This window comes from Salvelinus namaycush, chromosome 11 (assembly GCF_016432855.1).
Source record: "Salvelinus namaycush isolate Seneca chromosome 11, SaNama_1.0, whole genome shotgun sequence".
Taxonomy (NCBI): Eukaryota; Metazoa; Chordata; class Actinopteri; order Salmoniformes; family Salmonidae; genus Salvelinus; species Salvelinus namaycush.
In genome coordinates, this window is record NC_052317.1 from 40,240,851 (window position 1) to 40,312,939 (window position 72,089).

The following is a 72,089-nucleotide window of genomic DNA, read 5'->3' on the forward strand; positions in this document are numbered from 1 at the left end:
CATGTTGCATATTTGGGCAGACCAGTACTACAATTGAAGGCAGGGAAGGCAAGACCACCCTTAGATTCAGGTTTCGATTCAGTGGAGAACTTGATCCTAGGATTTCTATTGCCCCATATAAATTTGGTGATGCCTTGGTTGGTTGTTTTGAAAAAATAATCTGGGAGATAACATGGGAGCATCTGAGATAATTTGTTCAATCTAGGGAGGATATTCTTACAGATGACATTGATTCTTCGTACTGAGCTAACTGAGAGGAAGATCCAGGTTCAGAGATCATTCTTGATTGGATGGGAGGGAGGGATTTCTCAGGGTTGGATATGTAGAGTAACACATCATTCTGTACTGAATACCGTCTGCAAAAACATTCATAATACTTGGATTGCTCCTTATCAACTCCTCCAAAGGCTCCGCCCCCAGCCAGTAGAGCAGGGGGGACAGAGATCATCCTTGTCTCCATCCTTCCGAACACCTTCTCAGCATCCAGTGAAGCCAGCAGGACAGGGGGGTGGAACACCTTCTCAGCCTCCAGTGAAGCCAACAGGACAGGGGGGTGGAACACCTTCTCAGCCTCCAGTGAAGCCAGCAGGACAGGGGGGTGGAACACCTTCTCAGCCTCCAGTGAAGCCAACAGGACAGGGGGGTGGAACACCTTCTCAGCCTCCAGTGAAGCCAGCAGGACAGGGGGGTGGAACACCTTCTCAGCCTCCAGTGAAGCCAGCAGGACGGGCGTGGACACTTTCTCAGCATCCAGTGAAGCCAGCAGGACAGGGGTTTGAACACCTTCTCAGCCTCCTGTGAAGCCAGCAGGACAGGGGAGTGGAACACCTTCTCAGCCTCCAGTAAAGCCAGCAGGACAAGGGTGTGGAACACCTTCTCAGCATCCAGTGAAGCCAGCAGGACGGGCGTGGACACTTTCTCAGCATCCAGTGAAGCCAGCAGGACAGGGGTTTGAACACCTTCTCAGCCTCCAGTGAAGCCAGCAGGACAGGGGTTTGAACACCTTCTCAGCCTCCAGTGAAGCCAGCAGGACAGGGGTGTGGAACACCTTCTCAGCCTCCTGTGAAGCCAGCAGGACAGGGAGTGGAACACCTTCTCAGCGTCCTGTGAAGCCAGCAGGACAGGGGTGTGGAACACTTTCTCAGACTCCAGTGAAGCCAGCAGGACAGGGTGTGGAACACCTTCTCAGCCTCCAGTGAAGCCATCAAGACAGGGTATGGGACACCTTCTCAGCCTCCAGTGAAGCCAGCAGGACAGGGGTTTGAACACCTTCTCAGCCTCCAGTGAAGCCAGCAGGACAGGGGTGTGGAACACCTTCTCAGCCTCCTGTGAAGCCAGCAGGACAGGGAGTGGAACACCTTCTCAGCGTCCTGTGAAGCCAGCAGGACAGGGGTGTGGAACACTTTCTCAGACTCCAGTGAAGCCAGCAGGACAGGGTGTGGAACACCTTCTCAGCCTCCAGTGAAGCCATCAAGACAGGGTATGGGACACCTTCTCAGCCTCCTGTGAAGCCAGCAGGACAGGGGTGTGGAACACCTTCTCAGCCTCCTGTGAAGCCAGCAGGACAGGGGTATGGAACACCTTCTCAGCCTCCAGTGAAGCCATCAAGACAGGGGTGTGGAACACCTTCTCAGCCTCCTGTGAAGCCAGCAGGACAGGGGTATGGAACACCTTCTCAGCCTCCAGTGAAGCCATCAAGACAGGGGTGTGGAACACCTTCTCAGCCTCCTGTGAAGCCAGCAGGACAGGGGTCTTCTGTGCGTTTACTTGATCTATAATTTTGTGAAGAAGAGTGTTTAGTCTTACAGTGAGCAATTTGGTAATTATTTTGTAGTGGAAATCCAACAAGATTATGGGCCAGAAGGAGCAACACTGTAATGAGGGCTGTGTACATAGAGTCTGTGAAAGCTCTGTTTTAACAACACTGTAATGCGGGCTGTGTACATGGAGTCTGGGAAAGCTCAGGTTTTGCAAAAATCATCCAGCATTGGCATGAAAATTGGGCTAAGCTGGGGCAAAAAAGCTTTGTAGAACTCTCTGGAAAATCTGTCTGGGCCTGGGGACTTGTTAGGTGGCATGGAGGTAATTGTCTCTAGGACCTCCTTAGGAGTGAAGGAGGAGTTGATATCTTCTTGGTTGGTCTCTGCTAGTTTTGGTAGCGAGTTTCCCTCTAGGAAGGAATGGATTTCTGCATGCGTACGTTTTCTCTCAGATGTTTATAATAAGCCTAGGCTTCCCGCTAGCGGGACAACTTCCGGTGAAACTGGAGTGCGCGCAATTCAAATAAATAATCATAAAAATTATGGATAATAAATATTTGTTCCATATAAGTGTCTTATGTCGGTTGAAAGCTTAAATTCTTGTTAATCTAACTGCACTGTCTGATTTACAGTAGATATTACAGCGAAAACATGCCATGTGATTGTTTGAGGACAGCGCCCCACGTCAAAATATTTTTCCACCGGCACAGGTTTCGATTAAATATTCACTTACTTTTTGAAAAGGTTTCTTTGATTTGTCATCCAAAGGGTCCCAGCTATAACATGTAGTGTTGTTTTGTTAGATATAATCCTTCTTTATATCCCAAAAAGTCAGTTTAGTTGGCGCCCTCGATTTGAGTAATCCACTCGTTCAACATGCAGAGAAAGGAATCCGAAAATCTACCCCTAAACTTTGTTTCAACAAGTCAAAATACGTTTCTATTTACTCCTCAGATTCCCTAAAATGTAATCAAACTATAATATTTCTTACGGAAAGAAGAATGTTCGATTTTAGCAGGTGCAACCTGTCATCATGGCGCGCGCAAACACGAATTTCCAAGACTGTGTCCCTGTACTAAAACTAATATTTCTTATTCGTTTTTGAAGTTACAAGCCTGAAACCTTGAACATAGAGTGCTGACACCCTGTGGAAGCCATAAGAATTGCATCCAGGGAGCTAATTCTCAGTATGACATTATACTTGCCATTCTAAGAGGATGGTCTCTCTCTCAAAACATTCCGGTAGGTTTTCTCTTGGATTATCTCCTACCATATCTATTGTATTATATTCTCCTACATTATTTTAACATTTCTACAAACTTCAAAGTGTTTTCTTTCCAATGGTACCAATTATATGCATATCCTGGCTTCAGGGCCTGAGCAACCGGCAGTTTACTTTGGGCACGTCAATTTGGAAATTGAGAAAAAAGGGACCTAGCCCTAAGAAGTTGCCATCGAGTTTGATGTTGAGTTCTGTACGTTGGGATCTCAGCTCAGAAAGGATGTGTTCGACAGAGGACGAGGTTAGCAGATGTTGGGCCTCGGGGAGGGACGGGTCCTCATACTCCTGGCTAATAGGTGCTAGCTTTTTCTGAAGCTAGCTGTTTCTTGGAGGCTTTTTCTGCGGCTATTTCTCGAGTCCGGGTAAAAATGTCACATGTAACGTCACCTTTTGTAGCCACAATGGCTTTTCTGACTAAAGCTAATGGGGTTCAACTTGAAATGGAGGTAAGATTACAAATTGGAAATGACTTTGGCCATTTCAATTGTTTGGACATGATATAGAAAGAAACACACCTGTCTATAGAAGGTCCCACAGTTGACAGTGCATGTTAGCGCAGGAACTATACCATGAAGTCCAAGGAACTGTCTGTAGATCTCTGAGATAGGATTGTGATGAAGCATATATCTGGTGAAGGGTATAAAACAATTTATAGAGTGTTAAACATTTCCAAGAGCACAGTGTCTCCATTATTAAGAAAATGAAAAAATATGGAACTACCCAGACTGACCAAACTGAGCAACCGGGCAAGAAGGACCTTGGTCAGGGAGGTGACCAAGAACCCAATGACCACTCTGACATTACTACAGAGTTCCTTGGTTGAGATGGGAGAACCTGCCAGAAGGACAACAGTCTCTACAGCACTTCACCAATCTGGGCTTTATGGGAGAGTGGCCAGACAGAAGCCACTCCTGAGAAAAAGGCACATGACAGCACACCTGGAGATTGCAAAAAGGCATGTGAAAGACTCTGAGAGCATAAGGCAAATGTTTCTGTGGTCTGATGAGATAAAAATGTCACTCTTTGGCCTGAATGCAAAGCGCTGTCTGGTGAAAACCAGGCACAGCTCATCACCCGTCTAACACCAACCTTTTGTGAAGCATGGTGGTGGCAGCATCATGCTATGGGGATGCTTTTCAGCGTCAAGGAAACTTGTAACGATAGAGTGAACAATGAATGGAGCCCAAAACAGGTAAATCCTTGATGAGAACCTGCTTCAGAGTGCAAACGACCTTAGACTGAGCCAAGATCTTTGTTCCAACAGGACAATGATCCCAAGCATACAGCCAAAACAACGCTGGAATGGCTTCAGAACAAGAATGTGAAAGTCCTTGAGTGGCCCAGCCAAAGCCCAGACTTGAATCACATTGAAAATCTGTGGAAAGACTTGAAGATTGCTATTCACCGCCGCTCCCCTTTATATCCTGTCCTCATAAACCATGACCTGGTGATAACAGGGACACATGTAGATATGAAGCATTAAGGTGATAAATCAAACTGATTCACCTCATGATTACTATTATATGATTGCAATGGTCCTATAATAACCATGTGACACAGCAAACAGAATATAGAATGCCTAAATGTCAATACCAGTTTTATAATATATTTACCTTTGCCTTTTGGTCTAAATTGTTATTTAAGTGATAATTCCCGAGAAGCCAGTTTTTGGATGCTATATTGGCACGGTAGGCCCGAGACGAAGTCAAGGTCTTAAGGTTAATTGGGCTCCCGACTGGAGCAGTGGTCTAAGACTTTGCATCTCAGCACAGTCGTGTCACTGCAGTACCTGGTTCAAATCCAAGCTGCATCACATCTGGCTGTAATTCTGTGTCCCATAGAGCAGTACACAATTGGCCTGTGGTAGTCCGTCATTGTAAATAAGAATTTGTTCTTAACTGACTTGCCTAGTTAAAAAAAAATGATTTAAGTGATAATGCCCGAGAAGCCAGTGTTTGGAGAATATATTGGCACAGGTGTTGTTAGGCCCGAGATAAAGTGGAGGGCCAGCAAACCATGCCAATATATCCTCCAAATACCGGCTTTGAGGGCATTATCACTTCTATACAATGGGTTACCAACATATTCAAATAATAATAAGGCCATGCAGCCGAAACGCGTCGTTTTTTAAAAACTTTGTTTCTATTGAACATGCCATACTAAAAAAGGCATTTTAATTAATTATATGAAGAGTGACTTGGTCCTCCTTTCTTTTTGATATTCAAATAATTATTGAAATATGTTTAATTAATTTCATTTTTACGCATTTATTCATACTATTTCATCCTTCCACAAGATATAGTCACATACAAATCTAGGGTTGCTTCCCAAGCCGGCTGGTCGTTCGTTCTATCGTTTGGTTGCTTGAGACTCGACCCAGTCGTTCAGCTTTTTTGTTCTGTATCTATGGACGCGACCCAGTCGGTCGTCCTAAATGTTCCATTGCCATACTGGCTGGCAACGTTCTTATCCCTAGCCTACTACGGCTAACGTGCAGTCACGTCAAACAGTGCAGCCAGAATAATAACAAAGTAGATGCATTTGCATTTGTTAGGGGGCAGTATTGGGTAGCTTGGATGAAAAACGTGTCCAAATTAAGCTGCCTGCTACTCAGCCATAAAAGCTAGAATATGCATATAATTAGTACATTTTGATAGAAAACACTCTGACATTTCTAAAACTGTTTGAATGATGTCTGTGAGTATAACAGAACTCATATGGCAGGCAAAAACCTGAGAAAGAATCCAACCAGGAAGTGGGAAATCTGAGGTTTGTAGTTTTTCAACTCAGCCCCCATTGAAGATACAATGGGATATTAGTTATGTTTCACTTCCCAAGGCTTCTACTAGATGTCAACAGTATTTACAACTTGTTTTGAGGATTCTACTCTAAAGGAGGGGCTCATAAGAGCTCTTTGAGTGAGTGGTCTGGCAGAGTGCCACAGCCTCGGTCTGGCGCGCTCACGTGAAAGGTAGCTACGTTTCATTTGTACAGACAAAGGAATTGTCCGGTTGGAACATTAATGAAGTTTTATGTTAAAAACATCCTAAAGATTGATTCCATACTTAGTTTGGCATGTTTCTACGGGCTGTAACGGACCTTTTTGAACTTTTCGTCCAAAAGCGCGACCTGAACGCGCTTTTGGATTTGTTTACCAAACTCCCTAACAAAAGAAGATATTTGGACATAACTGATGGACATTATCGAACAAATCAAACATTTATGGTGGAACTGGGTTTCCTGGGAGTGCATTCTGATGAAGATCATCAAAGGTAAGTGAATATTTCAAATGCTATTTCTGAGTAATGTTGACTACCCAATATGGCGGGTATCTTTTTGGCTGCTTTGTTGTCTAAAGGCTGTACTCAGATTATTGCATGGTTTGCTTTCTCCGTAAAGTTTTTTTGAAATCTGACACAGCGGTTGCATTAAGGAGAAGTTTATCTAAAGTTCCATGTATAATAGTTGTATCTTTATCAATGTTTATTTTGAGTATTTCTGTAATTTGATGTGGCTCTCGGCACAATCACCGCTTGTTTTAGAACTACTGAACGTAACGCGCCAATGTAAACTCAGATTTTTTTATATAAATATGAACTTTATCAAACAAAACATACATGTATTGTGTAACATGAAGTCCTATGAGTGTCATCTGATGAAGATCATCAAAGGTTAGTGATTCATTTTATCTCTATTTCTGCTTTTTGTGACTCCTCTCTTTGGCTGGAAAAATGGCTGTGTTTTTCTGTGGCTTGGTGGTGACCTAACATAATCGTTTGTGGTGCTTTCGCTGTAAATCCTTTTTGAAATCAGACACTGTGGCTGGATTAACGAGAATTGTATCTTTAAAATGATGTAAAATACTTGTATGCTTGAGGAATTTTAATTATGAGATTTTTGTTATTTTGAATTTGGCGCCCTGCACTTTCACTGGCTGTTGCGGGGGTCCTAGACAGGTTTTAAGCTGACATTTATTTGGATATATCCATAACAATGAGCTAATGAGGCGTGATTTCGCCTGACATAGAAAATGTGCTCACTCGTCAGGACACTTGTTCAGAGGAGCTATCCAACAACACATCTAACATAATCACTTCAAACTGAAGCTGGAACGACAGCAAACTAGCTGCACTTTGTTTCATTTGTCCTTTTTTCAATTGACATTTCTTTGTATATATCCATAAAAATGATGCCAGCTGATTCATGATTTCGACTGGCTGAGAAACGTTGCCTGCCTGTCTGTCTCGTCCCGATTCCCGACACGTTCATTACTATGGGACAGCTTGAATATTGAAACAATGTTGCAAATGTACGAGAGACAGACAGCAAGGATTTTACAGATTTCCGCTGTTGAAAACTAAATATTAGTCTAAAAGAAATGTGAGATAATGTCCAGATGCTTTTTATAGTGGAGATCAAGTTTATAAATTGCCTGGCTGGGCTGATGAGACAGTGGATTGCGCAGTCAGATGGAACAGAGTAAATAGGCACTTTAACATCATAGATTCAGTCGATGGTAACTTGTGGAATAGACACCGGCTAAAATGCGGTTTTAACCAATCAGCATTCAGGATTAGACCCACCCGTTGTGTAATACCTCGCAATAGAGTATTCTAATCATTAGGTTTGGAAGTGAATTCACAATTTACAGTCAACTATTTCCAATCAGCAAAGTAAAAGAGATAATGTCCCCTCTCAGCAAAAACTCATATCATGATTATCAACAAGCCCCACATGAAAGACGTTTGCCTTGTGTTCATGAACGATGGTTGAAGGATTTAGTAGTCAGTCAGTCTGTCCACGTGCACATAGTTCTCACAATGTGTGTTTGTATCCGTGTGTGTTTGTGTGTCTGTGTGTGTCCGTGCCAGTGCGCGTGTGTCCGTGTGTGTGTGTTTGTGTGTCCGTGTCACGGTCTTCAAAATGAGCGGATCAAGGCGCAGCGTGAGTATAGTTCCACATATTTATTTAAGTGAAACTAACAAAACAAAAATAACAAAACTTACAAAGACCGTGAGGACGTAGTGCCCAAACACACTAACAAACAAAATCCCACAAATGCAGGTGGGGAAAAAGCATACCTAAATATGATCCCCAATTATAGGCAACGATTACCAGCTGCCTCTAATTGGGAACCACACAAACCACCAACGTAGAAATCTAAAAACTAGATAACCCCCCCAGTCACGCTCTGACTTAAACACCATAGAGAACCGAGGGCTCTCTATGGTCAGGGCGTGACAGTGTGTGTGTGTGTAATAACGGTACTACTAGTGCCATTCTACTAGTCATTATTTTGATAAACACTTTATTAAATAATACTCAACACAATGTTGACTAGTGTTCAATTTACTAGTGGGTGGAAAATGGTCCTAAGAGGTGGGGGGTGAGGGGAGGGGTCAACATCTAAATAAATAAATTAAAGAAGTCTTAGTGGACAGTATAATATTTACATGACATTAATATTTTCATTCTGAGTATATTTAAAAAATATATTTTTCTATTTTGAAAACTTGGATACGATATTTCACCTACTTTTCTCCTTGAGAACTACCTTAGTTTGACCTGTTAGGGAGCAAATGGAGAACTTTCAACGCTAAGACAATGTTGTTAAAAGGTTTGAATATTTTCCAGAACAGATAACTGATACAGTCCTTCAATAATCCTCCTACATAGTGAAGAACAGGTGACCACTGAAGGTGCTGTGGCGATTTACGTCATCATATATCTTTCTCCCAGCCCAGAGATGCATGTAGACCACATCTCCTACCTCCAGCAGCAGTGACACTCCATTGGAGGAATTAATACTTCCACTAGCTTGTACAGCATGTGCAATAGCTATATGATGTCCATTCTTATGCAAGGCTGCAGCTGTAGGAACTGAACTATCACCCCATGCATAGATGTAAAACCTGAAGAGGTAGAGTCCTCTCACTGGTGCTGTGAAGATCCCTGTATCAGAACACAACATTCACATAGAAACAGTCATCAGAGATGATACGAGGACAGAGGATTATTAATAACTATGTTTTCACACAGACTTATAAATACTGATGATGTGAATATAGTGTACCTGTATTGGGGTTATAAGCATTGCCAATGTTTGAGTAGATATTTCTGTAGACCAGGGTGATTGCAGTGTTGAAGGGTCCAGTGTGTCCATGTTGACCAGGTGCTGCTAGTGAGGCTGAGAAAGCCACCTTCCTGTCTGTGGGACAGAGATGAGTCAGCACTACTTTATCTAACTGGACACTAGTTGGTGTAGATTAGACATGTTATCAACAATAAGGTCAGTCATTCAGACCATATATATATATATTAATAGTGTCAGAACTAATACTTCATTTTCCTCCCATTACCTTGACTGTTTCTCTTCAGAACTTCAACGTGTCTCTCAGTGATGTCAGAACGAGTCTCCATGGAGTTTAGTTTCACTGCTTGTGCTGAAATCAGATACATGAACAATAAACAAGTCAGTGAGATTTAGTATAAATGACTCATGATGCCATCTTAATTAGTAGAAAATAAACTTTGGGTTTGTACCAAGACTCAGATTAAGACCTTTATGTAACAACAACAGCTGTGAAAGAGATCATTCTGATTTACCTTCATTCCTATTGGTCAGTTCCTCCACCTGGCTCTCACTGTCTGTCAGTCGGCTCTCACTGTCTGTCAGTCGGCTCTCACTGGCTGTCAGTCGACTCTCACTGTCTGTCAGTTGTTTCTCACTGTCTGTCAGTCGGCTCTCACTGTCTGTCAGTCGACTCTCACTGGCTGTCAGTCGGCTCTCACTGGCTGTCAGTCGGCTCTCACTGTCTCTCAGTCGGGCCTCCACGGCTCCCAGTTCAGTCTTTGTGTGTCTCAGCTCAACTCTCTGCTCTGCCATCATGGTGCTCATCTCTCTCAGCACAGTGTGGATGTCAGGCTGGCAGGTTTGCTGGCTGTGTGTTAATGCAGCTTCAGCTCTCTGTTGGTCAGTCTGAATGTCATTCCCTCTGCTCTCTCTGTCCTCATAGTCAACCTGCTGGATCTCATTCACACTGACTCCATCTCTGTCTTTGTGGACCTGGGCTCCAGACAGACAGCAGTGCAGCAACACCAGCAGAGATACAACACTCTTCATTCTCATTCCTGGATGATGATGTCCTCTTCTTGTGGTTATTTCTGATGTTATTTTGGAGCCTCAGTTGTCCCCTTTATATCCTGTCCTCTTCAACCATGACCTGGTGATAACTGGGACACGTGTAGATATGAAGCCTAACAACAAGGTGGTAAATCAGACTGATTCACCTCATGATCACTTTTATCTGATTTCTATGGTCCTGTAATAACCATGTGACACAGCAAACGAACAAAGGATACATTCAATTCATACCAATAAATGATTTACCTGCATTTTGGCTTCAAGTAATAATTCATAATATAGATTCTAATCATTACGTATGAACTGTAATCACAGTGTGTGTGTGTGTGTGCGTGTGCGTGTGCGTGTGCATGTGTGTGTGTGTGTGTGTCAGTCTGAATTGAAACTGAGTCATAATTATTATATATTTTTAACACTTTATTTCACAATACTCAACACAGTGTTTACTAGTCTTCAATGTACAGCAGGAAATATATGTAGGAAAAGGAAAATCTGTTTCGTTACATTGATTAAAGACATCATACTGTACAGTATAATATTTACCAGACATTTACATTTTCATCCTGAGTCATTTGTTATAAATTTCCTAATTTCAAGACTCTGATATGCTATGTATTTCTTCTGTTATTTTTTTTAAAGTTTCATTAAGTTGTCTTGTTTTTCCAAATCAACAAACAAAACACATTCACAGATGTGTCTGACATAAATAATATAATAAAATATAAAAACAAACAAACAACATATATGCAGCAGTACTATCTGTGATCATGTTAGCTATTTCCAGCTTTAGCTGAGACAACGAGCAAATCATGAGTTTTTACAGCACCTTACACAACATGTACAGTGCCTTCGGAAAGTATTCAGACCCCTTGACTTTTCCACATTTTGTTACGTTACAGCCTTATTCTAAAATTGATCAAATATCAAAACATCCTCAGCAATCAAAACATAAAGACACGGGTTCACATCAAACTGTACATCTAGTATTTTGTGTATAGAAGTATGTATAGATTGCCAAAATGTGGTAATCTCTCTTCAACTCCAAAATACATGCATATAGGTTCCACTTTCAGAGGTACATCTCGTCCAATCAGGAGAAATGTCTGTATTCATTCTATTGAGTCTCACTGGGGTGTAATGACATGTGTATAAACATTTATAATTAGATTCTTTCATTTTTACATTAGTAGAGGAGCAGTATACCTTGTAGCAAACATCCACCCATAACTCATCACTGATCGTCAGACAGAGATCCTTTTCCCAGATTCTATTCACCGTAGTAAAGGAGGAGCCTACGTTCTCAGAAAGGAGTCTATAGATAAAGGAGATTTAGTCTTTGATGGATTGTGCTGTAGCAAGAAGGGTCTCAACTTCATTCAGCTGAGCTCTAAACCTCCCCTTGGAAGTGAATGAGGAAATGACCTGTCTAATTTGAAGATATATATTATTTTATTATCTTGGCACATTGAATTCACTGCAGAGCTCTTTAAAGAATTTCAGTGTAGTTATGTTGTGATGAAACACGTCTGTGAAAAGGTCCTGATCCCCAGAATACACCAAAGATTCAAGTTGGCATCCCTCAGGACTTTTGGCATGTCTGGGTTGTATACTACAGTGCATAGTTAATCGGAATCCCTCAGGTCTTTTGCCAAGTCTGGGTTGCATACGATGTGAGTGGCATCCCTCAGGGCTTTTGGCAAGTTTCAGTTGCAAACTATAGGTGAGTGGCATCCCTCAGGGCATTTGGCAAGTCTGGGTTGCATACTATAGGTGAGTGGCATCCCTCAGGGCTTTTGGCAAGTCTGGGCTGCATACTATAGGTGAGTGGCATCCTTCATGGCTTTTGGCAAGTCTGGGTTGTATACTATAGCTGAGTGGCATCCCTCAGGGCTTTTAGCAAGTCTGGGTTGCATACTATAGGTGAGTGGCATCCCTCAGGGCTTTTGGCAAGTCTGGGCTGCATACTATAGGTGAGTGGCATCCTTCATGGCTTTTGGAAAGTCTGGGTTGTATACTATAGGTGAGTGGCATCCCTCAGGGCTTTTAGCAAGTCTGGGCTGCATACTATAGGTGAGTGGCATCCCTCAGGGCTTTTAGCAAGTCTGGGTTGTATACTATAGGTGAGTGGCATCCTTCATGGTTTTTAGCAAGTCTGGGTTGTATACTATAGGTGAGTGGCATCCCTCAGGGCATTTGGCAAGTCTGAGATACATACTATAGGTGAGTGGCATCCCTCAGGACTTTTGGCAAGTCTGGGTTGCATACTATAGGTGAGTGGCATCACTCAGGGCTTTTGGCAAGTCTGGGTTGCATATCATAAGCGAGTGAATCTGGGAGGAAATGCCAAGGTATTTCCTACAGTCCTTCCATGCTAGTGCTGTAAATCACAAAGGTTTTGGCTATATTGCCCACTTCACTAACGTTATTCATGAATATAATTGAGTTTAGGGCAATGAACCACATGAATGGCCATCTATCTGAAACCACATTGAGTTTGGTCTGTTTGTGATCCATGTTAACATGTTGCATATTTGGGTAGACCAGTAGTACAATTGAAGCCAGGGAATGGCAAGACCACCCTTAGATTCAGGGTTCGATAGAGTGGAGAACTTGATCCTAGGTTTTTTATTGCCCCATATTGGTGATGCTTCAGTTGCTTGTGTTTTTTTTATTAACTGGGAGATAACATGGGAGCATCTGAAATAAATAGTTCAATCTAGGGAGGATGTTCATACAGATAAAATTGATTCTTCCCACTATGCTGATTGGGAGGGAGATCCAGAATCAGAGATCATTCTTGATTGGATGGGAGGGAGGGATTTCTCAGTGTTGGATATGTAGAGTAAGACATCATCCTGTACTGAAGGCCGTCTGCAGAAACATTCATAATACTTGGATTGCTCCTCATCAACTCCTCCAAAGGCTCCGCCCCCAGCCAGTAGAGCAGGGGGGACAGAAAGCATCCTTGTAACACCTGGAACACCTTCTCAGCCTCCAGTGAAGCCAGCAGGACGGGCGTGGACACTTTCTCAGCATCCAGTGAAGCCAGCAGGACAGGGGTGTGGAACACCTTCTCAGGATCCAGTGAAGCCAGCAGGACGGGCGTGGACACTTTCTCAGCATCCAGTGAAGCCAGCAGGACAGGGGTATGGAACACCTTCTCAGCCTCCAGTGAAGCCAGCAGGACGGGCGTGGACACTTTCTCAGCTTCCAGTGAAGCCAGCAGGGCAGGGGTATGGAACACCTTCTCAGCCTCCAGTGAAGCCAGCAGGACAGGGGTATGGAACACCTTCTCAGCTTCCAGTGAAGCCAGCAGGACAGGGGCATGGAACACCTTCTCAGCCTCCTGTGAAGCCAGCAGGACAGGGGTATGGAACACCTTCTCAGCTTCCAGTGAAGCCAGCAGGACAGGGGCATGGAACACCCTCTCAGCCTCCAGTGAAGCCAGCAGGACAGGGGTGTGGAACACCTTCTCAGCCTCCAGTGAAGCCAGCGGGACAGGGTGTGGAACACCTTCTCAGCCTCCAGTGAAGCCAGCAGGACAGGGGTGTGGAACACCTTCTCAGCCTCCTGTGAAGCCAGCAGGACAGGGGTGTGGAACACCTTCTCAGCCTCCTGTGAAGCCAGCAGGACAGGGTGTGGAACACCTTCTCAGCCTCCAGTGAAGCCAGCAGGAGAGGGGTGTGGAACACCTTCTCAGCCTCCTGTGAAGCCAGCAGGACATGGTGTGGAACACCTTCTCAGCCTCCAGTGAAGCCAGCAGGACAGGGGTCTTCTGTGCGTTTACTTGATCTATAATTTTGTGAAGAAGAGTGTTTAGTCTTACAGTGAGCAATTTGGTAATTATTTTGTAGTGGAAATCCAACAAGATTATGGGCCAGAAGGAGCAACACTGTAATGAGGGCTGTGTACATAGAGTCTGGGAAAGCTCTGTTTTAACAACACTGTAATGAGGGCTGTGTACATAGAGTCTGTGAAAGCTCTGTTTTAACAACACTGTAATGAGGGCTGTGTACATAGAGTCTGGGAAAGCTCTGTTTTAACAACACTGTAATGAGGGCTGTGTACATAGAGTCTGGGAAAGCTCTGTTTTAACAACACTGTAATGAGGGCTGTGTACATAGAGTCTGGGAAAGCTCAGTTTTAACAACACTGTAATGAGGGCTGTGTACATAGAGTCTGTGAAAGCTCTGTTTTAACAACACTGTAATGAGGGCTGTGTACATAGAGTCTGTGAAAGCTCTGTTTTAACAACACTGTAATGAGGACTGTGTACATAGAGTCTGGGAAAGCTCTGTTTTAACAACACTGTAATGAGGGCTGTGTACATAGAGTCTGGGAAAGCTCTGTTTTAACAACACTGTAATGAGGGCTGTGTACATGGAGTCTGGGAAAGCTCTGTTTTAACAACACTGTAATGAGGGCTGTGTACATGGAGTCTGGGAAAGCTTTGTTTTTGCAAAAATCATCCAGCATTGGCATGAAAATTGGGCTAAGCTTGGGCCAAAAAGCTTTGTAGAACTCTCTGGAAAATCTGTCTGGGCCTGGGGACTTGTTAGGTGGCATGGAGATAATTGCCTCTAGGACCTCCTCAGGAGTGAAGGAGGAGTTGATATCTTCTTGGTTGGTCTCTGCTAGTTTTGGTAGCGAGTTTCCCTCTAGGAAGGAATGGATTTCTGCATACGTATGTTTTCTCTCAGATGTTTATAATAAGCCTAGGCGTCCCGCTAGCGGGACAACTTCCGGTGAAACTGGAGTGCGCGCAATTCAAATAAATAATCATAAAAATTATGGATAATAAATATTTGTTCCATATAAGTGTCTTATGTCGGTTGAAAGCTTAAATTCTTGTTAATCTAACTGCACTGTCTGATTTACAGTAGCTATTACAGCGAAAACATGCCATGTGATTGTTTGAGGACAGCGCCCCACATCAAAATATTTTCCACCGGCACAGGTTTCGATTAAATATTCACTTACTTTTTGAAAAGGTTTCTTTGATTTGTCATCCAAAGGGTCCCAGCTATAACATGTAGTGTTGTTTTGTTAGATATAATCCTTCTTTATATCCCAAAAAGTCAGTTTAGTTGGCGCCCTCGATTTGAGTAATCCACTCGTTCAACATGCAGAGAAAGGAATCCGAAAATCTACCCCTAAACTTTGTTTCAACAAGTCAAAATACGTTTCTATTTACTCCTCAGATTCCCTAAAATGTAATCAAACTATAATATTTCTTACGGAAAGAAGAATGTTCGATTTTAGCAGGTGCAACCTGTCATCATGGCGCGCGCAAACACGAATTTCCAAGACTGTGTCCCTGTACTAAAACTAATATTTCTTATTCGTTTTTGAAGTTACAAGCCTGAAACCTTGAACATAGAGTGCTGACACCCTGTGGAAGCCATAAGAATTGCATCCAGGGAGCTAATTCTCAGTATGACATTATACTTGCCATTCTAAGAGGATGGTCTCTCTCTCAAAAACATTCCGGTAGGTTTTCTCTTGGATTATCTCCTACCATATCTATTGTATTATATTCTCCTACATTATTTTAACATTTCTACAAACTTCAAAGTGTTTTCTTTCCAATGGTACCAATTATATGCATATCCTGGCTTCAGGGCCTGAGCAACAGGCAGTTTACTTTGGGCACGTCAATTTGGAAATTGAGAAAAAAGGGACCTAGCCCTAAGAAGTTGCCATCGAGTTTGATGTTGAGTTCTGTACGTTGGGATCTCAGCTCAGAAAGGATGTGTTCGACAGAGGACGAGGTTAGCAGATGTTGGGCCTCGGGGAGGGACGGGTCCTCATACTCCTGGCTAATAGGTGCTAGCTTTTTCTGAAGCTAGCTGTTTCTTGGAGGCTTTTTCTGCGGCTATTTCTCGAGTCCGGGTAAAAATGTCACATGTAACGTCACCTTTTGTAGCCACAATGGCTTTTCTGACTAAAGCTAATGGGGTTCAACTTGAAATGGAGGTAAGATTACAAATTGGAAATGACTTTGGCCATTTCAATTGTTTGGACATGATATAGAAAGAAACACACCTGTCTATAGAAGGTCCCACAGTTGACAGTGCATGTTAGCGCAGGAACTATACCATGAAGTCCAAGGAACTGTCTGTAGATCTCTGAGATAGGATTGTGATGAAGCATATATCTGGTGAAGGGTATAAAACAATTTATAGAGTGTTAAACATTTCCAAGAGCACAGTGTCTCCATTATTAAGAAAATGAAAAAATATGGAACTACCCAGACTGACCAAACTGAGCAACCGGGCAAGAAGGACCTTGGTCAGGGAGGTGACCAAGAACCCAATGACCACTCTGACATTACTACAGAGTTCCTTGGTTGAGATGGGAGAACCTGCCAGAAGGACAACAGTCTCTACAGCACTTCACCAATCTGGGCTTTATGGGAGAGTGGCCAGACAGAAGCCACTCCTGAGAAAAAGGCACATGACAGCACACCTGGAGATTGCAAAAAGGCATGTGAAAGACTCTGAGAGCATAAGGCAAATGTTTCTGTGGTCTGATGAGATAAAAATGTCACTCTTTGGCCTGAATGCAAAGCGCTGTCTGGTGAAAACCAGGCACAGCTCATCACCCGTCTAACACCAACCTTTTGTGAAGCATGGTGGTGGCAGCATCATGCTATGGGGATGCTTTTCAGCGTCAAGGAAACTTGTAACGATAGAGTGAACAATGAATGGAGCCCAAAACAGGTAAATCCTTGATGAGAACCTGCTTCAGAGTGCAAACGACCTTAGACTGAGCCAAGATCTTTGTTCCAACAGGACAATGATCCCAAGCATACAGCCAAAACAACGCTGGAATGGCTTCAGAACAAGAATGTGAAAGTCCTTGAGTGGCCCAGCCAAAGCCCAGACTTGAATCACATTGAAAATCTGTGGAAAGACTTGAAGATTGCTATTCACCGCCGCTCCCCTTTATATCCTGTCCTCATAAACCATGACCTGGTGATAACAGGGACACATGTAGATATGAAGCATTAAGGTGATAAATCAAACTGATTCACCTCATGATTACTATTATATGATTGCAATGGTCCTATAATAACCATGTGACACAGCAAACAGAATATAGAATGCCTAAATGTCAATACCAGTTTTATAATATATTTACCTTTGCCTTTTGGTCTAAATTGTTATTTAAGTGATAATTCCCGAGAAGCCAGTTTTTGGATGCTATATTGGCACGGTAGGCCCGAGACGAAGTCAAGGTCTTAAGGTTAATTGGGCTCCCGACTGGAGCAGTGGTCTAAGACTTTGCATCTCAGCACAGTCGTGTCACTGCAGTACCTGGTTCAAATCCAAGCTGCATCACATCTGGCTGTAATTCTGTGTCCCATAGAGCAGTACACAATTGGCCTGTGGTAGTCCGTCATTGTAAATAAGAATTTGTTCTTAACTGACTTGCCTAGTTAAAAAAAAATGATTTAAGTGATAATGCCCGAGAAGCCAGTGTTTGGAGAATATATTGGCACAGGTGTTGTTAGGCCCGAGATAAAGTGGAGGGCCAGCAAACCATGCCAATATATCCTCCAAATACCGGCTTTGAGGGCATTATCACTTCTATACAATGGGTTACCAACATATTCAAATAATAATAAGGCCATGCAGCCGAAACGCGTCGTTTTTTAAAAACTTTGTTTCTATTGAACATGCCATACTAAAAAAGGCATTTTAATTAATTATATGAAGAGTGACTTGGTCCTCCATTCTTTTTGATATTCAAATAATTATTGAAATATGTTTAATTTTATTTTTATGCATTTATTCATACTATTTCATCCTTCCACAAGATATAGTCACATACAAATCTAGGGTTGCTTCCCAAGCCGGCTGGTCGTTCGTTCTATCGTTTGGTTGCTTGAGACTCGACCCAGTCGTTCAGCTTTTTTGTTCTGTATCAGTCGTTCGTCCTAAATGTTCCATTGCCATACTGGCTGGCAACGTTCTTATCCCTAGCCTACTACAGCTAACGTGCAGTCACGTCAAACAGTGCAGCCAGAATAATAACAAAGTAGATGCATTTGCATTTGTTAGGGGGCAGTATTGGGTAGCTTGGATGAAAAACGTGTCCAAATTAAGCTGCCTGCTACTCAGCCGTAAAAGCCGTACATTTGGATAGAAAACACTCTGAAGTTTCTAAAACTGTTTGAATGATGTCTGTGAGTATAACATAACTCATATGGCAGGCAAAAACCTGAGAAAGAATCCAACCAGGAAGTGGGAAATCTGAGGTTTGTAGTTTTTCAACTCAGCCCCCATTGAAGATACAATGGGATATTAGTTATGTTTCACTTCCCAAGGCTTCTACTAGATGTCAACAGTATTTACAACTTGTTTTGAGGATTCTACTCTAAAGGAGGGGCTCATAAGAGCTCTTTGAGTGAGTGGTCTGGCAGAGTGCCACAGCCTCGGTCTGGCGCGCTCACGTGAAAGGTAGCTACGTTTCATTTGTACAGACAAAGGAATTGTCCGGTTGGAACATTAATGAAGTTTTATGTTAAAAACATCCTAAAGATTGATTCCATACTTAGTTTGGCATGTTTCTACGGGCTGTAACGGACCTTTTTGAACTTTTCGTCCAAAAGCGCGACCTGAACGCGCTTTTGGATTTGTTTACCAAACTCCCTAACAAAAGAAGATATTTGGACATAACTGATGGACATTATCGAACAAATCAAACATTTATGGTGGAACTGGGTTTCCTGGGAGTGCATTCTGATGAAGATCATCAAAGGTAAGTGAATATTTCAAATGCTATTTCTGAGTAATGTTGACTACCCAATATGGCGGGTATCTTTTTGGCTGCTTTGTTGTCTAAAGGCTGTACTCAGATTATTGCATGGTTTGCTTTCTCCGTAAAGTTTTTTTGAAATCTGACACAGCGGTTGCATTAAGGAGAAGTTTATCTAAAGTTCCATGTATAATAGTTGTATCTTTATCAATGTTTATTTTGAGTATTTCTGTAATTTGATGTGGCTCTCGGCACAATCACCGCTTGTTTTAGAACTACTGAACGTAACGCGCCAATGTAAACTCAGATTTTTTTATATAAATATGAACTTTATCAAACAAAACATACATGTATTGTGTAACATGAAGTCCTATGAGTGTCATCTGATGAAGATCATCAAAGGTTAGTGATTCATTTTATCTCTATTTCTGCTTTTTGTGACTCCTCTCTTTGGCTGGAAAAATGGCTGTGTTTTTCTGTGGCTTGGTGGTGACCTAACATAATCGTTTGTGGTGCTTTCGCTGTAAATCCTTTTTGAAATCAGACACTGTGGCTGGATTAACGAGAATTGTATCTTTAAAATGATGTAAAATACTTGTATGCTTGAGGAATTTTAATTATGAGATTTTTGTTATTTTGAATTTGGCGCCCTGCACTTTCACTGGCTGTTGCGGGGGTCCTAGACAGGTTTTAAGCTGACATTTATTTGGATATATCCATAACAATGAGCTAATGAGGCGTGATTTCGCCTGACATAGAAAATGTGCTCACTCGTCAGGACACTTGTTCAGAGGAGCTATCCAACAACACATCTAACATAATCACTTCAAACTGAAGCTGGAACGACAGCAAACTAGCTGCACTTTGTTTCATTTGTCCTTTTTTCAATTGACATTTCTTTGTATATATCCATAAAAATGATGCCAGCTGATTCATGATTTCGACTGGCTGAGAAACGTTGCCTGCCTGTCTGTCTCGTCCCGATTCCCGACACGTTCATTACTATGGGACAGCTTGAATATTGAAACAATGTTGCAAATGTACGAGAGACAGACAGCAAGGATTTTACAGATTTCCGCTGTTGAAAACTAAATATTAGTCTAAAAGAAATGTGAGATAATGTCCAGATGCTTTTTATAGTGGAGATCAAGTTTATAAATTGCCTGGCTGGGCTGATGAGACAGTGGATTGCGCAGTCAGATGGAACAGAGTAAATAGGCACTTTAACATCATAGATTCAGTCGATGGTAACTTGTGGAATAGACACCGGCTAAAATGCGGTTTTAACCAATCAGCATTCAGGATTAGACCCACCCGTTGTGTAATACCTCGCAATAGAGTATTCTAATCATTAGGTTTGGAAGTGAATTCACAATTTACAGTCAACTATTTCCAATCAGCAAAGTAAAAGAGATAATGTCCCCTCTCAGCAAAAACTCATATCATGATTATCAACAAGCCCCACATGAAAGACGTTTGCCTTGTGTTCATGAACGATGGTTGAAGGATTTAGTAGTCAGTCAGTCTGTCCACGTGCACATAGTTCTCACAATGTGTGTTTGTATCCGTGTGTGTTTGTGTGTCTGTGTGTGTCCGTGCCAGTGCGCGTGTGTCCGTGTGTGTGTGTTTGTGTGTCCGTGTCACGGTCTTCAAAATGAGCGGATCAAGGCGCAGCGTGAGTATAGTTCCACATATTTATTTAAGTGAAACTAACAAAACAAAAATAACAAAACTTACAAAGACCGTGAGGACGTAGTGCCCAAACACACTAACAAACAAAATCCCACAAATGCAGGTGGGGAAAAAGCATACCTAAATATGATCCCCAATTATAGGCAACGATTACCAGCTGCCTCTAATTGGGAACCACACAAACCACCAACGTAGAAATCTAAAAACTAGATAACCCCCCCAGTCACGCTCTGACTTAAACACCATAGAGAACCGAGGGCTCTCTATGGTCAGGGCGTGACAGTGTGTGTGTGTGTAATAACGGTACTACTAGTGCCATTCTACTAGTCATTATTTTGATAAACACTTTATTAAATAATACTCAACACAATGTTGACTAGTGTTCAATTTACTAGTGGGTGGAAAATGGTCCTAAGAGGTGGGGGGTGAGGGGAGGGGTCAACATCTAAATAAATAAATTAAAGAAGTCTTAGTGGACAGTATAATATTTACATGACATTAATATTTTCATTCTGAGTATATTTAAAAAATATATTTTTCTATTTTGAAAACTTGGATACGATATTTCACCTACTTTTCTCCTTGAGAACTACCTTAGTTTGACCTGTTAGGGAGCAAATGGAGAACTTTCAACGCTAAGACAATGTTGTTAAAAGGTTTGAATATTTTCCAGAACAGATAACTGATACAGTCCTTCAATAATCCTCCTACATAGTGAAGAACAGGTGACCACTGAAGGTGCTGTGGCGATTTACGTCATCATATATCTTTCTCCCAGCCCAGAGATGCATGTAGACCACATCTCCTACCTCCAGCAGCCGTGACACTCCATTGGAGGAATTAATACTTCCACTAGCTTGTACAGCATGTGCAATAGCTATATGATGTCCATTCTTATGCAAGGCTGCAGCTGTAGGAACTGAACTATCACCCCATGCATAGATGTAAAACCTGAAGAGGTAGAGTCCTCTCACTGGTGCTGTGAAGATCCCTGTATCAGAACACAACATTCACATAGAAACAGTCATCAGAGATGATACGAGGACAGAGGATTATTAATAACTATGTTTTCACACAGATTTATAAATACTGATGATATGAATATAGTGGACCTGTAGTGGGGTTATAAGCATTGCCAATGTTTGAGTAGATTTTTCTGTAGACCAGGGTGATTCCAGTGTTGAAGGGTCCAGTGTTTCCTCCTTGACCAGGTGCTGCTAGTGAGGCTGAGAAAGCCACCTTCCTGTCTGTGGGACAGAGATGAGTCAGCACTACTTTATCTAACTGGACACTAGTTGGTGTAGATTAGACATTTTATCAACAATAAGGTCAGTCATTCACACCATATATATATATATATATTAATAGTGTCAGAACTAATACTTCATTTTCCTCCCATTACCTTGACTGTTTCTCTTCAGAACTTCAACGTGTCTCTCAGTGATGTCAGAACGAGTCTCCATGGAGTTTAGTTTCACTGCTTGTGCTGAAATCAGATACATGAACAATAAACAAGTCAGTGAGATTTAGTATAAATGACTCATGATGTCATCTTAATTAGTATAAAATACACTTTGGGTCTGTACCTAGACTCAGATTAAGACCCTCGTGTTATAACAACAGCTATGAAAGAGATCATTCTGATTTACCTTCATTCCTATTGGTCAGTTCCTCCACCTGGCTCTCACTGTCTGTCAGTCGGCTCTCACTGTCTGTCAGTCGGCTCTCACTGGCTCTGTCGGGCCTCCATGGCTCCCAGTTCAGTCTTTGTGTGTCTCAGCTCAACTCTCTGCTCTGCCATCATGGTGCTCATCTCTCTCAGCACAGTGTGGATGTCAGGCTGGCAGGTTTGCTGGCTGTGTGTTAATGCAGCTTCAGCTCTCTGTTTGTCAGTCTGAATGTCTTTCCCTCTGCGCTCTCTGTCCTCATAGTCAACCTGCTGGATCTCATTCACACTGACTCCATCTCTGTCTTTGTGGACCTGGGCTCCAGACAGACAGCAGTGCAGCAACACCAGCAGAGATACAACACTCTTCATTCTCATTCCTGGATGATGATGTCCTCTTCTTGTGGTTATTTCTGATGTTATTTTGGAGTCTCAGTTGTCCCCTTTATATCCTGTCCTCTTCAACCATGACCTGGTGATAACTGGGACACGTGTAGATATGAAGTCTAACAACAAGGTGGTAAATTAAACTGATTCACCTCATGATCACTTTCATCTGATTTCTATGGTCCTGTAATAACCATGTGACAAAGCAAACAGAACATAGAATGTCTAAATGTCAATAGCAGGTTTATAATATAATGACCTTTGCCTTTTGGTCTCATTGGTTCTTACCTCATAATATAGTCTTCTAATCATTAGGTTTGGAAGTGAATGAATGATTTACAATCAAATATGTTTCATAAACAAAGTTAAACAGAAATGTGTTCTCTCAGCAAAACTCATCATGATATACAGTATCAACAAGCCACACCTGAAAGTCTTTTGTCTTGTGTTCATGGATGGTGTCAATGTTTACATGGTTTTGGATGACGGTATCAGTGCTCACTTGTGCACAAATGTGTGTGTGAGAGAGACAGAGAGAGACTATGTGTATGACATGATTAGTTATTTTTCCTGTCTTTTGATACTTTATTACACAACACAGTGTTCACTAGTCTTCTAGGTACTTTATTACACAACACAGTGTTCACTAGTCTTCCAGGTACTTTATTACACAACACAGTGTCCACTAGTCTTCTAGGTACTTTATTACACAACACAGTGTTCACTAGTCTTCTAGGTACTTTATTACACAACACAGTGTTCACTAGTCTTCTAGGTACTTTATTACACAACACAGTGTTCACTAGTCTTCTAGGTACTTTATTACACAACACAGTGTTCACTAGTCTTCCATGTACTTTATTACACAACACAGTGTTCACTAGTCTTCTAGGTACTTTATTACACAACACAGTGTTCACTGGTCTTCTTGGTACTTTATTACACAACACAGTGTTCACTAGTCTTCTAGGTACTTTATTACACAACACAGTGTTCACTAGTCTTCTAGGTACTTTATTACACAACACAGTGTTCACTAGTCTTCCAGGTACTTTATTACACAACACAGTGTTCACTAGTCTTCCAGGTACTTTATTACACAACACAGTGTTCACTAGTCTAACAGGTACTTTATTACACAACACAGTGTTCACTAGTCTTCCAGGTACTTTATTACACAACACAGTGTTCACTAGTCTTCCAGGTACTTTATTACACAACACAGTGTTCACTAGTCTAACAGGTACTTTATTACACAACACAGTGTTCACTAGTCTTCCAGGTACTTTATTACACAACACAGTGTTCACTAGTCTTCCAGGTACTTTATTACACAACACAGTGTTCACTAGTCTTCTAGGTACTTTATTACACAACACAGTGTTCACTAGTCTTCCAGGTACTTTAATACACAACACAGTGTTCACTAGTCTTCTAGGTACTTTATTACACAACACAGTGTTCACTAGTCGAATAGGTACATTATTACACAACACAGTCTAGGGGCAGTAGGAGAAATTGCATGACATAAATGATCTAACATCAGCATTTTTTCAACATAATTTGTAGCTACAGTATAATATTGGGTAACACTTTCCTTGACACCCAGTGTCATAACATGTTATAACACTGTCATAACCATGTCATAATATGTCAACAGCTGACACATCGTGTCATTACTATGTCATTATATGGTCATAACATTGTCACGACACATAATAATACCTGTTGTGACATATGTTGTGCTATTTTATGGCTGGTTATGACACCCACATAAGAGTGTCAAAACCCACATTTATTGAAATTTGTTTTTTTCCTGCCAAGAAGTTTCATTTTGTTTGAATTTTTTTTTTCTTAAATCCTTTGTTGTGTAATTTAACAGTCTTATGTAGGTGTCATAACCAGCCATAAAATAATGCAATATATGTCATAACAGGTCTCAATATAGACATGTCATGTTTAAAGTCATGTTTTTATTTTATCATATTTTAAATAACTTGTAGAAATTACACTTTATGACACGGTCATGAATCATCAAGACCATCCTGTGTCAACTTACTTGGACTAAGAAAATAAACTTTATGAAACTGTCAAGAATTATTATAACCATCATAATCATATAAGCCTGATAAGCCTATCATGTACATGTCCTTATATCATCCCAGCCATTAGTAACAGAGCATTGGTGTAGGTGCATGTCTGAAATCAATGTGTGTGCAATTACAAATATTATTTAATATGGTCAATAAAAAATACATATAGAACTTAAATATACTGTTGACAAGTAGGCTTTGGTGAAATGGAATGTTTTGCCTTGTGTGGCTGGATTAGTGGGTTTTAACAGTCTTATGTAGGTGTCATAACCAGCCATAAAATAATGCAATATATGTCATAACAGGTCTCAATATAGACATGTCATGACAGTGTTAAGACCATATTATTACAGGTTATGACATGTTGTTACCTGTTATGACACATTATGACATGGTTATGACCGCGTCATAACGTGTTATGATGCTGGGCGTCAAGTAAAGTGTTACCTAATATTGACATGACAAAGAAAACACACATCAGGTAGTATTTTACCAATCCTCCTACATGGTGAAAAGTAGATGACCACTGAAGGTGCTGTGGTGACTTTCATTATCATATATCTTTCTCCCAGACCAGAGATGCATGTTGACCACATCTCCTACCTCCAGCAGCAGTGACACTCCATTGGAGGAACTCATTTCACCACTATCATGGAGAGCATGTGCAATAGCCATATGATGTCCATTCTTATGCAACACTGCAGTTGTAGGAACTAAACTATCACCGTGTCCATAGACGTAAAACCTGAAGAGGTAGAGTCCTCTCACTGGTGCTGTGAAGATCCCTGTATCAGAACACAACATTCACATAGAAACAGTCATCAGAGATGATACGAGGACAGAGGATTATTAATAACTATGTTTTCACACAGACTTATAAATACTGATGATGTGAATATAGTGGACCTGTAGTGGGGTTATAAGCATTGCCAATGTTTGAGTAGATATTTCTGTAGACCAGGGTGATTCCAGTGTTGAAGGGTCCAGTGTGTCCTTGTTGACCAGGTGGTGCTAGTGAGGCTGAGAAAGCCACCTTCCTGTCTGTGGGACAGAGATGAGTCAGCACTACTTTATCTAACTGGACACTAGTTGGTGTAGATTAGACATGTTATCAACAATAAGGTCAGTCATTCAGACCATATATATATATATATTAATAGTGTCAGAACTAATACTTCATTTTCCTCCCATTACCTTGACTGTTTCTCTTCAGAACTTCAACGTGTCTCTCAGTGATGTCAGAACGAGTCTCCATGGAGTTTAGTTTCACTGCTTGTGCTGAAATCAGATACATGAACAATAAACAAGTCAGTGAGATTTAGTATAAATGACTCATGATGTCATCTTAATTAGTATAAAATACACTTTGGGTTTGTACCAAGACTCAGATTAAGACCTTTGTGTTATAACAACAGCTATGAAAGAGATTATTCTGATTTACCTTCATTCATTTTGATCAAGTCCTCCACCTGGCTCTCACTGGCTGTCAGTCGACTCTCACTGGCTGTCAGTCGACTCTCACTGGCTGTCAGTAAGTTCTCACTGGCTGTCAGTCGGCTCTCACTGTCTGTCAGTCGGCTCTCACTGGCTCTCAGTCGGGCCTCCATGGCTCCCAGTTCAGTCTTTGTGTGTCTCAGCTCAACTCTCTGCTCTGCCATCATGGTGCTCATCTCTCTCAGCACAGTGTGGATGTCAGGCTGGCAGGTTTGCTGGCTGTGTGTTAATGCAGCTTCAGCTCTCTGTTTGTCCGTCTGAATGTCATTCCCTCTGCTCTCTCTGTCCTCATAGTCAACCTGCTGGATCTCATTCACACTGACTCCATCTCTGTCTTTGTGGACCTGGGCTCCAGACAGACAGCAGTGCAGCAACACCAGCAGAGATACAACACTCTTCATTCTCATTCCTGGATGATGATGTCCTCTTCTTGTGGTTATTTCTGATGTTATTTTGGAGTCTCAGTTGTCCCCTTTATATCCTGTCCTCTTCAACCATGACCTGGTGATTACTGGGACACGTGTAGATATGAAGTCTAACAACAAGGTGGTAAATCAGACTGATTCACCTCATGATCACTTTCATCTGATTTCTATGGTCCTATAATAACCATGTGACACAGCAAACAGAACATAGAATGTCTAAATGTCAATAGCAAGTTTATAATATAATGACCTTTGCCTTTTGGTCTCATTGGTTATTACGTCATAATATAGTCTTCTAATCATTAGGTTTGGAATGAATATACGATTTACAATCAAATATGTTTCATAAACAAAGTAAAACAGGAAGGTGCTCTCTCAGCAAAACTCATATCATGATGTACAGTATCAACAAGCCACACCTGAAAGACGTTTGTCTCGTGTTCATGGATGGTGTCAATGTTTACATGGTTTTGGATGACAGTGTCAGTGCTCACTTGTGCACAAATGTGTGTGACAGAGAGGAGAGACAGACAGAGAGAGACAGTATGTATGACATTATTAGTGATTTTTCCTGTCCTTTGATACTGTATTACACAACACAGTGTTCACTAGTCTTCGAGGTACTTTATTACACAACACAGTGTTCACTAGTCTAACAGGTACTTTATTCCACAACACAGTGTTCACTAGTCTTCTAGGTACTTTATTACACAACACAGTGTTCACTAGTCTTCCAGGTACTTTATTACACAACACAGTGTTCACTAGTCTTCTAGGTACTTTATAACACAACACAGTGTTCACTAGTCTTCCAGGTACTTTATTACACAACACAGTGTTCACTAGTCTAACAGGTACTTTATTACACAACACAGTGTTCACCAGTCTTCTAGGTACTTTATTACACAACACAGTGTTCACTAGTCTTCCAGGTACTTTATTACACAACACAGTGTTCACTAGTCTTCTAGGTACTTTATTACACAACACAGTGTTCACTAGTCTTCTAGGTACTTTATTACACAACACAGTGTTCACTAGTCTTCTAGGTACTTTATTACACAACACAGTGTTCACTAGTCTTCTAGGTACTTTATTACACAACACAGTGTTCACTAGTCTTCTAGGTACTTTATTACACAACACAGTGTTCACTAGTCTAACAGGTACTTTATTACACAACACAGTGTTCACTAGTCTTCTAGGTACTTTATTACACAACACAGTGTTCACTAGTCTTCTAGGTACTTTATTACACAACACAGTGTTCACTAGTCTAACAGGTACTTTATTACACAACACAGTGTTCACTGGTCTAACAGGTACTTTATTACACATCACAGTGTTCACTAGTCTTCTAGGTACTTTATTACACAACACAGTGTTCACTAGTCTAACAGGTGCAGTAGGAGAAATTGCATGATAGAAATGATAGAAAATCAGCATTTATTCATCACAATTTGTTGCTACAGTATACTATTGGGTAACACTTTACACCCAGTGTCATAGCAGAGTATGACACGGTCATAACCATGTCATAATATGTCATAACAGCTGACACATCTTAGCCTGTTATAGCCTGTTATAATATGGTCACAACACTGTCATGGCCCATTACACCTGTTGTGACATATTGTGCTATTTTATGGCTGGTTATGACACCTACATACTGTAAATAATTTGTTTCCCTGCCATGAAGTTTCCTTTCGTTTGAAAGTTTATTTCTTCAATACTTTGTTGTTGTTGTCGTTGTTGCAATTATTTCTTTACAGTCATGTTTTTTGGTCATCATATTTTAAATAACTTGTAGAAATTACCCTTTATGAAACTGTGGAGAAGCATTATGACCATCATAATCATATACTGTGAACCAGAAAAGTCTATCATGTACATTATATGCCCTTATAGCAGTCATCAGTCACAAAGAGGGTGTCTTGTCCTGCTCCTGAAATCTGCTCCTAAATTCATCCCAGTCATTACTAACAGAGCAACACAGTGTTCTGTTACAGTGGGTCCGCTCTACAGCGCCCTCTCTCTCCTGCAGAGAGGATAAGGGGTGAAGTTGGTCATTTTATGACGGTCATAAATTCCCTGCAGAAACTCTCTTCACTGGACATGCAGTATTGAGAGAGGATTTACTCTGTAGAACAAAGGCATTGTTAAACAAAATTAAACAATATTTCTGAAATCCAAGCGGTTGGAGTGGTCCGTGGGTACTCAAAGAACAATTATCAGATCATTTGTGTTTGAGGATCTCATGAAGGACAGAATAACAACATAACTGTATCTCTGAATGTATATGTTTCCTAGTTGTCAGGGTCACATCCAAATATGGGAAGATGATATATGATTAAATATGAAACTATTTGTGAGAAGATGTAATGTGATGTTAGCCTTCTAAATGAGATTGTTTTTCATATGAAGTCTTAAACAAAATTTGCCCGTGGTGCCCCGACTTCCTAGTTAATTCATGTTTACATGATTAGTTCAATCGCGTAATAATTACACAGAGAATTGATTTGATAATATAACAGTCTTCACTTTAATGATAGTCCAAAGACACGACAGTGTAATAACCAACCATAAAATAACGCAATGTATGGCACAACAGGTCTCAATATATATGTGTCATGACAGTGTTACGACCATAGTATAACAGGTTATGACAAGTTGTCAGCTGTTATGACACATTATGACATGGTTAGGTAGTATTTTACAAATCCTCCTACCTAGTCAAAAGTTGACTCTGAGGGTGTAAAAGCAAAAGATTCTCACATGGTGAAGAGCAGATGACCACTGAAGGTGCTGTGGCGATTTACATCATCATATAACTTTCTCCCAGCCCAGAGATTCATGTTGACCACATCTCCTACCTCCAGCAGCAGTGACACTCCATTAGAGGAACTAATACTTCCACTAGCTTGTACAGCATATGCAACAGCTATATGATGTCCATTCTTATGCAAGGCTGCAGTTGTACGAGCTGAACTATCACCCCATCCATAGACGTAAACCCTGAAGACGTAGAGTCCTCTCACTGGTGCTGTGAAGATCCCTGTATCAGAACACAACATTCACATAGAAACAGTCATCAGAGATGATACAAGGACAGAGGATTATTAATTACTATGTTTTCACACAGACTTATAAATACTGATGGTGTAAATATAGTGTACCTGTAGTGGGGTTATAAGCATTGCCAATGTTTGACTAGATATTTCTGTAGACCAGGGTGATTGCAGTGTTGAAGGGTCCAGTGTGTCCTCCTTGACCAGGTGCTGCTAGTGAGGCTGAGAAAGCCACTGTCACGACTTCCGCCGAAGTCGGTCCCTCTCCTTGTTCGGGTGGCGTTCGGCGGTCGACGTCACCGGCCTTCTAGCCATCGCCAATCCATGTTTCATTTTCCATTTGTTTTGTCTTTGTTTTACACACCTGGTTTCAATTCCCCAATTACGTGTTCATTATTTAACCCTCTGTTTTCCCCATGGTTTTTGTGCGTGATTGTTTTGTGTATATTCGGTCCGTTATTGTGGGCTCGGTATTACGACATGTTATTGGAATATTTGAGTAAAGTTACTTGTGTTACTCATCTCTGCTGTCCTGCGCCTGACTCCTCCGCACCAGCTACATCCAGACCACAACAGCATCACGCACCTAAAAATGGAGTCAGCAGGAGCAGACAACCCCCCTTCGGCGGTCGAGGAGCGTGTCCAGCAGCAAGCGACCATGTTGTAACGTCTCGGCACCGCCATGGATCGCGTGCTGCAGACGATGGACCAATGGGAGAGAGGAAGTGTTCTTCCAGCGCCTCCACCGGCACCACTACAACAGGCACCACCGTTCACCCCTCCTTCACCCGGTCCCAGAGGGATTCGGCTCGCGCTCCCGAGGGAGTATGATGGGACGGCTGCCGGATGCCCGGGGTTCCTACTCCAGCTGGAACTCTACCTGGCGACTGTCCACCCGGCTCTTTCGGGACGTGAGAGCGTGTCCGCCCTCGTCTCCTGTCTCTCAGGGAAAACCCTGGAGTGGGCCAACGCCGTATGGGGGGAAGGAGAAGCGGTGTTGGACCATTACGCGGAGTTCACCAGCCACTTTCGGGCAGTTTTCGACCCGCCCGAGGGTGAACGTCTGTTCCACCTGAGGCAGGGGACGAGGAGCGCACAGGAGTTCGCCTTGGACTTCCGGACCCTGGCCGCCAGCACGGGATGGAACGACAGGGCCCTGATCGATCACCACCGGTGCAGTCTGCGTGAGGACGTCCGTCGGGAGTTGGCCTTGCAGGTACACCACTCTCACGTTTGACCAGCTGGTGGACCTGCCCATCCGGCTGGATAACCTGCTGGCTACCCACGGACGTCCGGATCGGGGCCTGTCAGTTCCATCCCCCAGCACCACCGCTCCGATGCCCGTGGAGCTGGGAGGTGCTGCGCTTAGGGCGACTGGAGGAGGGGCCGTTCCCTGTACCATCTGTGGCCGCAGAGGGCACACTGCTGGGGAGTGCTGGGGAGGTTCCTCTGGGAGTCGAGGCAGCAGGCAGGGCACTCTCGTGTCACCCCAGGCGAGTCGGCACCAGGCTCACTCAGAGCCCCCTGTTGCTCACATGTTTTTGTTTATACATTTTCCTGAGTTTTCCCCGCATTCCCAGCATAAAGCGCTCGTAGATTCTGGCGCAGCTGGGAATTTTATTGACAGAGCATTTGCCCATAGTTTAGGGATCCCCATTGTTCCTGTGGATATACCCTTCCCTGTGCACGTCCTAGATAGTCGACCATTAGGGTCAGGGCTAATTAGGGAGACCACCGCTCCACTGGCCATGGTTACGCAGGAGGGTCACAAGGAGAGAATTAGTCTTTTCCTTATTGATTCTCCTGCGTTCCCCATGGTGCTGGGCCTACCCTGGGTGGCCTGTCATGACACCACTATTTTGTGGCAACAGAGGGCTCTCAAGGGGTGGTCACGAAAGTGCTCAGGGAGGTGTTCAGGGGTTTCTGTCTGTGCTATTACGGTGGAAAGTCCAGACCAGGTCTCCACCGTGCGCATCCCCTCTGAATATGCAGATTTGGCTCTCGCCTTCTGTAAGAAGAGGGCGACTCAATTACCACCCCATCGACGGGGGGATTGTGTGATAAATCTCCTGGTAGACGCAGCACTTCCCAGGAGTCACGTGTATCCCCTGTCACAGGAGGAGACAGCGGCTATGGAAAGATATGTCTCCGAATCCCTGGGGCAGGTGTACATTCGGCCCTCCACTTCACCTGTCTCCTCGAGTTTCTTTTTTGTGAAGAAGAAGGATGGAGGTCTGCGCCCGTGCATTGACTATCGAGGTATCAACCAAATCACTGTGAGGTACAGTTACCCGCTGCCTCTCATAGCCAGTGCGATAGAGTCAATGCACAAGGCGCGCTTCTTCACAAAATTGGATCTCAGGAGCGCTTACAACCTGGTGCGTATCCGGGAGTGGAACGAGTGGAAGACGGCATTTAGTACCACCTCAGGGAACTATGAGTACCTTGTCATGCCGTACGGGTTGATGAATGCTCCATCAGTCTTCCAGGCCTTTGTAGACGAGATTTTCCGTGACCTGCACGGGCAGGGTGTAGTGGTGTATATCGACGACATTCTGATATACTCTTCTACACGCGCCGAGCATGTGTCCCTGGTGCGCAGGGTTCTTGGTTGACTGTTGGAGCATGACCTGTACGTCAAGGCTGAGAAATGTCTGTTTTTCCAACAGTCCGTCTCCTTCCTAGGGTACCGCTTTCCACTTCAGGGGTGGAGATGGAGAGTGACCGCATCTCGGCCGTGCGTAATTGGCCGACTCCCACCACGGTAAAGGAAGTGCAGCGGTTTCTAGGGTTAGCCAACTACTACCGGAGGTTTATCCGGGGCTTTGGTCAGGTAGCGGCTCCCATTACCTCACTGTTGAAGGGGGGACCGGTGCGACTGCAGTGGTCGGCTGAGGCGGACAGGGCTTTAGGTCACCTGAGGGCTCTGTTTACCTCGGCTCCCGTGCTGGCTCATCCGGATCCCTCTTTGGCCTTCATAGTGGAGGTGGACGCGTCCGAGGCTGGGAAAGGAGCCGTGCTCTCTCAGCGCTCAGGTACGCCACCAAAGCTCCGCCCCTGTGCTTTCTTTTCGAAGAAGCTCAGCCCGGCGGAGCGAAACTATGATGTGGGGGACCGGGAGCTGTTGGCTGTTGTCAAGGCTCTGAAGGCTGGAGTACATCTGGGCGGCGAGGAGACTGAACCCTCGCCAGGCAAGGTGGGCCAAGTTCTTTACCCGTTTTGTTTTCACCCTGTCCTACAGACCAGGTTTCCAGAACGCTAAGGCAGACGCACTGTCCCGGATGTATGACACAGAGGAGCGGTCCATAGATCACACTCCCATACTTCCGGCCTCTTGCCTGGTGGCACCGGTGGTGTGGGAGTTGGACGCGGATATCGAGCGGGCGTTACGTACAGAGCCCACTTCCCTCCAGTGTCCAGCTGGGCGTCTGTACATTCCGTCTGCTGTCCGCGACCGTTTGATCTATTGGGCCCATACGTCACCCTCCTCTGGTCATCCTGGCATCGGTCGGACAGTGCGCTGTCTTAGTAGGAAGTACTGGTGGTCCACCTTGGCCAAGGACGTGAGGGTTTATGTTTCCTCCTGCTCGGTGTGCGCCCAGTGCAAGGCCCCTAGGCACCTGCCCAGAGGGAAGTTACAGCCCTTACCCGTTCCACAACGGCCGTGGTCGCACTTATCAGAGGACTTCCTCACGGATCTTCCTCCCTCACAGGGTAACACCACGATCCTGGTCGTTGTGGATCGGTTCTCCTGCCGTCCTGCCGTCTCCTTCCTTTGCCCGGTCTCCCTACAGCCCTACAGACTGCGGAGGACCTGTTTACACACATCTTCCGGCACTATGGGGTGCCTGAGGATATAGTGTCTGATCGAGGTCCCCAGTTCACATCAAGAGTCTGGAGGGCGTTCATGGAACGTGTGGGGGATTCCTAATTTCAACACTGAGATATGCTATGTATTTCTTATGTTATTTTATTTAAAGTTTTATTAAGTTTTCTTGTTTTCCAAATCAACAAACAAAACACATTCCACATTCACAGATGTGGCTGACATAAATAATATAATAGAATATAAAACCAAACAAACAACATATATGCAGCAGCACTATCTGTGATCATGTTAGCTATTTCCAGCTTTAGCTGAGACAACGAGCAAATCATGAGTTTTTACAGCACCTTACACAACATGTACAGTGCCTTCGGAAAGTATTCAGACCCCTTGACTTTTCCACATTTTGTTACGTTACAGCCTTATTCTAAAATTGATCAAATATCAAAACATCCTCAGCAATCAAAACATAAAGACACGGGTTCACATCAAACTGTACATCTAGTATTTTGTGTATAGAAGTATGTATAGATTGCCAAAATGTGGTAATCTCTCTTCAACTCCAAAATACATGCATATAGGTTCCACTTTCAGAGGTACATCTCGTCCAATCAGGAGAAATGTCTGTATTCATTCTATTGAGTCTCACTGGGGTGTAATGACATGTGTATAAACATTTATAATTAGATTCTTTCATTTTTACATTAGTAGAGGAGCAGTATACCTTGTAGCAAACATCCACCCATAACTCATCACTGATCGTCAGACAGAGATCCTTTTCCCAGATTCTATTCACCGTAGTAAAGGAGGAGCCTACGTTCTCAGAAAGGAGTCTATAGATAAAGGAGATTTAGTCTTTGATGGATTGTGCTGTAGCAAGAAGGGTCTCAACTTCATTCAGCTGAGCTCTAAACCTCCCCTTGGAAGTGAATGAGGAAATGACCTGTCTAATTTGAAGATAGATATATTTGTAAATGATGTTGGCACATTGAATTCACTGCAGGGCTCTTGAAAGAATTTCAGTGTAGTTCAGTGAAACACGTCTGAAAAGGTCCTGATCCCCAGAATACACCAAAGATTAAAGTTGGCATCCCTCAGGGCTTTTGGCATGTCTGGGTTGTATACTACAGTGTATAGGTAATCGGAATCCCTCAGGACTTTTGCCAAGTCTGGGTTGCATACTATAGGTGAGTGGCATCCCTCAGGTCTTTTGGCAAGTCTCAGATACATACTATAGGTGAGTGGCATCCCTCAGGTCTTTTGGCAAGTCTAAGATACATACTATAGGTGAGTGGCATCCCTCAGGACTTTGGCAAGTCTGGGTTGCATACTATAGGTGAGTGGCATCCCTCAGGACTTTTGGCAAGTCTGGGTTGCATATCATAAGCGAGTGAGAGCATATCTGGGAGGAAATGCCAAGGTATTTCCTACAGTCCTTCCATGCTAGTGCTGTCAATCACTAAGGTTTTGGCTATGTTGACCACTTAACTAACGTTATTCATGAATATAATTGAGTTTAGGTCAATGAACCACATGATTGGGCCTCTATCTGAATCCACATTTGGTCTGTTTGTGATCCATGTTAGCATGTTGCATATTTGGGTAGACCAGTAGTACAATTGAAGGCAGGGAAAGGCAAGACCACCCTTAGATTCAGGTTTCGATAGAGTGGAGAACTTGATCCTAGGTTTTTTATTGCCCCAAATTGGTGATGCTTTGGTTGTTTTTTTAAATAAACTGGGAGATAACATGGAAGTATCTGAAATAGTTCAATCTAGGGAGGATGTTCATACAGATAACATTGATTCTTCCCTCTAAGCTGATTGGGAGGGAGATCCAGGTTCAGAGATCATTCTAGATTGGATGGGAGGGAGGGATTTCTCAGGGTTGGATATGTAGAGTAAGCCATCATCCTGTACTGAAGACCGTCTGCAGAAACATTCATAATACTTGGATTGCTCCTCATCAACTCCTCCAAAGGCTCCGCCCCCAACCAGTAGAGCAGGGGGGACAGAGAGCATCCTTGTAACACCTGGAACACCTTCTCATTCTCCAGTGAAGCCAGCAGGACAGGGGAGTGGAACACCTTCTCAGCCTCCAGTGAAGCCAGCAGGACAGGGGTGTGGAACACCTTCTCAGCCTCCAGTGAAGCCATCAAGACAGGGGTGTGGAACACCTTCTCAGCCTCCTGTGAAGCCAGCAAGACAGGGGTGTGGAACACCTTCTCAGCCTCCTGTGAAGCCAGCAAGACAGGGGTATGGAACACCTTCTCAGCCTCCTGTGAAGCCAGCAGGACAGGGGTCTTCTGTGCGTTTACTTGATCTATAATTTTGTGAAGAAGAGTGTTTAGTCTTACAGTGAGCAATTTGGTAATTATTTTGTAGTGGAAATCCAACAAGATTATGGGCCAGAAGGAGCAACACTGTAATGAGGGCTGTGTACATAGAGTCTGTGAAAGCTCTGTTTTAACAACACTGTAATGAGGGCTGTGTACATGTAATCTGGGAAAGCTCTGTTTTTGCAAAAATCATACAGCATTGGCATGAAAATTGGGCTAAGCTTGGGCCAAAAAGCTTTGTAGAACTCTCTGGAAAATCTGTCTGGGCCTGGGGACTTGTTAGGTGGCATGGAGATAATTGCCTCTAGGATCTCCTCAGGAGTGAAGGAGGAGTTGATATCTTCTTGGTTGGTCTCTGCTAGTTTTGGTCGCGAGTTTCCCTCTAGGAAGTAATGGATTTCTGCATGCGTACGTTTTCTCTCAGATGTTTATAATAAGCCTAGGCTTCCCGCTAGCGGGACAACTTCCGGTGAAACTGGAGGGCCCGCAATTCAAATAAATAATCATAAAAATTATGGATATTAAATATTTAGGTACATATAAGTGTCTTATGTCGGTTGAAAGCTTAAATTCTTGTTAATCTAACTGCACTGTCTGATTTACAGTAGCTATTACAGCGAAACATGCCATGTGATTGTTTGAGGACAGCGCCCCACATCTAAATATTTTTCCACCGGCACAGGTTTCATAAATTCACATATAGCGATTAAATATTCACTTACTTTTTGAAAATGTTTCTTTGATTTGTCATCCAAAGGGTCCCAGCTATAACATGTAGTGTTGTTTTGTTAGATAAAATCCTTCTTTATATCCCAAAAAGTCAGTTTAGTTGGCGCCCTCGATTTGAGTAATCCACTCGTTCAACATGCAAAGAAATTAATCCGAAAATCTACCCCTAAACTTTGTTTCAACAAGTCAAAATACATTTCTATTAACTCCTCAGATTCCCTAAAATGTAATCAAACTATAATATTTCTTACGGAGGGAAGAATGTTCGATTTTAGCAGGTGCAACCTGTCATCATGGCGCGCGCAAACACGAATTTCCAAGACTGTGTCCCTGTACTAAAACTAATATTTCTTATTCGTTTTTGAAGTTACAAGCCTGAAACCTTGAACATAGAGTGCTGACACCCTGTGGAAGCCATAGGAATTGCATCCAGGGAGCTAATTCTCAGTATGACATTATACTTGCCATTCTAAGAGGATGGTCTCTCTCTCAAAAACATTCCGGTTGGTTTTCTCTTGGATTATCTCCTACCATATCTATAGTATTATATTCTCCTACATTATTTTAACATTTCTACAAACATCAAAGTGTTTTCTTTCCAATGGTACCAATTATATGCATATCCTGGCTTCATGGCCTGAGCAACAGGCAGTTTACTTTGGGCACGTCAAATTGGAAATTGAGAAAAAAGGAGCCTAGCCCTAAGAAGTTGCCATCTAGTTTGATGTTGAGTTCTGTACGTTGGGATCTCAGCTCAGAAAGGATGTGTTCGACAGAGGACGAGGTTAGCAGATGTTGGGCCTCGGGGAGGCTAGCTGTTTCTTGGAGGCTTTTTCTGCGGCTACTTCTCGAGTCCGGGTAAAAATGTCACATGTAATGTCACCTTTTGTAGCCACAATGGCTTTTCTGACTAAAGCTAATGGGGTTCAACTTGAAATGGAGGTAAGATTACAAATTGGAAATGACTTGTGCGGAGCTCTCAGTTCATGCGGCCATCTCATTATCGGGTCACATGATCCCCTCCTATGTATTTCTTATATTTTTACTTCACCTACTTTTCACATTGACAACTATCTTAGTTTAAACTATTAGAGAGCAAATGGAGAGCTTCCAACGCTAAGACAATGTTACTAAAAGGTTGATTTGTGTTACAGCCTGAATTCATAATGGATTAAAATGTTTTTTCCCCTCACCCATCAACACACAATACCCCGAAATGGCAAAGTGAAAACATGTTAGACATTTTGAAAATGTATTGAAAATAAAATAAATTTGTAATGTACCTAAGTATCCACACCCCTTTGCTATGATACACCAAATTGAGCTCCGGTGCATCTAATTTTCTTTAATCATCCTTGGGATGTCGTTACAACTTGATTGAAGTCCACTTGTGGCCAATTCAATTGTTTGGACATGATTTAAAAAGAAACACACCTGTCTATATAAGGTCCCACAGTTGACAGTGCAGAAACTATACCATGAAGTCCAAGGAACTGTCTGTAGATCTCAGAGATAGAATTGTTATAAGTCATATATCTGGGGAAGGCTATAATACAATTTCTAGAGTGTTAAACGTTTCCAAGAGCACAGTGTCTCCATAATTAAGAAAATGAAAAAATGTGTAACTTCCCAGACTGACCAAACTGAGCAACAGGGCAAGAAGGAACCGGGAGGTGACCACGAACCCAATGACCAATCTGACATTACTACAGAGTTCCTTGGTTGAGATGGGAGAACCTGCCAGAAGGACAACAGTCTCTACAGCACTTCACCAATCTGGGCTTTATGGGAGAGTGGCCAGACAGAAGCCACTCCTGAGAAAAAGGCACATGACACCACACCTGGAGTTTGCAAAAAGGCATGTGAAAGACTCTGAGAGCATAAGGCAAAAGTTTCTGTGGTCTGATGAGACAAAAATGTCACTCTTTGGCCTGAATGCAAAGCACTATGTCTGGTGAAAACCAGGCACTGCTCATCACCCGTCTAACACCAACCTTTTGTGAAGCATGGTGGTGGCAGCATCATGCTATGGGGATGCTTTTCAGCGTCAGGGAAACTTGTAAGGATAGAGTGAACAATGAATGGAGCCCAAAACAGGTAAATCCTTGATGAGAACCTGCTTCAGAGTGCAAACGACCTTAGACTGAGCCAAGATTTTTGTTCCAACAGGACAATGACCCCAAGCATACAGCCAAAGCAACGCTGGAATGGCTTCAGAACAAGAATGTGAAAGTCCTTGAGAGGCCCAGCCAAAGCCCAGACTTGAATCACATTGAAAATCTGTGGAAAGACTTGAAGATTGCTATTCACCGCAGCTCCCCTTTATATCCTGTCCTCTTAAACCATGACCTGGTGATAATAGGGACACATGTAGATATGAAGCATTAAAGTGATAAATCAAACTGATTCACCTCATGATTACTATTATATGATTGCAATGGTCCTATAATAACCATGTGACACAGCAAACAGAACATAGAATGCCTAAATGTCAATACCAGTTTTATAATATATTTACCTTTGCCTTTTGGTCTAAATTGTTATTTAAGTGATAATTCCCGAGAAGCCAGTGTTTGGAGAATATATTGGCACAGGTGTTGTTTGGCCCGAGATAAAGTGGAGGGCCAGCAAACCATGCCAATATATCCTCCAAATACCGGCTTTGAGGGCATTATCACTTCTATACAATGGGTTACCAACATATTCAAATAATAATAAGGCCATGCAGCCGAAACGCGTCGGTTTTTTAAAACTTTGTTTCTATTGAACATGCCATACTAAAAAAGGCATTTTAATTAATTATATGAAGAGTGACTTGGTCCTCCTTTCTTTTTGATATTCAAATAATTATTGAAATATGTTTAATTAATTTCATTTTTACGCATTTATTCATACTATTTCATCCTTCCACAAGATATAGTCACATACAAATCTAGGGTTGCTTCCCAAGCCGGCTGGTCGTTCGTTCTATCGTTTGGTTGCTTGAGACTCGACCCAGTCGTTCAGCTTTTTTGTTCTGTATCTATGGACGCGACCCAGTCGGTCGTCCTAAATGTTCCATTGCCATACTGGCTGGCAACGTTCTTATCCCTAGCCTACTACGGCTAACGTGCAGTCACGTCAAACAGTGCAGCCAGAATAATAACAAAGTAGATGCATTTGCATTTGTTAGGGGGCAGTATTGGGTAGCTTGGATGAAAAACGTGTCCAAATTAAGCTGCCTGCTACTCAGCCATAAAAGCTAGAATATGCATATAATTAGTACATTTTGATAGAAAACACTCTGACATTTCTAAAACTGTTTGAATGATGTCTGTGAGTATAACAGAACTCATATGGCAGGCAAAAACCTGAGAAAGAATCCAACCAGGAAGTGGGAAATCTGAGGTTTGTAGTTTTTCAACTCAGCCCCCATTGAAGATACAATGGGATATTAGTTATGTTTCACTTCCCAAGGCTTCTACTAGATGTCAACAGTATTTACAAACTGTTTTGAGGATTCTATTCTAAAGGAGGGGCTCATAAGAGCTCTTTGAGTGAGTGGTCTGGCAGAGTGCCACAGCCTCGGTCTGGCGCGCTCACGTGAAAGGTAGCTACGTTTCATTTGTACAGAAAAAGGAATTGTCCGGTTGGAACATTAATGAAGTTTTATGTTAAAAACATCCTAAAGATTGATTCCATACTTAGTTTGGCATGTTTCTACAGGCTGTAACGGACCTTTTTGAACTTTTCGTCCAAAAGCGCGACCTGAACGCGCTTTTGGATTTGTTTACCAAACTCCCTAACAAAAGAAGATATTTGGACATAACTGATGGACATTATCGAACAAATCAAACATTTATGGTGGAACTGGGTTTCCTGGGAGTGCATTCTGATGAAGATCATCAAAGGTAAGTGAATATTTCAAATGCTATTTCTGAGTAATGTTGACTACCCAATATGGCGGGTATCTTTTTGGCTGCTTTGTTGTCTAAAGGCTGTACTCAGATTATTGCATGGTTTGCTTTCTCCGTAAAGTTTTTTGGAAATCTGACACAGCGGTTGCATTAAGGAGAAGTTTATCTAAAGTTCCATGTATAATAGTTGTATCTTTATCAATGTTTATTTTGAGTATTTCTGTAATTTGATGTGGCTCTCTGCACAATCACCGCATGTTTTAGAACTACTGAACGTAACGCGCCAATGTAAACTCCGATTTTTTTATATAAATATGAACTTTATCAAACAAAACATACATGTATTGTGTAACATGAAGTCCTATGAGTGTCATCTGATGAAGATCATCAAAGGTTAGTGATTAATTTGATCTCTATTTCTGCTTTTTGTGACTCCTCTCTTTGGCTGGAAAAATGGCTGTGTTTTTCTGTGGCTTGGTGGTGACCTAACATAATCGTTTGTGGTGCTTTCGCTGTAAATCCTTTTTGAAATCAGACACTGTGGCTGGATTAACGAGAATTTTATCTTTAAAATGATGTAAAATACTTGTATGCTTGAGGAATTTTAATTATGAGGTTTTTGTTGTTTTGAATTTGGCGCCCTGCACTTTCACTGGCTGTTGCGGGGGTCCTAGACAGGTTTTAAGCTGACATTTATTTGGATATATCCATAACAATGAGCTAATGAGGCGTGATTTCGCCTGACATAGAAAATGTGCTCACTCGTCAGGACACTTGTTCAGAGGAGCTATCCAACAACACATCTAACATAATCACTTCAAACTGAAGCTGGAACGACAGCAAACTAGCTGCACTTTGTTTCATTTGTCCTTTTTTCAATTGACATTTCTTTGTATATATCCATAAAAATGATGCCAGCTGATTCATGATTTCGACTGGCTGAGAAACGCTGCCTGCCTGTCTGTCTCGTCCCGATTCCCGACACGTTCATTACTATGGGACAGCTTGAATATTGAAACAATGTTGCAAATGTCAGAGACAGACAGCAAGGATTTTACAGATTTCCTCTGTTGAAAGCTAAATGTTAGTCTAAAAGAAATGTGAGATAATGTCTAGATGCTTTTTATAGTGGAGATCAAGTTTATAATTTGCCTGGCTGGGCTGATGAGACAGTGGATTGCGCAGTCAGATGGAACAGAGTAAATAGACACTTTAACATCATAGATTCAGTCAGTGGTAACTTGTGGAATAGACACTTTAACATCATAGATTCAGTCAGTGGTAACTTGTGGAATAGACACTTTAACATCATAGATTCAGTCGGTGGTAACTTGTGGAATAGACACTTTAACATCATAGATTCAGTCGGTGGTAACTTGTGGAATAGACACTTTAACATCATAGATTCAGTCGGTGGTAACTTGTGGAATAGACACTTTAACATCATAGATTCAGCCGGTGGTAACTTGTGGAATAGACACTTTAACATCATAGATTCCGTCAGTGGTAACTTGTGGAATAGACACTTTAACATCATAGATTCAGTCAGTGGTAACTTGTGGAATAGACACTTTAACGTCATAGATTCAGTCGGTGGTAACTTGTGGAATAGACACTTTAACATCATAGATTCAGTCAGTGGTAACTTGTGGAATAGACACTGGCTGGAATGTGGTTTTAACCAATCAGCATTCAGGATTAGACCCACCCGTTGTGTAATGCCTCGCAATAGAGTATTCTAATCATTAGGTTTGGAAGTGAATTCACAATTTACAGTCAACTATTTCCAATCAGCAAAGTAAAAGAGATAATGTCCCCTCTCAGCAAAAACTCATATCATGATTATCAACTAGCCCTACCTGAAAGACGTTTGCCTTGTGTTCATGAATGGTGGTTGAAGGATTTAGTAGTCAGTCAGTCTGCCCACGTGCACATAGTTCTCACAATGTGCGTGCGTGTGTGTGGGTAATAACAGTACTACTAGTGCCATTCTACTAGTCATTCTTTTGATAAACACTTTATTACATAATACTCAACACAATGTTTACTACTCTTCAATTGACATTAGAAAATGGTCCTAAGAGGTGGGTGGGGTAAGGGGGGGTCAACATCTATACATGAATTAAAGAAGTCTTAGTGGACAGTATAATATTTACATGACATTAATATTTTCATTATGAGTAAATTATTGTAATTATTTTTCTATTTTGAAAACTTGGATACGATATGTATTTTTACATCTTGTATATTTCACCTACTTTTCTCCTTGAGAACTGCCTTAGTTTGAACTGTTAGAGAGCAAATGGAGAACTTTCAACGCTAAGACAATGTTGTTAAAAGGTTTGAATATTTTCCTGTACAGAAAACTGATACAGTCCTTCAATAATCCTCCTTCATGGTGAAGAGCAGGTGACCACTGAAGGTGCTGTGGCGATTTACATTATCATATATCTTTCTACTAGCCGAGAGATGCATGTAGACCACATCTCCTACCTCCAGCAGCAGTGACACTCCATTGGAGGAACTAATACTTCCACTAGCTTGTACAGCATATGCAACAGCTATATGATGTCCATTCTTATGCAAGGCTGCAGATGTATAAACTGAACTGTCACCGTGTCCATAGACGTAAACCCTGAAGAGGTAGAGTCCTCTCACTGGTGCTGTGAAGATCCCTGTATCAGAACACAACATTCACATAGAAACAGTCATCAGAGATGATACGAGGACAGAGGATTATTAATAACTATGTTTTCACACAGACTTATAAATCTGATGATGTGAATATAGTGTACCTGTATTGGGGTTATAAGCATTGCCAATGTTTGAGTAGATATTTCTGTAGACCAGGGTGATTCCAGTGTTGAAGGGTCCAGTGTATCCTTCTTGACCAGGTGCTGCTAGTGAGGCTGAGAAAGCCACTTTCCTGTCTTTTGTGACAGAGATGAGTCAACTACTTTATCTAACTGGACACTAGTTGCTGTAGATTAGACATGTTATCAACAATAAGGTCAGTCATTCAGACCATATATATATATATATTAATAGTGTCAGAACTAATACTTCATTTTCCTCCCATTACCTTGACTGTTTCTCTTCAGAACTTCAACGTGTCTCTCAGTGATGTCAGAACGAGTCTCCATGGAGTTTAGTTTCACTGCTTGTGCTGAAATCAGATACATGATCAATAAACAAGTAAGTGAGATTTAGTATAAATGACTCATGATGTCATCTTAACTAGTATAAAATACACTTTGGGTCTGAACCTAGACTCAGATTAAGACCTTTGTGTAAAAACAACAGCTATGAAAGATCATTCTGATTTACCTTCATTGATTTTGATCAGTTCCTCCACCTGGCTCTCACTGGCTGTCAGTCGGCTCTCACTGGCTGTCAGTCGGCTCTCACTGTCTCTCAGTCGGGCCTCCATGGCTCCCAGTTCAGTCTTTGTGTGTCTCAGCTCAACTCTCTGCTCTGCCATCATGGTGCTCATCTCTCTCAGCACAGTGTGGATGTCAGGCTGGCAGGTTTGCTGGCTGTGTGTTAATGCAGCTTCAGCTCTCCGTTGGTCCGTCTGAATGTCATTCCCTCTGCTCTCTCTGTCCTCATAGTCAACCTGCTGGATCTCATTCACACTGACTCCATCTCTGTCTTTGTGGACCTGGGCTCCAGACAGACAGCAGTGCAGCAACACCAGCAGAGATACAACACTCTTCATTCTCATTCCTGGATGATGATGTCCTCTTCTTGTGGTTATTTCTGTTATTTTGGAGTCTCAGTTGTCCCCTTTATATCCTGTCCTCTTCAACCATGACCTGGTGATAACTGGGACACGTGTAGATATGAAGCCTAACAACAAGGTGGTAAATCAGACTGATTCACCTCATGATCACTTTTATCTGATTTCTATGGTCCTGTAATAACCATGTGACACAGCAAACAGAACAAAGGATACATTCAATTCATACCAATAAATGATTTACCTGCATTTTGGCTTCAAGTAATAATTCATAATATAGATTCTAATCATTACGTATGAACTGTAATCACAGTGTGTGTGTGTGTGTGTGTGTGTGTGTGTGCGTGTGCGTGTGCGTGTGTGTGTGTGTGTGTGTGTGTGTGTGTGTGTGTGTGTGTGTGTGTGTGTGTGTGTGTGTGTGTGTGTGTGTGTGTGTGTGTGTGTGTGTCTGTGTGTGTGTGTCTGTGTGTGTGTGTGTGTGTGTGTGTGTGTGTGTGTCTGTGTCTGTGTCTGTGTGTGTGTCTGTGTGTCTGTGTCTGTGTCTGTGTCTGTGTCTGTGTCTGTGTGTGTGTGTGCGTGTGTGTGTGTGTGTGTGTGTGTGTGTGTGTGTGTGTTTTTAACACTTTATTTCACAATACTCAACACAGTGTTTACTAGTCTTCAATGTACAGCAGGAAATATATGTAGGAAAAGTAAAATCTGTTTCTTTACATTGATTAAAGACATCATACTGTACAGTATAATATTTACCAGACATTTACATTTTCATCCTGAGTCATTTGTTACAAAGTTCCTAATTTCAACACTGAGATATGCTATGTCTTTCTTATGTTATTTTATTTAAAGTTTTATCAAGTTTTATTGTTTTTCCAAATCAACAAATAAAACACATTCCACATTCACAGATGTGTCTGACATAAATAATATAATAAAATATAAAACCAAACAAACAACAAATGTACAGCAGCACTATCTGTGATCATGTTAGCTATTTCCAGCTTTAGCTGAGACAACGAGCAAATCAGGAGTTTTTACAGCACCTTACATAACATGTACAGTGCCTTCGGAAAGTATTCAGACCCCTTGACTTTTCCCACATTTTGTTACGTTACAGCCTTATTCTAAAATTGATTAAATATCAAAACATCCTCAGCAATCAAAACCTAAAGACACAGGTTCATATCAAACTGTACATCTAGTATTTTGTGTATAGAAGTATGTATAGATTGCCAAAATGTGGTAATCTCTCTTCAACTCCAAAATACATGCATATAGGTTCCACTTTCAGAGGTACATCTTTTACAATCAGTAGAAATGTCTGTATTCATTCTATTGAGTCTCACTGGGGTGTAATGACATGTGTATAAACATGTGTAATTAGATTCTTTCATTTTTACATTAGTAGAGGAGCAGTATACCTTGTAGCAAACATCCACCCATAACTCATCACTGATCGTCAGACAGAGATCCTTTTCCCAGATTCTATTCACCGTAGTAAAGGAGGAGCCTACGTTCTCAGAAAGGAGTCTATAGATAAAGGAGATTTAGTCTTTGATGGATTGTGCTGTAGCAAGAAGGGTCTCAACTTCATTCAGCTGAGCTCTAAACCTCCCCTTGGAAGTGAATGAGGAAATGACCTGTCTAATTTGAAGATATATATATTTTTAAATGATGTTGGCACATTGAATTCACTGCAGAGCTCTTTAAAGAATTTCAGTGTAGTTATGTTGTGATGAAACACGTCTGTGAAAAGGTCCTGATCCCCAGAATACACCAAAGATTCAAGTTGGCATCCCTCAGGACTTTTGGCATGTCTGGGTTGTATACTACAGTGCATAGTTAATCGGCATCCCTCAGGTCTTTTGCCAAGTCTGGGTTGCATACGATGTGAGTGGCATCCCTCAGGGCTTTTGGCAAGTTTCAGTTGCAAACTATAGGTGAGTGGCATCCCTCACGGCATTTGGCAAGTCTGGGTTGCATACTATAGGTGAGTGGCATCCCTCAGGGCTTTTGGCAAGTCTGGGCTGCATACTATAGGTGAGTGGCATCCTTCATGGCTTTTGGCAAGTATGGGTTGTATACTATAGGTGAGTGGCATCCCTCAGGGCTTTTGGCAAGTCTGGGCTGCATACTATAGGTGAGTGGCATCCTTCATGGCTTTTGGCAAGTCTGGGTTGTATACTATAGGTGAGTGGCATCCCTCAGGGCTTTTAGCAAGTCTGGGCTGCATACTATAGGTGAGTGGCATCCTTCATGGCTTTTGGCAAGTCTGGGTTGTATACTATAGGTGAGTGGCATCCCTCAGGGCTTTTAGCAAGTCTGGGCTGCATACTATAGGTGAGTGGCATCCCTCAGGGCTTTTAGCAAGTCTGGGCTGCATACTATAGGTGAGTGGCATCCATCAGGGCTTTTGGCAAGTCTGGGTTGTATACTATAGGTGAGTGGCATCCTTCATGGTTTTTAGCAAGTCTGGGTTGTATACTATAGGTGAGTGGCATCCCTCAGGGCTTTTGGCAAGTCTGGGTTGCATACTATAGGTGAGTGGCATCCTTCAGAGCTTTTGGCAAGTCTGGGTTGTATACTATAGGTGAGTGGCATCCTTCAGAGCTTTTGGCAAGTCTGGGTTGCATACTATAGGAGAGTGGCATCCATCAGGGCTTTTGGCAAGTCTGGGTTGTATACTATAGGTGAGTGGCATCCCTCAGGGCATTTGGCAAGTCTGAGATACATACTATAGGTGAGTGGCATCCCTCAGGACTTTTGGCAAGTCTGGGTTGCATACTATAGGTGAGTGGCATCACTCAGGGCTTTTGGCAAGTCTGGGTTGCATATCATAAGCGAGTGAATCTGGGAGGAAATGCCAAGGTATTTCCTACAGTCCTTCCATGCTAGTGCTGTAAATCACAAAGGTTTTGGCTATATTGCCCACTTCACTAACGTTATTCATGAATATAATTGAGTTTAGGGCAATGAACCACATGAATGGCCATCTATCTGAAACCACATTGAGTTTGGTCTGTTTGTGATCCATGTTAACATGTTGCATATTTGGGTAGACCAGTAGTACAATTGAAGCCAGGGAATGGCAAGACCACCCTTAGATTCAGGGTTCGATAGAGTGGAGAACTTGATCCTAGGTTTTTTATTGCCCCATATTGGTGATGCTTTGGTTGCTTGTGTTTTTTTTATTAACTGGGAGATAACATGGGAGCATCTGAAATAAATAGTTCAATCTAGGGAGGATGTTCATACAGATAAAATTGATTCTTCCTACTATGCTGATTGGGAGGGAGATCCAGAATCAGAGATCATTCTTGATTGGATGGGAGGGAGGGATTTCTCAGTGTTGGATATGTAGAGTAAGACATCATCCTGTACTGAAGGCCGTCTGCAGAAACATTCATAATACTTGGATTGCTCCTCATCAACTCCTCCAAAGGCTCCGCCCCCAGCCAGTAGAGCAGGGGGGACAGAAAGCATCCTTGTAACACCTGGAACACCTTCTCAGCCTCCAGTGAAGCCAGCAGGACGGGCGTTGACACTTTCTCAGCATCCAGTGAAGCCAGCAGGACAGGGGTATGGAACACCTTCTCAGCTTCCAGTGAAGCCAGCAGGACAGGGGTATGGAACACCTTCTCAGCCTCCTGTGAAGCCAGCAGGACAGGGGTATGGAACACCTTCTCAGCCTCCTGTGAAGCCAGCAGGACAGGGGTATGGAACACCTTCTCAGCCTCCTGTGAAGCCAGCAGGGCAGGGGTATGGAACACCTTCTCAGCATCCAGTGAAGCCATCAGGACAGGGGTGTGGAACACCTTCTCAGCATCCAGTGAAGCCAGCAGGACAGGGGTGTGGGACACCTTCTCAGCCTCCTGTGAAGCCAGCAGGACAGGGTGTGGAACACCTTCTCAGCCTCCAGTGAAGCCAGCAGGACAGGGTGTGGAACACCTTCTCAGCCTCCAGTGAAGCCAGCAGGACAGGGGTGTGGAACACCTTCTCAGCCTCCTGTGAAGCCAGCAGGACAGGGGTGTGGAACACCTTCTCAGCCTCCTGTGAAGCCAGCAGGACAGGGTGTGGAACACCTTCTCAGCCTCCAGTGAAGCCAGCAGGACGGGCGTGAACACTTTCTCAGCATCCAGTGAAGCCAGCAGGACGGGCGTGGACACTTTCTCAGCATCCAGTGAAGCCAGCAGGACAGGGGTATGGAACACCTTCTCAGCCTCCTGTGAAGCCAGCAGGACAGGGTGTGGAACACCTTCTCAGCCTCCAGTGAAGCCAGCTGGACAGGGGTGTGGAACACCTTCTCAGCCTCCAGTGAAGCCAGCAGGACAGGGGTGTGGAACACCTTCTCAGCCTCCTGTGAAGCCAGCAGGACAGGGGTCTTCTGTGCGTTTACTTGATCTATAATTTTGTGAAGAAGAGTGTTTAGTCTTACAGTGAGCAATTTGGTAATTATTTTGTAGTGGAAATCCAACAAGATTATGGGCCAGAAGGAGCAACACTGTAATGAGGGCTGTGTACATAGAGTCTGTGAAAGCTCTGTTTTAACAACACTGTAATGCGGGCTGTGTACATAGAGTCTGTGAAAGCTCTGTTTTAACAACACTGTAATGATGGCTGTGTACATAGAGTCTGTGAAAGCTCTGTTTTAACAACACTGTAATGAGGGCTCTGTACATAGAGTCTGGGAAAGCTCAGTTTTAACAACACTGTAATGAGGGCTGTGTACATAGAGTCTGGGAAAGCTCTGTTTTAACAACACTGTAATGAGTGCTGTGTACATGGAGTCTGGGAAAGCTCTGTTTTAACAACACTGTAATGAGGGCTGTGTACATAGAGTCTGTGAAAGCTCTGTTTTAACAACACTGTAATGAGGGCTGTGTACATGGAGTCTGGGAAAGCTCAGTTTTAACAACACTGTAATGAGGGCTTTGTACATGGAGTCCGGGAAAGCTCAGTTTTTGCAAAAATCATCCAGCATTGGCATGAAAATCGGGCTAAGCTGGGCCCAAAAGCTTTGTAGAATTCTCTGGAAAATCTGTCTGGGCCTGGGGACTTGTTAGGTGGCATAGAGGTAATTGCCTCTAGGACCTCCTCAGGAGTAAAGGAGGAGTTGATATCTTCTTGGTTGGTCTCTGCTAGTTTTGCTAGCGAGTTTCCCTCTCGGAAGAAATGGATTTCTGCATACGTATGTTTCCTCTCAGATGTTTATAATAAGCCTAGGCTTCCCGCTAGCAGGACAACTTCTGGTGAAACAGGAGGGCGCTCAATTCAAATAAATAATCATACACATTTTGGATATTAAACATTTAGGTACATACAAGTGTCTTAAATCGTTTGAAAGCTTAAATTCTTGTTAATCTAACTGCACTGTCCGATTTACAGTAGCTATTACAACGAAAACATGCCATGTGATTGTTTGAGGACAGCGCCCCACATCTAAATATTTTTCCACCGGCACAGGTTTCATAAATTCACAAATAGCGATTAAATATTCAGTTAGTTTTTGAAAATGTTTCTTTGATTTGTCATCCAAAGGGTCCCAGCTATAACATGTAGTGTTGTTTTGTTAGATAAAATCCTTCTTTATATCCCAAAAAGTCAGTTTAGTTGGCGCCCTCGATTTGAGTAATCCACTCGTTCAACATGCAAAGAAATTAATCCGAAAATCTACCCCTAAACTTTGTTTCAACAAGTCAAAATACATTTCTATTAACTCCTCAGATTCCCTAAAATGTAATCAAACTATAATATTTCTTACGGAGGGAAGAATGTTCGATTTTAGCAGGTGCAACCTGTCATCATGGCGCGCGCAAACACGAATTTCCAAGACTGTGTCCCTGTACTAAAACTAATATTTCTTATTCGTTTTTGAAGTTACAAGCCTGAAACCTTGAACATAGAGTGCTGACACCCTGTGGAAGCCATAGGAATTGCATCCAGGGAGCTAATTCTCAGTATGACATTATACTTGCCATTCTAAGAGGATGGTCTCTCTCTCAATAACATTCCGGTTGGTTTTCTCTTCGATTATCTCCTACCATATCTATAGTATTATATTCTCCTACATTATTTTAACATTTCTACAAACTTCAAAGTGTTTTCTTTCCAATGGTACCAATTATATGCATATCCTGGCTTCAGGGCCTGAGCAACAGGCAGTTTACTTTGGGCACGTCAAATTGGAAATTGAGAAAAAAGGAGCCTAGCCCATGAAGTTGCCATCTAGTTTGATGTTGAGTTCTGTACGTTGGGATCTCAGCTCAGAAAGGATGTGTTCGACAGAGGACGAGGTTAGCAGATGTTGGGCCTCGGGGAGGGACGGGTCCTCATACTCCTGGCTAATAGGTGCTAGCTTTTTCTGAAGCTAGCTGTTTCTTGGAGTCTTTTTCTGCGGCTATTTCTAGAGTCCGGGTAAAAATGTCACATGTAATGTCACCTTTTGTAGCCACAATGGCTTTTCTGACTAAAGCTAATGGGGTTCAACTTGAAATGGAGGTAAGATTACAAATTGGAAATGACTTGTACAGAGCTCTCAGTTCATGCGGCCATCTCATTATCGGGTCACATGATCCCCCTCCTATGTATTTCTTATATTCTTACTTCACCTACTTTTCACATTGACAACTACCTTAGTTTAAACTATTAGAGAGCAAATGGAGAGCTTCCAACGCTAAGACAATGTTACTAAAAAGTTTATTTGTGTTACAGCCTGAATTCAAAATGGGATTAAATTGTTTTTTCCCCTCACCCATCTACACACAATACCCCGAAATGACAAAGTGAAAACATGTTAGACATTTTTAATACATTAATAATTTACATAATAATCCACACGCATTTGCTATGATACAACAAATTGAACTCAGGTGCATCTCATTTCCTTTAATCATCCTTGAGATGTCGATACAACTTGATTGGAGTCCGTCTGTGGCCATTTCAATTGTTTGGACATGATATAGAAAGAAACACACCTGTCTATACAAGGTCCCACAGTTGACAGTGCAGGAACTATACCATGAAGTCCAAGGAACCGTCTGTAGATCTCAGAGATATAATTGTGATGAGGCACATATCTGGGGAAGGCTATACAACAATTTCTAGAGTGTTAAACGTTTCCAAGAGCACAGTGGTCTTCATCATTGGGACATGGAAAAAATATGGAGCTAACCAGACTCTGCCTACTAACCAGACTCTGCCTAGAGCTGGCCGTCCAACCAAACTGATCAACCGGGCAAGAAGGACCCTGGTCAGGGAGGTGACCAAGAACCCAATGACCAATCTGACAGAACTACAGAGTTCTTTGGTTGAGATGGGAGAACCTGCCAGAAGGACAACAGTCTCTACAGCACTTCACCAATCTGGGCTTCATGGGAGAGTGGCCAGACGGAAGCCATTCCTGAGAAAAAGGCACATGACAGCACACCTGGAGTTTGCAAACAGGCATGTGAAAGAATCTGAGAGCATAAGGCAAAAGATTCTGTGGTCTGATGAGACACAAATGTTACTCTATGGCCTGAATGCAAAGTGCAGTGTATGGAGACAACCAGGCACAGCTCATCACCCATCTAACACCAACCCTTCCGTGAAGCATGGTGGTGGCAGCATCATGCTATGGGGATGCTTTTCAGCATCAGGGAAACTGGTAAGGATAGAGGGAACAATGAATGGAGCCAAATACAGGTAAAACCTTGATGAGAACTTGTTTCAGAGTGTTAAATCTTGGCCCCAGTCTGTTGTTATGTTCCAACAGGACAATGACCCCAGCCAAAGCAACAATGGAATGGCTTCAGAACAAGAATGTGAAAGTCAATGAGTGGTCCAGCCAAAGCCCAGACTTGAATCCCATTGAAAATCTGTGGAAAGACTTGAAGATTGCTGTTCACCGCTGCTCCCCTTTATATCCTGTCCTCTTAAACCATGCCCTGGTGATAACTGGGACACGTGTAGATATGAAGTCTAACAACAAGGTGGTAAATCAAACTGATTCACCTCATGATCACTTTCATCTGATTTCTATGGTCCTGTAATAACCATGTGACACAGCAAACAGAACGAAGAATGCCTAAATGTCAGTACCAGGTTTATAATATATTTACCTTTGCCTTTTGGTCTCATTGGTTATTTAAGTGATCATTCCCGAGAAGCCAGTGTTTGTAGGATATATTGACACGGTTGTTGTTAGACCCAAGACGAAGTCAAGGTCTCATTGGTTAATTTAATTGATAATGCCCTCAAAGCCATTGTTTGGAGGATATATTGGCACGGGTGTTGTTAGGCCCGACACAAAGTCGAGGGCCAACAAACTGCCAATATATCCTCCAAACACGGGCTTTGAGGGCATTATCACTTTTATACAACGGTTTACCAACATATTCAAACAGTAATTGAAATATGTTTATTAAACTTTATTTTTAATTTATTCATATTATTTCATTCTTCCACAAGATATAGTCTTGATACAAATCTCAGGTTGATATCCAAGCCAGCTGGTTGCTAGAGACCCAGTCTCCTCGGGCCGGCGGCCCAGTCGTTCAGTCTTTTTGTTCTGTATCTATGGACACAAACCAGTCGTTCTAAAAGTTCCATTGCCATACTGGCTGGTAACGTTCTTATCATTAGGCAACTACGGGCTAACTTACAGTTATGTCAAACAGTTCAGCCAAAATAGCAACAAAGTAGCTGCATTTGCATTTTTTTGGCTGTTTTCTAGTGACATTTATTTGGATACATCCATAACAATGAGCTAATGAGGTGCGATTTCGCCTGGCATAGAAAATGTGCTCACTCATCAGGACACTGTTGTTCAGAGGAGCTAGCCAACAGCACAGCTAACACAATCACTTCATACACGGAAGCTGTAAATATGGAGAACTAGCTGTACTTCGTTTCGTTGTACCTTTTTTAAATTTACATTTCTTTGTTTATATCCATAAAAATTATTCCAGCTGATTCATGATTTAGACTGGTTGAGAAACGCTGCCTGCCTGTCTCTCGTCCCGACTCCCGACATGTTCATTAATATGGGACAGCTGGAGATCGAATTTGAATATTGAAACAACGTTGCAAATGTCAGAGAGACAGACAGCAAGGATTATACAAATCTCCGCTGTTGAAAACTAAATGTTAGTCTAAAAGAAATGTGAGATCATGTCTAGATGCTTTTGATAGTGAAGATCAAGTTTATAAAGTGTCTGGCTGGGCTGATGAGATAGTGGTTTGCGCAGTCAGATGAACAGAGTAAATAGACATTTTAGCATCATAAATTTAGCCGGAGGTAACTTGTGGAATAGACACAGGCTGGAATGCGGTTTTAACCAATCAGCATTCAGGATTAGACCCACCCGTTGTATAATACCCAGGGTTGGGTAGGTTACTTTCTAAATGTAATCCGTTACAGTTACTAGTTAATTGTCCAAAATTCTAATCAGTAACATAACTTTTGGCTTTTGGATTACCCAAACTCATTAACGTAATCGGATTACATTCAGTTACTTTTAGAGTACTCTCCCTTTAAGAGGCATTAGAAGAAGACAAAAATGTATGTTACCAGTTGAACAACATCTATGTAATGTAAAAATGTACATGACTGGCCATATATGGATGTTCAATTTTACTTTATGGGTTGGTTGTGTAGGCTTCTTCTAACCCATCGCTTTTAACTACATATAATAATATGATTAAATTATATCTTTACGTTAACATATATAATTTATCCAAAAATGGATGTAACAACTATAGATTGGCCCTTTAAGTCTATCAAAAGTGTGTGAGTTTGAGCATGTGTCCATTAGGCCTATGGATATATTTTTTTATCAACATGAATTAGATTGATTGATAAAAGCCCTACTTTGATTCTATAGGCTGTGATCCCACTGGCTGTTCATTGGTTTTTAAAAACAATGATTGATAGGCAGCTTAAACTTCTTGAATTCAGCCATTATTGGGTTCAAATACACATTTAGATTTGTGAACAGCCATCCACAACAACCACAATCTATAAGGCACAAATAGCTAAATGAGAGAGCAGCAGTGTGATTCACATCAATGCGCTATGTAGACATCAATAAAAAGTGACATCGCCGTAGACCACACCACTGCTCTCATCCTCACCTCCAAGCGTTTATTCAAGTTGGATAATCTTTGGATACCGACAGAAGTCGCACCATTGGAAGACATAGATTGGATTGTAGCCTACAAAAGCCTATTCCTGCTCTTTTCCCACGATCCATCAAACACATCTGGAGTGTCATCATAGTGATCTCTGACTTGTGGTCAGACTCGCTCAGGTGGAACAAACTTAAACTTGTGCCTTTTTTCAATGCTGATCTGAATGTCATTGAGAAAACAGAGAAGTGTGAAAGATTTTTTTCGCAAACATCCTTTCTGAATTTATAAGTAATCCTCAATGTAATCATCTAGTTTTTCAAAGTATCGGTAATCTGATAGCAATAACTTGGCTTGTAACGTAACTGATTGCTGGCATTAAGACTGCACTCAACGAGCTGTGTAAGGCCATAAGCAAACAAGAAAATACTCATCCAGAAGCAGCGCTTCTAGTGGTCGGAGACTTTAATGCAGTAAAACATAAATCCGTTTTACATCATTTCTACCAGCATGTCACATGTGCAACCAGAGGGAAAAAAACTCTAGACCACCTTTACTCCACACTCAGAGAACGCAACCTAAGCTCTCCCTCGCCCTACACTTGGCAAATCTGACCATAATTGTATCCTCCTGATTCCTGCTTACAAGCAAAACCTACCAGTGACTCGCTCAGTATGGAAGTGTTCAGAAAATGCAGATGCTATGCTACAGAACTATTAAGCTAGCACAGACTGGAATATGTTCCGGGATTCATCCAATGGCATTGAGGAGTATACCACCTCAGTCATTGGCGTCATCAATAAATGCATCGACATCATCATCCCCACAGTGACCATACGTACATATCCCAACCAGAAGCCATGAAATACAGGCAACATCCGCATCGAGCTAAAGGCTAGAGCAGCAGCTTTCAAAGAGCAGTACACTAATCCGGATGCTTATAAGAAATCCCACAACGTCCTCAGATGAACCATCAAACAGGCAAAGCGTCTATACAGGATTAAAACTTCTTATGGCTGCAGGGGCAGTATTGAGTAGCTTGGATGAAAAGGTGCCCATTTCAAACGGCCTGCTCCTTAGTCATAGTTCCTAATATTTGCATATTATTATTAATATTGGATAGAAAACACTCCAAAGTTTCTAAAACTGTTTGAATTATTTCTCTGAAACTAACAGAACTCATATTGGCAGGCAAAATCCTGAGTTGAAATCAAAACCGGAAGTCAGAAATCTGAGATTGTCTGTGACAGAAATCTGAAATGACGTATGACAGGGGTTGCACTGCCTAGGGGTTCCACTAGATGTCAGCAATCAATAGAAATTCCAATGAGACTTCTATGGTCTTGTTGGAGAGAATGAGGGCAGAATCAGTCAGGTGTCCATCAGCACCCATTTCCTGATCATGCGTTTTCTTCATGCAAGTCACTTGCATTCCATGGCTCACGCAGACACGAAGGAATACTCCGGTTGGAACTTTATTGAAGCTATATGTTAAAAACATCCTAATGATTGATTCAGTACTTAGTTTGAAATGTTTCTTCGACCGGTAATATCACATTTTGAAGTTTTTGTCCGATATGAAGCTGACCAGAATTAGCGTTTGGATATGTTTACCAAACGCGCTAACAATTGGACATAAATAACGGATTTTTTCAAACAAAACAAACATTTATTGTGGACCTGGAGTTTCTGCTAAGCCTTCTGATCGAAACCAACAAAGGTAATGAAATATTTATAATATATTTTGTTGTTTATAGTGACGCTATCTTTGCAGCTATGATATGCTAATTTGAGCGTGGCCTCAGATTATAGCGTGCAGTTATTTTTCCTTAAAGTTTTTTTAAAATCTGACATTGCGGTTGCATTAAGGAGAGGTATATCTATAACTCAATGTGTATAACTTGTATTATCATCTATATTTATGATGAGTATTCATGTTGAAACGACGGGCTATGCAAAGTCACTTGATGTTTTTGCATTTAGTGATTCTTGTAGCCTCAATGTAAACTCAGATTTTTTGATATAAATATGAATTGAATCAAACAAAAAACGCATGTATGGTGTAACATGAAGTCCTATGAGTGTCATCTGATGAAAATAATCGAAGGTTAGTGAATCATTTTATCTCTATTCTGGTTTTTGTGATGCTATCATTAGCTGGGAAAAATGCTATGATTATTTTTAGTTTGTGGTGACCTAACATAATCGTTTGTAGTGCTTTCGCTGAAAAGCCTATTTGAAATCGGACAGTTTGGTGGGATTAACAACAAGATTACCTTTAAAATGATATAAGACACATGTATGTTTGAGGAATTTTAATTCTGAGATTTATGGTTTTTGAATTTGGCGCCCTGCACTTGGACTGGCTGTTGTCATATTGATCCCGACTTAGGGCTTGCAGCCATAAAAGGTTTTAAGATTGACTCCTACTACACCGTCTTTGACGCTCGTCGGATGTGGCATGGCTTGAAAACTATTACGGACTACAAAGGAAAATCCAGCTGTGAGCTGCCCAGTGACGCCAGCCTACCAGACGAGCTTAATTCCTTTTATGCTCGCTTCGACGCAAGCGACACTGAAGCATGCATGAGAGCACCAGCTGTTCCGGACGACTGTGTAATAACGCTCACCATAGCCGATTTGAGCAAGACCTTGAAACATGTCAAAATTCACAAAGCTGCAGGGCCAGACGGATTACCAGGACGTGTACTCAATGCAAGCGCGGACCAACTGTCAAGTGTCTTCACTGACAATTTCAACCTCTCCCTGACCGAGTCTGTAATACTTAAAGGTTTCAAGCAGACCACCATAGTCCCTGTGCCCAAGGAAGCGAAGGTAACCTGCCTAAATAACTACCGCCCCATAGCAATCACGTCGGTAGGCATAAAGTGCTTTGAAAGGCTGGTCATGGCTCACATCAACAGCATCATCCCGGATACCCTAGACCCACTCCAATTTGCATACCACCTCAACAAATCCACAGATGAAGCAATCTCAATCGCACTCCACACTGCACTTTCCCACCTGGACAAAAGGAACACCTATGTGAGAATGTTGCTTATTGACCTCAGCTCAGTGTTCAACACCATAGTGCCCACAAGCTCATTATTAAGCTAAGGACCTTAGGGCTAAACACCTCCCTCTACAACTGGATCCTGACGGACCGCCCCCCAGGTGGTAAGGGTAGGCAACAACACATCTGCCACGCTGATACTCAAAACTGGGGCCCCTCAGGGGTGTGTACTTAGTCCCCTCCTGTATTCCCTGTACTCCCTTGGACACACACAACTCCAACACCATCAATACGTTTGCTCACAACACAACAGTGGTAGGCCTGATCACCGACAACAATGAGACAGCCTATAGGGAGGAGGTCAGAAACCTGGGAGTGTGGTGCCAGGACAACAACCTCTCCCTCAATGTGAGCAAGAAAAGGAGCAGATTGTGGACTACAGTAAAAAGGCGGGCCGAACAGGCCCCCATTAACATCGACGGGGGCTGTAGTGGAGCGGGTCGAGAGTTTCAAGTTCCTTGGTGTCCACATCACCAACGAACTATCATGGTCCAAACACACCAAGACAGTCGTGAAGGGGGCACGACAAAACCTATTCACCCTCAGGAGACAAAAGATTTGGCATGGGTCCTCAGATCCTCAAAAGGTTCTACAGCTGCACCATCAAGAGCATCCTGACTGGTTGCATCACTGCCTGGTATGGCAACTGCTCGGCATCTGACCATAAGGTGCTACAGAGGGTAGTGCGTACGGCCCAGTACATCACTGGGGCCAAGCTTCCTGCCATCCAGGACCTACTGTATATACTAGGCGGTTGGAAAGCCCCCCAAAAATTTAAAGACTCCAGTCACCCAAGTCATAGATGGTTATCTCTGCTACCGCACGGCAAGCTTTACCAGAGCGTCAAGTCTAGGACCAAAAGGCTTCTTAACAGCTTCTACCCCCAAACCATAAGACTCCCTGAACATTTGTTTTTACACTGATGCTACTCACTGTTTATTATCTATGCATAGTATTTTATTATTACCTTCTCTTATTTTGTACTTAAGTTTATTTGATAAATATTTTCTTAACTATTTCTTGAACTGCATTGTTGGTTAACGGCAAAGTCTACACCTGTTGTATTCGGCGCATGTGAAAAATAAAGTTTGATTTGATTACAGTTACCGTTTTTTGTAATCTCTTAATCCGTTCCTCCCCAACCCTGATAATACCTCATAATATAGTCTTCTAATTATTAGGTTTGGAAGTGAATTAATGATTTACAGTCAAATATTTCCAATCAGCAACGTAAAAGAGATATGTCCTCTCTCAGCAAAAACTCATATCATGATAATCAACAAGCCCCTGAAAGACGTTTTCCTTGTGTTCATGAATGTTTGTTGAAGGATTTAGTAGTCAGTCAGTCTGTCCATGTAAACATAGTTCTCACAATGTGCGTTTGTGTCCGTGTGTCTGTGTGTGTTTGTGTGTCCGTGTGTGTGTGTAAGGGTGTGAAACTGGCGGCGGAGAAGTCAGACGCAGGAGAGAAATAACTGTGTTTCCAACGGCGCAGTTTATTTACAAAAAAACAACCGGAAAACATAATAATAAAAATCAATGGGTAACAGAACCCGACGCACACCAGTACAGACGTACACATACACTTACAATAAAAAATCACAGACAAGGACATGAGGGAAAACAGAGGGTTAAATACACAACATGTAATTGATGGGATTGGAACCGGGTGTGATGGAAGACAAGACAAAACCAATGGAAAATGAAAAATGGATCAGCGATGGCTAGAAGGTTGGTGACGTCGACCGCCGAACACCGGCCGAACAAGGAGAGGGACCAACTTCGGCGGAAGTCGTGACTGTGTGTGTAATAATGATACTTTGAGTCATTCTTTTGATAAACACTATATTAAATAATACTGAACACAATGTATACTAGTCTTCAATTTACTAGTGGGTGGGGGGGGGGATCAACATCTATACATGAATTAAAGAAGTCTTAGTCGCCAGTATAATATTTACATGACATTAATATTTTCATTCTTGGTATAGCATTTGTTATTATTTTTCTATTTTGAAAACTTGAATACGATATGTATTTTTATATCTTTTATATTTCACCTACTTTTCTCCTTGAGAATTACCTTAGTTTAAAGTCTTTCAATGCTAACACAATGTTGTTAAAATGTCTGAATATTTACCTTTACAGTGAACTCATACAGTCCTTCAATAATCCTCCTACATGGTGAAAAGCAGGTGCCCACTGAAGGTGCTGTGGTGATTTCCATCATCAAATATCTTTCTCCCAGACCAGAGATGCATGTAGACCACATCTCCTACCTCCAGCAGCAGTGACACTCCATTGGAGGAGTTAATAGTACCAGTAGCTTGGTGAGCATGTGCAATAGCTATTTGATGTCCATTCTTATGCAAGGCTGCAGTTGTAGGAACTGCATTATCACCGTGTCCATGGATGTAAAACCTGAAGAGGTAGAGTCCTCTCACTGGTGCTGTGAAGATCCCTGTATCAGAACACAACATTCACATAGAAACAGTCATCAGAGATGATACGAGGACAGAGGACTATTAATAACTATGTTTTCACACAGACTTATAAATACTGATGATATGAATATAGTGTACCTGTAGTGGGGTTATAAGCATTGCCAATGTTTGAGTAGATATTTCTGTAGACCAGGGTGATTCCAGTGTTGAAGGGTCCAATGTGTCCTTTTTGACCAGGTACTGCTAGTGAGGCTGAGAAAGCCACCTTCCTGTCTGTGGGACAGAGATGAGTCAGCACTACTTTATTTAACTGGACACTAGTTGGTGTAGATTAGACATGTTATCAACAATAAGGTCAGTCATTCAGACTACATCTACACAGTTGAAGTCAGAAGCTTACATACACCTTAGCTAAATACATTTAAACTCAGTTTTTCACAATTCCTGACATTTAATCCTAGATAAAAATGCCCTGTCTTAGGTCAGTTAGGATCACCACTTTTATTTAAGAATGTGAAATGTCAAAATAATAGAAGAGAGAATGAGTTATTTCAGCTTTAACTTCTTTCCTCACATTCCCAATGGGTCAGAAGTTTACATACACTCAATTAGTATTTGGTAGCATTGCCTTTAAATTGTTTAACTTGGGTCAAACGTTTTCGGTTAGCCTTCCACAAGCTTCCCACAATAAGTTGGGTGAATTTCGACCCATTCCTCTTGACAGAGCTGGTGTAACTAAGTCAGGTTTGTATGCCTCCTTGCTCGCACACGCTTTTTCAGTTCTGCCCACAAATTTTCTATAGGATTGAGGTCAGGGCTTTGTGATGGCCACTCCAATACCTGGACTTTTTTGTCCTTAAGCCATTTTGCCACAACTGTGAAAGTATGCTTGGGGTCATTGTCCATTTGGAAGACCCAATTGCGACCAAGCTTTAACTTCCTGACTGATGTCTTGAGATGTTGCTTCAATATGGGGTGGCAGGGTAGCCTAGTGGTTAGAGCGTTGGATTAGTAACCAAAAGGTTGCAAGATCGAATCCCCGAGCTAACAAGGTAAAAAATCTGTCTTTCTACCCCTGAACAAGGCAGTTAACCCACTGTTCCTAGGCTGTCATTGAAAACAAGAATTTGTTCTTAAATGACTTGCCTAGTAAAATAAAAAATATATCCATTTTCTATTTTGTGAAGTGCACCAGTCCCTCCTGCAGCAAACCACCCCCACACCATGATGCTGCCGCGCCCGTGCTAAACGGTTGGGATGGTGTTCTAAGGCTTGCAAGCCTCCCCCTTTTTCCTCCAAACATAACAAGGGTCATTTATGGCCAAACAGTTCTATTTTTGTTTCATCAGACCAGAGGACATTTCTCCAAAAAGTACCATCTTTGTCCCATGTGCAGTTGCAAACCGTAGTCTGGCTTTTTATGGCGGTTTTGGAGCAGTGGCTTCTTCCTTGCTGAGCGGCCTTTCAGGTTATGTCGATATAGGACTTGTTTTACTGTGGATAAAGATACGTTTGTGCCTGTTTCCTCCAGCATCTTCACAAGGTCCTTTGCTGTTGTTGAGGGATTGATTTGCACTTTTCGCACCAAAGTACGTTCATCTCTAGGAGACAGAACGCGTCTCCTTCCTGAGCGGTATGGCGGCTGCGTGGTCCAATGGTATTTATACTTGCATACTATTGTTTGTACAGATGAGCGTGGTACCTTCAGGCGTTTGAAAATAGCTCCCAAGGATGAACCAGACTTGCAGAGGTCTACAATATTCTTTCTGAGGTCTTGGCTGATTTCTTTTGATTTTCCCCTGATGTCAAGCAAAGAGGCACTGAGTTTGAAGGTAGGCCTTGAAATACATCCACAGGTACACCTCCAGTTGACTCAAATTATGTCCATTAGCCTACCAGAAGCTTCTAAAACCATTACATAATTTTCTGGAATTTTCCAAGCTGTTTAAAGGCACAGTCAACTTAGTGTATGTAAACTTCTGACCCACTCTAATTGTGATACAGTGAATTATAATTGAAATAATCTGTCTGTAAACAATTATTGGAAAAAATACTTGTGTCATGAACAAAGTAGATGTCCAAACCAACTTGCCAAAACTATACTTTGTTAACAAGAAATTTGTGGAGTGGTTGAAAAACGAGTTTTAATCTTCCGAATTCAACTGTATACACTACCGCTCAAATGTTTGGGGTCACTTTGAAATGTCCTTGTTTTTGAAAGAAAAGCACATTTTTTGTCCATTAAAATAACATAATATTGATCAGAAATACAGTGTAGACATTGTTAATGTTGTAAATGACAATTGTAGATGGAAATGGCAGATTCTTTAATGGAATATCTAAATAGTAATAATAATAACAAAAATATACTCAGAATGAAAATATTAATGTCATCTAAATATTATACTGTACACTAAGACTTCTTTAATTCATGTATAAATGTTGACCCCCCCCCCCTCCCCCACACACACACACACTTCTTAGGTTCATTTTCTACTGTCAATTGAAGAGTAGTAAACATTGTGTTCAGTATCATGTAATAAAGTGTTTGTCAAAATAATTACAAAGAGTCATTACACGGACACACAAACGGACACCCAAACACAAACACACATACGTATGTGTGTGTGTGTGTGTGTGTGTGTGTGTGTATGTGTTTGTGTGTATGGCTGTGTGTATGGCTGTGTGTGTGTTTGTGTGTGTGTGTGTGTGTGTGTGTGTGTGTGTGTGTGTGTGTGTGTGTGTGTGTGTGTGTGTGTGTGTGTGAGTGTGTGTGTGAGTGTGTGTGTGAGTGTGAGTGTGAGTGTGAGTGTGAGTGTGTGGGCGGAGACAGGTGTGCTGGAGGCAGAGCAGATCCTTTGTTTGTTCCTGCATAGATCCTGTTTTCGTGTTTTTCCTGTTTTCACTTGCCTGATGCTGTTTTCCTCTCCACTGCAGTTTTGCAGCATCATGCTATAGGGATGCTTTTCAGCATCAGGGAAAGTGGTAAGGATAGAGGGACTAATGACTGGAGCCAAATACAGGTTAATTCTTGATTAGACCCTGCTTCAGAGTGCAAACGACCTTAGATGGGGGCGAAGTTTCATGTTCCAACAGGACAATGACCCCAAGCATACAGCCAAAGCAACACTGGAATGGCTTCAGAACAAGAATGTGATAGTCCTTGAGTGGCCCAGCCAATGCCCAGACTTGAATCCCATTGAAAACCTGTGGAAAGACTTGAAGATTGCTGTTCACCGCAGCTCCCCTTTAAATCCTGTCCTCTTAAACCATGACCTGGTGATAACATGTAGTTATGAAGCAATAAGGTGATAAATCACCCTGAATCGTACTACACCGACTCCGACTCTCGTCGGATGTGGCTGGGCTTGCAAACTATTACAGACAACACAGGGAAGCACAGCTGAGAGCTGCCCAGTTACATGAGCCTACCAGATGAGCTAAATTACTTTAATGCTCGCTTCGAGGCAAGTAACACTGAAACATGCATGAGAGCATCAGCTGTTCCGGACGACTGTGTGTTCACGCTCTCCGTAGCCGATGTAAGACCTTAAAACAGGTCAACATTCACAAGGCCGCAGGGCCAGAAGGATTACCAGGATGTGTACTCCGAGCATGCGCTGTCAGTGTCTTCAGTGACAGTTTCAACCTCTCCCTGACTGAGTCTGTAATACCAACATGTTTCCAGCAGACCACCATAGTCCCTGTGCCCAAGAACACTAAGGTAACCTGTCTAAATGATTACCGAACCATAGCACTCACGTCTGAAGCCATGAAGTGCTTTTAAGGCTGGTTATGGCTCACATCAACAACAATATCCCAGAAACTCTAGACTCACTCCAATTTGAATACCACCCCAACAGATCCGTAGGTGATGCAATCTCTATTGCACTCCACACTGCCCTTTCCCACCTGGACAAATGGAACACCTATGTGAGAATACTATTCATTGACTACAGCTCAGCGTTCAACACCATAGTTCCCTCAAAGCTCATCACTCAGCTAAGGACCCTGGAACTAAACACCTCCCTCGGCAACTGGATCCTGGACTTCCTGATGGACTGCCCCCAGGTGGTAAGGGTAGGTAACAATACATCCGCCACGCTGATCCTCAACACGCACTCAACAAGCACTATACATACAAATGAATTTAGTACTGTAGATATGTGGTAGTGGTGACTGTGTACGCCGGTGAATGTGTACATCCGGCGCCAACAGACATGGCCGCCTCGCTTCGCGTTCTTAGGAAACAGAGATGGCCGCCTCGCATCGCGTTCTTAGGAAACTATGCAGTAGTTTTTTAATGTATTATTTCTCACATTGTTACCCCAGAAAATCCTAAGTTTTATTACATACAGCCGGGAGGAACTATTGGATATAAGAGCAATGTCAACTTACCAACATTACGACCAGGAATACGACTTTCCCAAAGCGGATCCTCTGTTTGTTCCACCTCCCAGGACAATGGATCGGATCCCAGCCGGCGACCCAAAACAAGGCGCCGCAGGAGGGGCAGAAGGAGCGGTCTTCTGGTCAGGCTCCGTAGACTGGCACATCGCGCACCGCTCCCGAGTATACTACACGCCAATATCCAGTCTCTTGACAACAAGGTAGATTAAATCTGAGCAAGGGTTGCCTTCCAGAGAGACATCAGAGATTGTAACGTTCTTTGTTTCACGGAAACATGGCTCACTCGGGACACGCAATCAGAGTCGGTACAGACACCTGGTTTCTTCACGCATCGCGCCGACAGAAACAAACATCTCTCTGGTAAGAAGAAGGGCGGGGGGGTATGCCTTATGATGAACGAGACGTGGTGTGATCATAAGAATATACAGGAACTCAAGTCCTTTTGTTCACCTGACCTAGAATTGTCACGCCCTGGCCTTAGTATTCTTTGTTTTCTTTATTATTTTAGTTAGGTCAGGGTGTGACATGGGGAACGTATGTGTTTTTGGATTGTCTAGGGGTTTGTATGTTAAATGGGTCAGTGTTTGTCTAGGTGTTTGTATGTCTATGGCTGCCTAGATTGGTTCTCAATTAGAGGCAGCTGTGGTTCATTGTCTCTGATTGAGAGCCATATTTAAGGCAGCCATAGGCATTGGGTTTTGTGGGTAATTGTCTATGTAGAACGTTTGTAGCTTTTGTATTGCACTTACGTTTGTAGCTTCACGGTCGTTTGTTGTTCTGTTTAGTTTTGTTATAAGTGTTCGTTTCGTGTTTCACTCGTCTCTAATAAAAGAGAATGTATTTTTCACACGCTGCGCCTTGGTCCACTCATTATCCTCAAGACGATCGTGACAAGAATTCCTTACAATCAAATGCATTATCTACCAAGAGAAATCACTTCGATCATGATCACAGTCGTGTATATCCCCCCCAAGCCGTCAAATCGACTGCCCTGAAAGAACTTCATTGGACTTTATGTAAACTGGAAACCACATATCCTGAGGCTGCATTTATTGTAGCTGGGGATGTTAACGAGGCTAATCTGAAAACAAGACTCCCTAAATTTATCAGCATATCGAATGCATGACCCGGGCGGGAAAAGTCCTGGACCATTGTTACTCTAACTTCCGCAACTCATACAAAGCCCTGCCCCGCCCTCCGTTCGGAAAATCTGACCACAACTCCATTTTGTTGCTCCCAGCCTATAGACAGAAACAGGAATCGCCCGTGCTCAGGTCTGTTCAACGCTAGTCCGACCAATCTGATTCCACGCATCAAGATTTCTTCGATCACGTGGACTGGGATATGTTCCGCATAGCGTCGGATAATAACATTGATGAATACGCTGATTCAGTGAGCGAGTTTATTAGCAAGTGCATCGGTGATGTTGTACCCACAGCGACTATTAAAACCTTCCCAAACCAGAAACAGTGTATTGATGGCAGCATTCGCGCAAAACTGAAAGCGCGAAGCACTGCTTTTAATCAGGGCAAGGCGACCAGAAACATGACCGAATACAAACAGTGTAGCTATTCCCTCCACAAGGCAATCAAACAAGCTAAGCGTCAGTATAGAGACAAAGTAGAGTCGCAATTCAATGGCTCAGACACGAGAGGTATGTGGCAGGGTCTACAGTCAATCACGGACTACAAAAAGAAAATCAGCCCCGTCGCGGACCACGATGTCCTGCTCCAGGACAAACTAAGCAACTTCTTTGCTCACTTTGAGGACAATACAGTGCCAACGACACGGCCCGCTACCAAAACCTGTGGGCTCTCCTTCACCGCAGCCAACGTGAGTAAAGCATTTAAACGTTTTAACCCTCGCAAGGCTGCCGGCACAGACGGCATCCCTAGCTGCGTCCTCAGAGCATGCACAGACCAGCTGGCTGGTGTGTTCACGGACATAATCAAACAATCCTTATCCCAGTCTGCTGTTCCCACATGATTCAAGAAGGCCACCATTGTTCCTGTTCCCAAGAAAGCTAAGGTAACTGGGCTAAATGACTATCGCACCATTGCACTCACCTCCGTCATCATGAAGTACTTTGAGAGACTAGTCAAGGATCATATCACCTCCACCCTACCTGACACCCTAGACCCACTCCAATTTGCTTACCGCCCCAATAGGTCCACAGATGACACAATTGCAATCACACTTCACACTGCCCTAACCCATCTGGACAAGAGGAATACCTATGTAAGAATGCTGTTCATCGACTACAGCTCAGTATTAACACCATAGTACCCTCCAAACTCGTCATTAAGCTCGAGACCCTGGGTCTCGACCCCGCCCTGTGCAACTGGGTCCTGGACTTCCTGACGGGCCGCCCCCAGGTGGTGAGGGTAGGAAACAACATCTCCACCCCGCTGATCCTCAACACTGGGGCCCCACAAGGGTGCATTCTCAGCCCTCTCCTGTACTCCCTGTTCACCCATGACTGCGTGACCCTGCACGCCTCCAACTCAATCATCAAGTTTGCAGACAACACTACAGTGGTAGGCTTGATTACCAACAATGACGAGACGGCCTACAGGGAGGAGGTAAGGGCCCTCGGAGTGTGGTGTCAGGAAAATAACCTCACACTCAACATTAACAAAACAAAGGAGATGATCGTGGACTTCAGGAAACAGCAGAGGGAGCACCCCCCTATCCACATCGACGGGACAGTAGTGGAGAGGGTGGAAAGTTTTAAGTTCCTCGGCGTACACATCACGGACAAACTGAAATGGTCCACCCACACAGACAGCGTGGTGAAGAAGGCGCAACAGCGCCTTTTCAACCTCAGGAGGCTGAAGAAATTTGGCTTGTCACCAAAAACACTCACAAACTTTTACAGATGCACAGTCGAGAGCATTCTGTCGGGCTGTATCACCGCCTGGTACGGCAACTGCTCCACCCACAACTGTAAGGCTCTCCAGAGGGTAGTGAGGTCTGCGGAATGCATCACCGGGGGCAAACTACCTGCCCTCCAGGACACCTACACCACCCGATGTCACAGGAAGGCCAAAAAGATAATCAAGGACAACAACCACCCGAGCCACTGCCTGTTCACCCCGCTATCATCCAGAAGGCGAGGTCAGTACAGGTGCATCAAAGCGGGGACCGAGTTGCTGAACAACAGCTTCTATCTCAAGGCCATCAGACTGTTAAACAGCCATCACTAACATTGAGTGGCTGCTGCCAACATATGGACTCAAATATCTAGCCACTTTAATAATAAAAAATTGGAGGTAATAAATGTATCACTAGTCACTTTAACCACCTAACTGAGGATCTAAATCTAACCTTGTGTAATACCCTAGATGCAGTCGCCCCCAAAATAACATTTGTTACAAGAAATGCTCTCCCTGGTATACAGCGAATACCCGAGCCCTGAAGCAAGCTTCCAGAAAATGTAAACGGAAATGGCTCTCCACCAAATTGGAAGTCTTTCGACTAGCTTGGAAAGACAGTACCGTGCAATAACGAAGAGCCCGCACTGCTGCTCGATAATCCAATTTTTTCAACCTAATTGAGGAGAATAAGAACAATCCAAAATGTATTTTTGATACTGTCACAAAGCTAACTAAAATGCAGCATTCAACAAGAAAGGACTTTCACTTCAGGACTGATGAATTCATTAACTTCTTTGATGAAAAGATCATGATAATTCGAATCTGCGTATTTCTTCAAAGCTCTGCACAGAACTGCCAGAACCTAGGATCAATGGAGACACTCAAAAAATGGTAAACCTGTATCTCTTGACACATTCATGAAAATAGTCTATGGCCTCTTAACCCTCAAGCTGCATACTGGACCCTAATCCAACTAAACAATTGAAAGAGCTACTTCCTGTGCTTGGCCCTCCTATGTTGAACATAATAAATGGCTCCCTACTAAACTCACTAAAAGTGGCATGAATAAAGTATCTCTTGAAAAAGCCAAACATTGATCGGGAAAATGTAAAAAAAAAAAAGAAAATATTGAATCGCCCATTCCTCTCAATTGTAGAAAAAGCTGTTGCGCAGCAACTCACTGCATTCTTGAAGACAAACAATGTATACGAAATGCTTCAGGCTGATTTTAGACCCCATCATAGCACTGAGACTACACTCGTGAAGGTGGTAAATTACCTTTTAATGGCGTCAAACCAAGGCTCTGCATCTGTCCTCGTGCTCCTAGAACTTAGTGCTACTTTTGACACCATCGATCACCACATTCTTTTGGAGAGATTAGAAACCCTAATTGTTCTACACGGACAAGTTCTGGCCTGGTTTAGATCTTATCTGTCGGAAATATATCAGTTTGTCTCTGTGGATGGTTTGTCTTCTGACAAATCAATTGCACGTTTCGCTGTTCCTCCAGGTTCCGTTTTAGGACCACTATTGTGTTCACTATATATTCTACCTTTTGGTGATGTCATTCGGAAACACAATGTCAACTTGCACTGCTATGTGGACAACACATATTTTGATGAAACATGGTGATGCCCCAAAATTTCCTACCCTGGAAGCCTGTGTTTCAGAAATAAGGAAGTGGATGGAGGAAAGTGTTATACTTTTAAACTCGGACAAAACAGAGATGCTAGTTTAGGTCGCAAGAAACAAAGAGATCTGCAGTTGGATCTGACAATTAATCTTGATTGTTGTACAGTCGTCTCAAATAAAATTGTGAAGGACCCTGATGAACATATCAAGAATATTTAAAGGACAGCTTTTTTCCATCTTCGTAACATAACACACGGCTACTAGAATCTATAATAGAACCAAACAATGAGAACTTATTACTTCAGTGCTTGCCTACATTGCCTTCCTGTTAAGGCTAGGGCTGATTTCAAGGTTTTACCGCTAACCTTTCAAAGCAGTACATGGGCTTGCTCCTACCTATCTCTCCGACGCAGGCCTCCTTATAGTCCCTAGAATTTCTAAGCAAACAGCTGGAGGCAGGGCTTTCTTCTACAGAGCTCCATTTTTATGGAATGGTCTGCCTATCCATGTGAGAGACGCAGACTCGGTCTCAACCTTTAAGTCTTTACTGAAGACTCATCTCTTCAGTAGGTCCTATGATTGAGTGTAGTCTGGCCCAGGGGTGCAAAGGTGAACAGCAAAGCATTGGAGCGACGAACCGCCCCCCTGTCTCTGCCTGGCCGGCTCCCCTTTCTCCACCGGGATTCTCTGCCTCTAACCCTATTACGTGGGTTGAGTCACAGACGTGACTGTCCAGGTCCAGGTTTGCACCCCCTCGGGCTCATGTGGGGGAGGAGATCTTCGTGGGCTATACTCAACCTTGTCTCAGGATAGTAAGTGTTTAGCCTGTTGATATCCCTCTAGTGGTGTGGGGGCTGTGCTTTGGCAAAGTGGGTGGGGTTATATCTTGCCTGTTTGGACGTTGGACGGGGCAACAGTGTCCCCCGACCCACCCCTGTCTCAGCCTCCAGTGTCTATGCTGCAGTAGTCTAGTTAAATAAAAGTTAAATATATATATATTTTAAATGTGCCAGGGGGCTAGTCTGTTATATCTGGTGTAATTCTCCTGTCTTATCTGGTGTCCTGTATGAATTGAAGTATGCTCCCTCTAATTCTCTGTCTCTCCTCTCCCGGAGGACCATAGCCCTAGTACATTGCCTCAGGACTACCTGGCCTGATGACTCCTGGCTGTCCCTAGTCCACCTGGTCATGCTGCTGATACAGTTTCAACTGTTCTGCCTGCGGCTATTGAAGCCTGACCTGTTCACTGGACGTGCTATCTTGTCCCGGACCTACTGTTTTCGACTATCTCTCTCTCTCTACCACACCTGCTGTCTCGACCTCTGAATGCTTTGCTATGAAAAGCCAACTGACATTTACTCCTGAGGTACTGACCTGTTGCTCCCTCTACAACCACTTTGATTATTATTTGACCCTGCTGGTCATCTATGAACTTTTTAACATTTTGAAGAACAATCTGGCCTTCATGGCCTTGTACTCTTATAATCTCTACCCGGCACAGCCAGAGGAGGACTGGCCACACCTCAGAGCCTGGTTCCTCTCTAGGTTTCTTCCTAGGTTCCTGCCTTTCTAGGAAGTTTTTCCTAGCCACTGTTCTTCTACATCTGCATTAATTGCTGTTTGATATTGCTGTTTGGTTTTAGGCTGGGTTTCTGTACAGCACGTTGTGACATCTACTGATGTAAAAAGGGCTTTATAATACATTTGACTGATTGATTGATTGATAACATAGAGTATGAATACTTATGCAATTAAGGTATTTCTGTTTTCATTTTTCATATACATTTGCAAAATGTATAAACACCTGTTTTTGCTTTGTCATTATGGGGTATAGTGTGTACTGTAGATTGATTTAATCCATTTTAGAATAAGGCTGTAACGTGAAGGGGTCTGAATAGTTTCTGAATGCACTGAAAATGACTCATGATGTAATCTTAATGAGTATAAAATACACTTTGGGTCTGTATCTAGACTCAGATTAAGACCTTTGTGTAATAATAACAGCTATGAAGGAGAATATTCTGATTTACCTTCATTCATTTTGCTCAGTTCCTCCACTTTGGATTTCAGCTGGACTTTCAGTTCCTCCACCTGGCTCTCACTGGCTGTCAGTCGGCTCTCACTGGCTGTCAGTCGACTCTCACTGGCTGTCAGTCGGCTCTCACTGTCTGTCAGTCGGCTCTCACTGTCTATCAGTCGGCTCTCACTGGCTCTCAGTCGGGCCTCCATGGCTCCCAGTTCAGTCTTTGTGTGTCTCAGCTCAACTCTCTGCTCTGCCATCATGGTGCTCATCTCTCTCAGCACAGTGTGGATGTCAGGCTGGCAGGTTTGCTGGCTGTGTGTTAATGCAGCTTCAGCTCTCTGTTTGTCCGTCTGAATGTCATTCCCTCTGCTCTCTCTGTCCTCATAGTCAACCTGCTGGATCTCATTCACACTGACTCCATCTCTGTCTTTGTGGACCTGGGCTCCAGACAGACAGCAGTGCAGCAACACCAGCAGAGATACAACACTCTTCATTCTCATTCCTGGATGATGATGTCCTCTTCTTGTGGTTATTTCTGCTGTTATTTTGGAGTCTCAGTTGTCCCCTTTATATCCTGTCCTCTTAAACCATGACCTGGTGATAACTGGGACACGTGTAGATATGAAGCCTAATCAGACTGATTCACCTCATGATAACTTTTATCTGATTTCTATGGTCCTGTAATAACCATGTGACACAGCAAACAGAACAAAGGATACATTCAATTCATACCAATAAATGATTTACCTGCATTTTGGCTTCAAGTATAAATTCATAATATAGTATTCTAATCACTACGTATGGAACTATATTAGTTATTTATACATTTAAAAATCCCATCAACAGAGTAAAACAGAAATTTGCCTTCTCAAAAATAAGACATACAGTGATATAGTGTCAACAAGCCCCAGCTGAAAGACCTTTGCCTTGTGTCGATGAATGGTGGTTGGCGGATTTAGTAGTCAGTCATTCTGCCCTCGTATGAACTGTAATCACTGTGTGTGTGTGTGTGTGTGTGTGTGTGTGTGTGTGTGTGTGTGTGTGTGTGTGTGTGTGTGTGTGTGTGTGTGTGTGTGTGTGTGTGTGTGTGTGTGTGTGTGTGTGTGTGTGTGTGTGTGTGTGTGTGTGTGTGTGTGTGTGTTAGTCTGAATTGAAACTTAGTCATAATTATTATATTATTTTTTTAACACTTTATTTCACAATACTTAACACAGTGTTTATTAGT